General features: G+C 39.7%; 1 protein-coding gene and 1 pseudogene across 3 annotated transcripts; one reads left to right on the forward strand and one right to left on the reverse strand.

Moving 5' to 3' along the window:
• Positions 1-32609: 32609 nt before the first annotated feature.
• Positions 32610-34068, reverse strand: LOC101836279 (annotated as a pseudogene).
• Positions 34069-38105: 4037 nt separating this feature from the next.
• On the forward strand, positions 38106-58826 carry Myl1 (myosin light chain 1). 3 transcript variants are annotated; one of them, XM_005070543.4, is made up of 7 exons: positions 38106-38362; positions 49301-49328; positions 53432-53575; positions 55912-56085; positions 56551-56628; positions 57986-58028; positions 58554-58826. In XM_005070543.4, the coding sequence occupies exons 1-6, from the start codon at positions 38243-38245 to the stop codon at positions 58012-58014; spliced, it is 573 nt and encodes a 190-aa protein (XP_005070600.1). In that variant the 5' UTR covers positions 38106-38242; the 3' UTR covers positions 58015-58028; positions 58554-58826. The 3 variants fall into 3 exon arrangements, with proteins under 3 accessions (XP_005070600.1, XP_021083064.1, XP_005070601.2); XM_021227405.2 differs by lacking the exons at positions 38106-38362; positions 49301-49328 and adding exons at positions 48112-48336; positions 49049-49073 and having other exon boundaries at positions 57986-58054; XM_005070544.4 differs by lacking the exons at positions 38106-38362; positions 49301-49328 and adding exons at positions 48112-48336; positions 49049-49073.
• The last annotated feature ends 2354 nt before the right edge of the window (positions 58827-61180 follow it).

Raw genomic sequence — 61180 nt, forward strand, 5'->3', positions numbered from 1 at the left:
TCCACATAAAAAAGAATATACCTTCTTCTCACCACCACATGGAACCTTCTCAAAAATTGACCACATACTTGGCAACATATCAAACCTCAGCAGCTACAAAAAAAATTGGAATAACTCCATGCATCTTATCAGACCACCATGCGTTAAAATTAGAATTCAACAACAACACAAATTGCAGAAACCTTACAAACTCATGGAAATTAAATAATGCACAACTGCACCATTCCTGGGTCAAAGAAGAAATGAAAAAAATTAAAGAATTCCTAGAATTCAATGAGAATGAAGAACCAAACCTATGGGACATTTTGAAAGCAGTGCTACAGGGGAAGTTCATTGCACTAAGTGCCCAAATGAAGAAACTGGAGAATATCTATACTAGAGAATTAACAGCACAGCTGAAAGCTCTAGAACACAAAGAAGCAAACTCCCCCAGGAGGAATAGACGCCAGGAAATAATCAAACTGAGGGCTGAAATCAATAAAGTAGAAACTAGGAAAACAATACAAAGAATCAATGTAACAAAGAGTTGGTTCTTTGAGAAAATCAACAAGATAGACAAACCTTTATCCAAACTCACCAAACAGCAGAGTATGAACATGCAAATTAACAAAATCAGAAATGAAAAGGGGGACATAACAACGGACTCTGAGGAAATTCAGAGAATCATCAGGTCATATTTTGAAAAACCTGTACTCCACAAAATTCGAAAATTTAAAGGAAATAGACGACTTCCTGGAGAGCTATCACTTGCCAAATTTCAATCAAGAATAGATAAGCAATTTAAATAGACCTATAGCCCCTATGGAAATAGAAGGAGTCATCAAAAGTCTCTCAACCAAAAAAAAAAAAAAAAAAAAAAAAAGCCCAGGCCCAGATGACCTCAGTGCAGAATTCTACCAGATATTTAAAGAGCAGCTTATACCAATTCTCGATGCATTCCACGCAATAGAAGCAGAAGGGTCTTTGCCAAACTCTTTCTATGAGGCTTCAATAACCTTGATCCCCAAGCCACACAAAGACACGACTAAGAAAGAGAACTTCAGACCAATATCCCTCCTGAACATTGATGCAAAAATACTCAATAAAATACTGGCAAATCAGATCCAAGAACACATCAAAACAATCATTCACCACGATCAAGTAGGTTTCATCACAGAGATGGAGGGATGGTTCACTGTACGAAAATCCATCAATGTAATCCACCATATAAACAAGGTGAAAAACAAAAATCACATGATCATCTCACTAGATGCAGGAAAAGCCTTTCACAAAATCCAACACCCCTTCATAATAAAGGTCTTGGAGAGATCTGGGATAACAGGAACATACCTAAACATAATAAAATCTATATACAACAAACCAACTGCCAACATCAAACTAAATGGACAGAAACTCAACACAATTCCTCTAAAATCAGGAACAAGACAAGGCTGCCCCTCTCTCCATACCTTTTCAATATTGTACTTGAAGTTCTAGCCAGAGCCATATGACAAAAAAGGAGATCAAGGGGATACAAATTGGAAAGGAAGAGGTATAACTTTCACTATTTGCAGATTATATGATAGTTTACATAAATGGCCCAAAGAACTCTACCAGGGAACTCTTACAGCTTATTAACACCTTCAGCAAAGTGGCAGGCTACAAGATCAACTCAAGAAAATCAGTAGCCCTACTATATACAGATGATAAAAGGGCTGAGAAAGAAATCAGAGAAACATCACTCTTTACAATTGCCACACACAAGATAAAATACCTTGGGGGTAACGCTAACCAAACAAGTGAAAGAACTTTGAGTCTTTAAAGAAAGAAATTAAAGAAGCCCTCAGAAAATGGAAAGATCTCCCATGCTCTTGGATAGGTAGGATCAATGTAGTAAAAATGGCAATCCTGCCAAAAGCAATCTGCAGATTCAATGCAATCTCCATTAAAATACCAGCACAATTCTTCACAGACTTTGAAAGAATAATAATCATTTTTGTATGGAAAAACAAAAGACCCAGGATTGGCAAAACAACCTTACTCAACAAAGCAACATCTGGAGGCATCACCACCCCCCACCTCAAGCTCTCTTATAGAGCTGTAGTCCTGAAAACAATTTGGTATTGGCACAAAAATAGACAGGTAGACCAATGGAATGGAATTGAATACCATGATATTAACCCATACATGTATGAACATCTGATCTTCGACAAAGAAGCTAAAAATATACAATGGAAAAAAGAAAGCATCTTTAACAAATGGTGTTTGGAAACAGGATGCTGACATGTAGAAGAATGCAGATAGATCCATGTCTATCGCCATGCACAAAACTTAAGTCCAAATGGATCAAAGACCTCAACATAAATCCAGTGGCACTGAACCTCTTAGAAGAGAAGGGGGCGGCACCCTTGAATGAATTGGTACAGGAGACAACTTCTTGAACATAACACCAGTAGCACAGACAGTGAAATCAACAATTAATAAATGGGACCTCCTGAAACTGGGAAGCTTCTGTAAGGCAAAGGAGATAGTCAGCAAGACAAAAAGGCAGCCCACAGAATGGGAAAAATATTCACTAACCCCACATCTGACAGAGGGCTGATCTCCAAAATTTACAAAGAACTCAAGAAGCAAGACTCCAGAACACCAAAGGATCCAATTAAAAATTGGGCTACAGAACTAAATAGAGAATTCTCAATAGAGGAGTATAAAATGGATGAGAGGCACTTGAAAAAGTGCTCAACATCCTTAGCCATCCGGGAAATGCAAATCGAAACAACTCTGAGATACCATCTCACTCCTGTCAGAATGGCTAAAATCAAAAACATCAACGACAATTTATGCTGGAGAAGGGGAACACTCCTCCACTGCTGGTGGGAGTGCCAACTTGTACAGCCACTTTGGAAATCAGTATGGAGATGCCTCAGAAAAATGCAACTAAACCCACCACAAGACCCAGCAGCTCCACTCTTAGTTATATATCCAAAAGATGCCCATTCATACAACAAGGATGTCTGTTCCACTATGTTCATAGCAGCATTATTTGTAATAGCCAGGACTTGCAAGCAACCTAGATGCCCCTCAACCGAAGAGTGGATAGAGAAAATGTGGAACATTTACACAAGGGAGTACTATTCAGCAGAAAAAAACAATGGACTCCTGAAATTTGCAGGCAAATGGATGGCACTAGAAAAAACCAGCCTGAATGAGGTAACCCAGTCACAAAAAGAGAAACATGGCATGTACTCTCTCATATATGAATTTTAGACATAGATCTGGGGAGTGCCAGCCTACAATCCCATGGCCAGAGAGTCTGGGAAACAGAACCTTCATTCAGTGCCTGATGGAATCAGAGGCAGACTCTCACGGCTAAGCACTGAGCTGAACTCAAGAAATCCAGTGACAGAGAGGGAGGACTGATGAGCAAAGGGATTAAGACTGGTCTAGTTTAACCCCCCCAGAAACAGCTGACCTGACTGACAAGGGTTAGCTCTTGAATCCCAGACTGATGCCTGGGAATCCAGCATGGGACTGGTCAAGACCCCCTGAATGTGGGTGTCAGTGAGGAGACCTAGATAATCTATTGAGCCTTGGGTAGTATATCAGTATTTATCCCAGGTATACAAATGGACTTTGGGTTCCCATCCAACAATGAGAGATGCACTCTCACCCTGAACTCTTGGGGGGAGGGTCTAGGCCCTGCCCTGGATGAAATGACAGACTATGGACACCCCCATGGAGGGCCTCACCCTCCCTGGGGAAATGAGGGGATATTGGGGGGTTGGTGGGAGGGTGCGGGAGGAGGGGAGGGAAAGGGAGAAGGACCTGGAATTGACATGTGAAGCAACCTTGTTTCTAATTTAAATTAATTTTAAAAATTAAAAAAAATTTAAAAAGTGGGAGACAGGTAGGATTCAGAGCTTGTGTTTGCAGAAGGTGTGCAAAGAAAGAACAGGTTAGAGCACATTTGACAAAAGGACAAAGCTATACCAGAGATGCCAGGACCCTAATGTGAACTGTTATTTTGCTTCCTAAATAGTGTGTGTACAATCTAGTTTGTCCCTAACCTCAGCATTCCTTGGGACTTGGGGGGGAGGGATGCTCTTGGTCAGACTCACACCTCAGACCAACTGTCTCTGAAACACAGGGTAGAACCTAGACAAACACTCTAGCAATCCTCTAGCTAATGTTCATGGACACTAAGGGTCAGGGACCATTCACCTGTAACAGCTTAGCAGAAAAATTTGACTAAATGTACAGAAACCATTCTCTCCCAGCTTTAGAAGAGCAAGCAATGAAGTTGCATTTTCAAATGAAAGGACTCCTTATGCATCTGTGTGAAGGACGGGGCAGAGAATGGAGAGATGAAGATGGAAAGACTGTTAGGAGGCTGTGCCATGTGCCAGGGAAGCCCTGGGAAAAATAAGGACAAGTAAAATGGCAGTCAAGATGAGACAAAACTGGCAGACAGAACAGCTGTGAGTAGGAGGTGAAGGAAGGATAGCCTCCAGGGTCACCTGTTACGCCGAAGTCGCCTTGTAAGTCTTGCTCGGATGTGCTACTGCCCGCACACCTAGCCTTTGAGACTGTGTGCACACCTCCCCTTTAGAGTGCTTGCACATCTGTAGTTGAGAAAAGGCGCACAAAGGCCCACTAGTGACTGATAATGCCCAGATAATGGATATGGGCTCTTCCTGCAAATGACCCATCCAAGACCTAAGCTTTTTAGAACAAAGAAAACATACTAATCAGAAAGATCTACCAGGCTTCTTGCGAGTGTGATATTGGGGCTGGACAGGAAATATGTAAGCATGGAGCATACTGTGTTGCTACAAAATTTACAAAATGAAGCATTCAGAAGGGGAAAAACTGGTGACATCACATTGCAGGGACCCAGAAGACAGCCAGGAACACCTTCTACAGACATAGCAAAGAAATGGATAACCATGTGGGACTATGACCCAGGAGCAAAACAACACTTCAGAAGGACACCTCCCATAACCATGTGACTTCACTCTACAAAAGAACTTTATGCTCCCCAAGATGTCCAGCTCACTACTGTTAACGGCAGATGCAGAGACTGCCAGGAGCAGAGAGATGCTAAAAGGCATCATGAAAAAATACAATTGCGATACTGAGTCAGATCCTAAAACACAGAGAGACTAGAGATGAAAATGTGCTCCAAACATGGTGAGTTTGAAATAAAGACTAAAATATAGTTAACAGTGTTGCAAGAGAGCTCATCTGCAACTTTCAAGGACATACATTGTCAGGTGTTGACGTGGCAAGCCAGGTGAAGTATAGACACTTTGAAATAAAGCTTTCTATTTCAGAATAAAAGAAATAATTGTCATCATAGGAAACCTCCTTCTTAAATGCAACTTCTTCTAGAGGATGCTCTAGTGGCCATCTTTAATTTACTTGGGTCTTGGAATTGTTGTGTATGCATATTAATTCTCTAAAGAATTCGAAGAGAGACATTTATATTAAAGATTTATGAAGCATGGCATTCAGAGTTGTCCCCTATTATTGTCCCCACTAAATGATGAAAGTTGCTGTAAACTCTAGAATATTCTTCGAACATGAGAAAAAGTCAGGTTATGAAGGGAAATGTGTTTTTGTCGAGTATTCTGATACACTGTCTAAGGAAAGGATTTAAATCTCTAAGCCTCCAAGTCACTTGTTTTCCTTTTTTGTTCAAGATATATTTGTTCCTGAATGTTCTCTTTTCCTCTGGTTTTACATTTGTAATATTGTATAAAGGGCCCCCAGAATCCTACAGATTCTTGTCCATCTTTCCTGCATAACTTTCAGTACTGAGTACAATGTTCAACAAGAGTTCCGGTGAAGTTACTACAAAAACCATTCCAGACCCTAAAACAGGCTCAGCATTCATCAGTCACAAACCATTCGAATTTTGGGAAGGCTTTTCTAGGGTAACAGTTCTCGCTATGGCACCTTTAATATTTAAGTGTTCTCTCCATCTGTACAGAAAAGATGTTAGTTAGTACTCAAGATTTTTGGAGACCTCCCACATGCTCCCTTTAATCTAACAGTCAATGACCCTGGAATTCTGGCATCTTTACTTAGGATTTTGGGGCTTTATCATGTTGTCCAAATGACACCCATTCAGTAGAAACCATGTTTTATGTTGATTCTGGATCTGTCCCTGAGCTAGTGATCCACTCACTGAACTTTCTCATTATACTAGGGAATTGCTGGAAGGGGCAGTCACGAGAGCGTACAACCCATCCTCTCCATATATAGTATTCTGTGTTGTCAAATAATGACTTAGCTCTGTCAGATGTTGTGAATCATTGTTTATTTAGAATATTTTCAACATACACTGTGTTTATTAGGATGTTATCTCCCCTTATGAGGTAAGGAACATCTGAAATTAATGAACTAATTTCTAGGAGGCAGAACAGTTAAGGACTGGGACTTGGGCAGAATGTAGATTTGGACTAGTTCAGAGGAGGGTTATCAGGTGTTCCATACACTGACCTAGAATAGAACTTTTAAAAAAAATAACTTTTTTTCTTATTGGCAACTACTGTTTCAGAGCCTAAAATAGCAACAGAAAGTTTTGCCTTTCTTTGTACCCAGTATAGCAATGTGTGTAATTTTTAAAAGGGTGATGATTACATATTTACTATACCAGCTTCTTATACATAAGCGATTTCTAAGCGCCTTTAAGTCTAATCAAGAATCCTTCGGTATTGCAGAGGAAGGCAAAGAGATATGGGTAGGATCTAGGGCTGAGTTGGAATTAGGGTTGCAGTCATGTTCCCTTGGGGCTAGGACAGCTCTTCAAAGCAGGTATGTGCTCCTGGGAACATTTGATGCCTGAAGACTTTGCAGTGACTGCAGTCTGCACCATTTCACGGAGGCTCCAGGCTGAAACTGAATCCACAGTGAGTTCATCCCCCATCAATCTGGAGCCAAACCTACAAATAGCTCTGCTGCTGCCTTAATGGCATCCGGGACGGGAGCAAATGTTCTACACGGCGGCGCCTGTTGGCTCTAATCAGATGAATTAAGGAGTTGAGCATGTTTCCACCATTTGGTTTAGTTTTATTTTAGTCCCCAAGTCCCTTCGCTCCCATTTCAAGGCTGGTATTTTCTCACTGTGGAGGCCATACTACCTTATCACTGAACAAGCTTCCTAGAGTAGAAGCATCACGTGTCTTAGCCATCCTGAACTGCACCATTTCTAGCAGACCCCTTGTACAGCTGCACTTTCCCATCTCAAAGACCATCTCTGTCTCACTGGACATGCTGCAAATCACCATCCTTCAAAAGATAAGCATTCTCACTGGGCTTTTAATCCCAGCATTCAGGAGTCAGACGCTGGAGGATTTCTCTAAACCGGAGCCCAAGGCCAACCAGCAAGTCAAAGTCACACAGTAAGACTCTGTCTCAAAAAGAGAGAGAGAGAGAGAGAGAGAGAGAGAGAGAGAGAGAGAGAGAGAGAGAGAGAGAGAGAGAGAGAGAGAGAGAGAGAGAGAGAGAAGAAAGAAAGAAAGAGAAAGGGAGAGAGAGAGAGAGAAGAAAGAGAGAAAGGGAGAGAGAGAGGAAGAAAGGAAAGAAGAAAGGAAGAAAGTCTCCCAGATAACTGAGTTTTAGTAATACAAAAGGTCCTTTATAAAACAGAAATAGAAAGCTTATGTAAATAAAAATTTGTTTATAGAAACAACATTGGGTTTAGAGTTAAAGAATAATATGTAATTTCAACTCTGAAGATAAGAACTACACAAATCACATTTTCTTCCAAAGTAGCACTTCCTTTCTAAGTCTTACTATTTTTCTGACTCTAAACTGACTTTGACCCACAAATGCTGCAATCTTGCATGACTGAAACAGGTATTTATTATCTCCAGATAACTGGCTCAGCTCTCTCTTTTTCACTTCCCTGTAGATATCCTCCTACTGGCAGAAGACAGCCTATAACCGCAGTAGCTGCCAATGGTGTTGTTCTGAGCTTATTAGGAACCCTCCTGTAGCTGACCCAGAGCCAAGAGAAGACACCTCTGTACATGTTAATAAATTTCTCCTCAAAAAAACACAAGAAATGTAAAAACAAGTAGATATGGGGAAAAGGGAAAGGATGGCAGGGCTGTTTACTTTCAGCTTTGCTGGTGTCTTTACTGAACTACCTGTACCAACTAACGAGTAGAAAAAAGTTGTTTTAACCCAGTGATTCTACCAATGATCCCTCTATCCAAGGCTCTTTACACCCAGGGCTAGATATAATCTGCAGGGGTAAGGATCAATGCAAGCACAATAGGATTATTGAAAAGCTCAGTATTGCTGATGATGCAGAGTTAATGAGCAGCGCTTCTGTCCATTCCATCAAGCTCATGGGCTGTGACTGTGGCAATACTTCCACCGACTCTCTACCTTTCATCTAAGTAGTCTCTTTCTCCCTCATTTAATGTAACTGCACATGTGATTAACCACCCCTTAAGGCATGCGATTGGAAAATTCTCGTACATTCGTGTTCTTTCCAAAGATGCTGACTTTGTCTAATGAGCTCTGCATCACATGGTCTGCGTTGAGCATGGTAGGGTGTCAGTAACTGTCCATTGAATCAATGCAGAAAAGATATGAAGCATTTGTGTGACTTATTTTTATTTATTAACCCCTACATTCATCCAATACAGCATGTCATTTGAGAGAGTTTATACCTGAAGAAAAGAAGTATTTGCCTGAGCAATTGATATTTTTGTAAGGATATACAAGGTTCCTATGGCTGAGAAAACATTGAATTTCTATCCTTATTCACACTCAGGACCCTGCCTGCCTTCCACACACACTGACAGATCTTGATAAGATAGCCATGTAACCTGCCTCCCAGACTGGATACTTGGACAGAGAAAATGCATGAATTTTAGCAGAACTTCCAGGAAGTATAGTCATCTAACTTCTTGATGCTCTCCAACATGTCTGTCACTGTATTAAGTCTTGAGGAGAAGAAACCTAATGAATGTGTTTGCCCCTGTAGTTGACACAGGATGGTGAGAGACTTGGGAAATGGGTCAACACAGCACACTTCCTGTTTTTACTGTTATCACTTCCAGGAGTCTCATTTCTTCTGCTACATGTTTCTACTCTAGATATGAGGTTTGAGAAGCAAGTGACCCTATTTTATTCTCACATTAACCAGGTCCTTATTAATTTTTGATCTCTCTCTGCCTGTCTCTGTTTCTGTCTCTGTCTTTCTCTTTCTCTTTCTCTTTCTCTGTCTCTCTCTCTGTGTGTGTGTGTGTGTGTGGTGTGTGTGTGTGTGTGAGTGTGTACCAAGAGTTGGCACTGGGTGTTTTCCTTAATCATTCACCACTATGATTTGAGACAGTTTTTCACATTGAACCTGAAGACCTGTGAGTTGTCTGACTAGTGTGCTTCTGGGATGCTCCTCTTTCTAACTCCTACTACTGGGGTTGTAAACACATACCTCCATGCCCAGATTTGTACATGTGTACTGTTAGTATCCAGGCATCTGCACTGGCCTGTCCTTGAGGTTCTGACAGGATACGCCCTCAGCTGCAGCCACTAAGAGCAACACCTGTGCACATTCACTGCTTTCCCTCTTAAAAGGGCCTGCCCACCTCCCATCTTCCCCATTCCCCCTCTCTCTGTTTCTTGTGTAGCATAAATAATAAAAACTCAGAGACAGATACTGGGGCTCAAACTGAATATCAGATAAGCAAAGAAACCAGCCAGTAGCTTTTACCTCTACCACGGCTGAAATGTCTTCCCTGTGACTGGAAACTGGATTTCCCATGAGACCCTTTGCTTCTTGCTTATAAACCTCTCTAGTACTGGGGTTAAAGGTGTGAGCTCTATTACTCATTTAGACTGATTCACTCTTGTTAGCCCACGAATAGTCTTGGGCTCACAGAGATCCTCTGCCTCTGTCTCCTGAGTCCTGGTTTAAAGGTGTGTACCACCACTTCCTGGCATCTATGACTAACTAGTGTGGCTAGCTTTACTGTCTGATCTCCAGGCAAGCTTTATTAAATCATAAACAATATATAACCCCATCTTTTCCTGTCTCTGTCTCTGCCTCTCCTCCCTCTGTCCCTGCCACCCCCTCTCTCAGACCCTGTCTTCTTCTACTCCTGTCCCCAGAGGCTTGTCTCCCTCTCCCCTCTCCCCATTTCCATTCACTTTCCCCCAATTAAAAAATCCTCCACCCAAACCCTGTGGAATGGCATCTTTCTCTGGCATACAGCTTTTTAAAATTACAACAGGTTCTAGGGATATGAATTCAAGTCCTCATGCTTGCCTAGCAAGTCCTTTACCAACTGAGCTGTCTCTCAGCCCTGTTACCTTTGATACATTTTGATATTTTTGTCCCAGCTCATGTGTAGCTGTTTCTTGAAACAGAATTTCACTCTTTTCCTGAAACCATCGGGAACCCTCCATGGCCTTACCCCCACAGCAGTCCTCCTGCCTTTCAAGTGTCAGGATTACAGAAGGGGGTCACCACGCTGAACTATACACATCATCTGCCCATAATTAGCAACAAGAACTAAAACTTCTTAGAGTTTCCTTAACAAACCCATGCCCTCAGAAGCTTAAGGTGCCAAAGGGGGAGGAAACAAATCATTAACACAAAAAAATGAGGAAAGGAAGATATTGTTCTAATTTACTTGTTTTCTGAGATGTGATTCTTCTGCCCCCGTATCACAGTGTCACCCCTACACCACAGTGTCACCCCTACCCCACAGTGTCACCCCTACCCCACAGTGTCATCACCCCTACCCCACAGTGTCATCACCCCTACACCACAGTGTCACCCCTACACCACAGTGTCATCACCCCTACACCACAGTGTCACCCCTACACCACAGTGTCACCCCTACCCCACAGTGTCATCACCCCTACACCACAGTGTCATCACCCCTACACCACAGTGTCATCACCCCTACACCACAGTGTCATCACCCCTACACCACAGTGTCATCACCCCTACACCACAGTGTCATCACCCCTACACCACAGCATCTGGCTCTCTCCATAAAGGGCCCTTGGTCTTCCTCAGGAAGCCATTTTCAGGAATTTTCAGGCAACATTTTCACTTTGCTGCTGTTTTGTAGTGGGACTCAAATAGTTGCATCCAAGGACAAATGCTAAAGCAGCATGAGCTGATAATTCTTTGCCATGACACCAAAGAAAGTAAGAAGAGAAATGGGATGGGGAGAGGGAAAGTTTAAAGATGGGGTGGGGGTGATGGTGAGGGGGTGGGAGATAAAGTGAAAGGAGGAGGAAGAGGAAGAGGAGAAAAGAAGAGGAAGAAGAGAAGGAAGCAGCAGCCAGGTTTTCCCTCTTCTCTTTCTTCCTTTCAAACATCCTACTCTCAGAAACATTATCATTAAAAAGTAGAATTGATGGACCATGCAATAGGAGTCAGGGAGCCAACCATTGTACTCAATAGTTCTTGTGCCTGGTCAAGCACTGCCAAGCACCCTATGAAGCAGAAATGCCATGTCCATTGTACATCTAAGAAAACTGGGGACCCAGTTGTCAAGACATTTGCCTAAAAATAACACAACTGGTAAATATTAGAACCCAAATTCAAATGTTTTTTGTCACTAGACCATTCTTTTGCTAGAAATAGTGTTAGGAACCAGCCTTCCTTCAGTCACTAAATTCAGCACATGTCCACTGAGACAGGAGTAGAATATTCCCACTATGTGCATATGCTATGTCCCCTTAAAAGACCCCTGACATCACAGTCATGCCTCCCTCTATGTGTGTGTGAGAGAGAGAGAGAGGGAGAGAGAGAATAGAGAGAGAGAGAGAGAGAGAGAGAGAGAGAGAGAGAGGGAGGGAGGGAGGGAGAGAGAGGGGGAAAGAGAGAGAGGGAGAGAGAGAGAGAAGAGAGAGAGACAGAGAGAGACAGAGAGAGAGAGACAGAGAGACAGAGAGATCTGTTGGGTTTCATGGCATGATCTTTGCAGCATTCCTTGGGCCCGGTTGATTCACCAAGGTACTCTACTGCCAAAACTCTAACAAGTATGTATATGGTATTCCAATGGAAACTTCTCATCTTTAAAATAATGGATTCACTTACTTCAACCCGAGGTCTTCTTTAGCTTCAAAATTATGACTCCGTGAAAATCATTTTAAGTTACAAGTAAACTTACATTCATGGAGGAAAGGAATACACACAGAGCCAGGCATGGTAGTGAATGCCTTCAGTTCCAGCAGAGACAGGGGCATCTTTGTGAGTTTGAGGCTAGCCTGGTGAACATGGTGAGTTCTAGACCAGTGGGGATTCCATAGTACGACCCTGTCTTGTAGAGGGGAGATTTTTCTTCATCTAACCTGGTCCTACTGGACAGGTTTTCTTTCTGCCCACCAGGTCACTTCAGCCACTTATGCAATAACCACTCAGAGGGTTAATATGTGTTTATAGTTGTCTGGCTAATGGCTTAGGCTTTTTACAGGCTAGCCCTCTCTTAAGATATTAACCCATCCTCATAAATCTGTGTACCACCACATGGTTGTGGCTTACTGGTAATGCCTGTGCATCTTGTTTCCCAGAAGCTACATAAATGACATCTCCCTGACTCCACCTTCCTGCTCTCTGTATCTTTGTTTAGATTGCCCACCTAGCTAAGCTTTGCCTGTCTATTGGGTGAAACAGTTTTATTCATTAAACAATAAAGTGACACATATTTGCAGTCTACAGAAGGATATCCCACATCACTGTCTTAAAAAAAAGAATCCACACAGAGAAGGATGCTCAGGAATCTTTATTTAGGTGTGGGGTCATATGCCTTTAGCTCCAGCACTCAGAGGTGAAGGCAAGAGGATCCTGAGTTTGAAGTCAGCACAGACTACACAGAGAAAGAGTCTCAAAGTAAAAGATTTTTCCCTCAAGAACCTGAGGTATAGCCAAAAACAGGAAAAGACTGAAAACAAAACAGTACTGGAAGGTGAGGTGAATCCCCAGTCCTTGTCAGGTGGCCTGGAGTCTGACAGGCAAGAGAAAGTTTAAGAGTATAATCTAGGTCTGGCAGGAAGCCACCCAAGCAGGAGTCAGGTCCCTGATTGAGCTGTATTCAGCAGAGCCATCCAAGTAGTGGGATGGAGATGTAACGGAGCAGATAAAACTATGTCAGGAAACTTAAGAACAAGTGGATGGCTGCAGAGTAAAACAAAGTGACAGGTGACAGTTTGGGGCATTTAAGAAATGCTGGGGGTGGTTGTCTAAGATTGTTGCTTGTGTGAAAAATTATTTCACCACCCAGATTTGTGTACATTTATCATGTGGCTAGCCATGTGCTTGTTATAGAAGCAAAGGCAGATGTCTGCGAACTTAAGGCTAGCCTGGTCTACATAGTGAGACTCTGTCTCACAAAATAAAAAATTCACTCTCCTGTTCTTTTGGACATCAAAATTCAATGGAAGAGAAAAAGCATGACAGCCGACCATAATTACACATTGTGATGATGGCTACACAGAAGGGGAGTCCTCAGAGGACACAATAAAAGGAGACGACTTTCTGCTAGATGTAGGAATATGGATAAATGAAATGCTGAGTAAATGTCACTGAAATTAGGCAAGAAATAACAAAGAGAAAGCTATCTGTGCACAACAGAGAACTGCGCAGAGATTTGTCATCCATCAGGCTAGAATATTTAAATGCATAAAAGACATGTAATTGAACTTTCTAAATCAGATTTGTCCTTTCCCTAGGACACGGGGTCTCCCGTATTCATTACAGACTGATAACTGGTCGTTGATCTTGGTTTCCTTGGATGATATTTGTCCTAGTCAAAGATTACTGCTAGTAGGCACATGATGTAGCCCCAGCTCCTAAAGTGGGAGGGTCAGTCCAGTCCATGAATCCATCAGTGCTAACATAGTGTCGGAGAGATAGGAGACAGGGAGAAAAAGAGGGAAGAGGCAGAGTGTGTGTAAGTTTGCTGTCTTCTAGGCTTCAAGTCTATTGGTGTTTCTGCTAAAGTCAAAGGATAGTTGCCTAGTACCCATGAGGCTCTGGGTACCTGCTTTATCTTGACAAAAAAAGGAGAAATTTCCAAAGTCACATTCTCTGTTTTTGTTTTTGCTGGTTGGGTTTGGTTGGGTTTGGTTTGGTTTGGTTTGGGAAGTGCCTGGAATTAGACTTGGAGCCTTGCACATGTTCTTATACCAACTGAGCTGAAATATTCCCCCAGCTTCCAAAAGATACTAGTGTAATACAGACAAAGAGAGCTCTAGGAAATCTAGGAAATCTGCCTCTAAGTATACCTGTGAGGCTAGGTGATGTGGGGACATAGGTGTTGGGGTATAGGCTGCAAGCTCTTTAAATGTGAGTTCAAAGCCACCTTTCAAGATGACAAGAGTTTAAGAATAACTCGGCTGAAACCCCAGGATTTCAGTCTTCCCTAAATTATTTCATCTTATCTTGTCTTCTTACTATTGCAAAGTGACCTAAACTAGGTTGAGCTTCACCATTGTCAGGTCCTTCTGGTGGACTTCAGCAGCCTATACCAGTGAAAGGAGAAACAAGAGCCTTCGCTCCTGAAACCCAGTAACCAGGTTGACATAGGAGCTATGAAAGCAACTCTCAGAAGGAACTCCATCACTTTCGGAAATATCCATGACCACTTGTCACAACAGGAAAGCACACACCATGGTGAACTATAGGCATATTTAGAAGGGTTGAAACCAAGGCATAATTTCGAAGACAAAAAGGAGGGGAAATTACATCAGACATTGTGGCCTGCACACAGATGCAGAGTCCTCTAAGGGCTTTGTGAGTTCAGTTAACTTTTTTTAAAACTACCACCTTGGGGATAAAAAGGATAGGAAGGGGAGGAGGGGGGACTTGCTACCAGGGACTTACAAGTGAGCCATCACAGCAGGTGACACCAGGTCATCAGCTTTAGCTGTACTTCATGGCAGAATTCAGGCTTTCATGGATTTTCTCCTTATATAGGATTTTTCTGTCACTTTTCTTTTTGCTCCTGTGCAATTAGTCAATATGGTTACTGGGGCCTGAGCATGACTGCTGTTTACTTCTGTTATGTTGGATGGGACCTGGAAAGAAACAGAGATGGAGACAGGGCCAGGCTTTCTGGATAGTCCTGTTTGAGGAATAAAGGATTCCCTCCCTTTTTTCCTCTCTCCTTCCCCCTCCCATATTTTTCTTACCTCCTTTCCTAGCAATTAAAGGGAAAGCTCAGGTCTGGAGAGATGGCTCAGCAGTTGAGAGCACCAGTTGCTCTGCCAGAGGTCCTCAGTTCAGTTCCCAGCAACCACATGGTGGCTCACAACCATCTCTAGTGGAATCTGATGCCCTCTTCTGGTATACATGCATCCACGAAGCAAGATCACTCGTACACATCAAATAAATAAATAAAAACTTAAAGACAAGCTCCAAAATTTCATGCAGTCCTTGGCAAAAGGGAAAATTTGAAGTAGACCCTCTTATTCCTGCATCAAATTTAGAACTCAGGATAAGAAAATAGAAAGAATAATCAAGACTCATTCGAATATATCAAAGGTAAGAAACCAGGATTCAAATCTGGGGTCAGATTTCCAGAAAAGATGTATGAACATGTTCCTGGAGCATTCCTTTAGGTTTTAGCTAGGATGGATCTGCAGTGGTCATCAAATCTAAGTTTGTACCTGTAGCAAAGTACACTGCCACCCACACCCTGGGCACCCACCCTGTGAATGATTAACAGTTCTTTAAATCTGTGTGAGCAGGAGCTGTGTGTGTGTGTGTATGAGAGAGAGAGAGAGAGAGAGAGAGAGAGAGAGAGAGAGAGAGAGAGAGAGAGAGAGAGAGAGAGAGAGAGAGAGAGAGCATCTGTTAGGTATGCTAATAAAATTCTCTGTGGGTTTACCAGGGCAGTAGGAAATGTTACTCATTCTGCAACATGCAGAATTGCATTTGTTAAAGTGATGCTTGAATGGGTAGTAGCAACTTCCAGCAGCTACTAGCCTCCAAATTGGCATGAACCTAAAAAACAAGACACACTATTTTTGAGCCATCTAGATTTTTAGTAGGACGGTGTTCTCAGTTCCAGATGTCTTATTGCTACAAGCATCCCCCATCATTGCCTTGCACTGTTCTCGTCATTTATTTTATTCTGAGCTACTTAGCAGAATAGAATATTGTTCACATAATCTCAGGGAACAAAATTCAGCTGGCCATCATTTTAATAGCATAGTTGGAGCTTTGTCCATGTCCTCTTTCAATCTCCCCCACAAATGAGAAGATGCACTTTTAGAACTAATTACACAACTGCCAGTTTCAGCATCATTGTATTTCCAACAGCTTTCAATTAGATGCAATGGTACTGTATTTGGAACCGAGCTTCCTACAGGCTCAAATGCTCCAATTTGAAAGAGCATGTGCATGACCTGAGACCTCCTGCTACATTTTAACTATTAATGCTTTCTACGGACCTTCAGAACTTTATGTAGAACTAAATAAATGGAGATATTGAGATACCTTCTGGGTGTTTTACAATATTTAAACAATTGGGAGCAGATATTAATTCTTATTATAAATCACCTTTATTTAGCAACATTTTACAGAACAAATATAAACTAATTAAAGAAAACACTCTGCAGCCATTGGATGTAGGACTATTATGAAACTAAGAATTCTACTCAGAAAACTGTCAACAAGGGAAATAACAAAGATGGACTGAGGAATTTCTTCTGAGCTGGCATTTTGTCAGTGCAGGAAACCCTAATATGGTTTAGCCTTTTGTCCCTACTTTAACTGGTCACACTACTATTTATTCAACAATTAAACACACTATTACTGTTTTTAGCCCAGTTCTGACATGTATGACCTAGTTTGACAATCACTTTTGCTTATATCCCAGAAACACTTGAGGCCCTTTGCAAAGTATCCAGATAGATAGTCTGACTCCAGGAGCAGGCACATATGGGTTAACGCAGTTGTAGTCACACCTCCAAAGTGAGGAGTTCTAGAAGAAGCATTTCATGCACCCATATTCTTACTTCTCTCACCCCCAATTTCCCTCAGAAAATTATTACTTAAGGTAATAGAAGAAATTTCTAGTCTGAAAGAAAGTACACTTACACACATACACACACACACACACACACACACACAATGACATTTCCTAGTGAATTCTTAAAGAAAGAAAAAACTACAGCAGCCTGTTTCTATTATCATAGGCAAGGGGGGCATGAATAGAATGTCCTTCTGTCCCCAGTGTTCACACTGAACTGTTTTATCAGAGAAGGAGCTGGAGAAGAGACAAAGGGGCGGTGCAGTAGGTACAGGATGAACCCTTTTCTACTTGGCTTCAGATGGCTACACTGAATAGAATCTTGCAACATACAGGCAGAAGCTGTATGGTAATATCACATTATCAGCTGCCTTCTTTTGAAATTTTCACCTCAAGCCATACTCTATCCAATCCATCCAAACAGAAGGAAGAAGAAACATATACATATGTACACATATGCTCGTACTTTGGCTAATGTTTAGAAATGATTTTTCGGACAATGACACATGAACATAGCGATCTTGATATACAAGTCTGGATTACGTCAACAAATCTAGGGAAATGAAAGGAAGGAGAATATGCATTCGAATATTCTCAGTAGGGGAATTAACAGAAACTGCCCAACTGCTAAACTTGATAGTGACATGGGTAGGGAAATGTTTTCAAAGTTAGTTGTCCAATGGTGGGTGTGAAACTGTTAAGTAACCAGGGAAAAAGAAGCAGGAAGGGGAATCGAATAAAGAAAATACAATAATCAACTCTCAGTTGAGAAAGGTTTATGCACTTTAGATTCACTCTTTCATAAAATCCTAGAGAGATGAATTATCCAAAGTTGTCATTCCTGGTGGTAATCTTCTGCTTTAATGGGATTTTATTGGAAACAGTTAATGCTATCAGGAATTGCTATAGTATGGCTTTTGGAGTATTTTACAATCGTGTCACTTAGCATAGGCATGTCCTGTGAATATTAATAGCCACATTCCAAGTTGTTCATCAGCAGTGACCTTCAAGCTTGCTAAGTACCATTTGTGAAGCTCGAATTAGAAAGAAGAGATCCAGCCCCCAGGGTCTGATTTCTTCATCATGCCCTGAGAGTCAGGGAAATGAAGAGGTTAGAAAACCAGAGGCTCTTCTGTGGGTTGTTCACCTGATGCTAAATTTATTTAAATCAACCACAACAATCTTCACACTTGAATATCTTCTCCAATATATTTCTCTCATTGAGAATAATCACTTTTATATACAGCATGGTCAGTATACAAATATAGACTATTCCTGTAGATTTTACAACTATTGACAAAGAAATCAAGCAAGGACAACAGAAATTCTAGAAACAGATTTTCAAATAAACAGAAGCTTTCTATATATCTGTGTCATTAGACATCAGTAGGAAAATGGCATGTTTAATACTTAGCATTTAAACATTTTATTATCTACACAGAAAAATTATTCAAGTTTTATGGTATACTCAAAAATGAAAAGCACAGAGAACAATATAAGAATACAGGAAAGTGCTTTACATTTTGGCTTAGGAAAAGATTTCTTAACAAGGATTGCTTTTAAAATATTTGTTTTGTTGTATGTTACATGCATTTGCATGTACCAGAGTATATGTATATACACCACATGTGCGCAGGTAGGTACTCTCGGAGGCCAGAAGAGGGTGTTGGTATTGGAGTTAGCAGTGGTCGTGAGCCACTCAACATGGGTGCTGAGAACCAAACCTTGGGTTTCTGCCAGAGCTACAAGTATTCTTAACTGCTGAACCATCTCTCCAGCCCCAACAATGATTTCTCAAAAATAAATCATAAAGGAAAAGACTGGATAAATTTAAATTAAAAGAATAAAGGCTGGGAATAGTGGTACCTACCAATAATCCAGCACTTAGGAGGCTGAGAGGGGAGGACAGCCTAGGATACATAATGATAGCTCAACTTATCTTAAAGAGTAAAAAAAAATCTGGACAAAACACTTGGATAAAATATGGCAAACTCTCTATGTAGGGAATTCACAAAAGGTAAATCTGAATAGCCTGCTAGTATAAACTAGATACACTGAATATCAATCTTAAGTGACACACAAATTAAAATACAATATAATATTAATATATACTATTCTGATAGATCAAGATATGAAGTTTTTAAGTTGTTTAAGTTTTAGTAAGAATTTGTAGTACTGGGATCTTATACATAGATAGAAAATGGTAGTTAGGATCCATCTTTGAAGGCCAATACGTAATACCTTGCAAAGTTGATGATACCCATATGCAAGGACCAGCAAATCCATCTTATACTCTTGGAAGTACAAAAGATCTTATATACCATTATTGTCCTTGTGTCACCAAAAGGAACTAGAAAAATAGATTACATTTATATGGTGAAATGACACAGTCTCAAAATAGGATTGCACTGACATGCATTAATGTGGATAAATCCTTCAAACAAGTCTGAGTTAGAAGATGGAGAATTTACATACGTGATCACATTTTCATCTCCTTATGGTTTTGTGTATGTATCTATTAACACATCCATCTATCTGTGGTTTAATCTGTGTCTTCTCTCTTTTCACTACACATGGGAGGTAGGTTATATCTCTTGACCTCTTTTCTCTTGTCGCTTTAAAGTGTAAGTGTTTGGGTGTTTCACCTGAACAGACATGTGTACAATAATTTAGAAGAGAGCATTGGATGCCCTGGAACTGGGATTAGAGATGGCTATTAACTGTCATGTGGATGGGAATTAAACCCAGATTCACAGAAGAGCAATCAGTGTTCTTAACCACTCTCCAGTCCCTTTTCTTGTTATTTTGAGATAGGATCTCACTAAATTTTAGCCTAAGCTAGCCTTCAACTTGTGATGTTCTTTCCTTGGCCTATTAAATAATATTTTTTGAAGATTGTATTTCTGAGAAGTTTTAATTTCATGGCAAAATTGAAAGGAAGGCGCAGAGATTTCTCATAGGTTCCCAGTGCCTTGCAAGTGTGGAACTGAAGAGCTCTTGGTAAGCATTTGGCAACAGTCTTTTATCAGCTGCCTTTGCAGATTTTTCTTCCTCCATACCTTGTCTTCTCATTCTCCTTACAGCATGTTTTTTTTTCAAAGAAAACTTAATTTTAATGAACCCCAAGTTATGAACAGTCTTTTCATGGATATGTCTCTGGTGTTATAGCCCAAAGATCATTGCAGTACTCCAGATCACCTCAGTTTTATGGCTTTGTAATTTGCCTTCAGGCCTATGATTTGCTTTGAGTTAAAAACCTGCTTGGTGTTCTCTGAGAGCCCCAAGTCCATGGTTATCTTCAGTCATAATTAATCTCTTGTTCTTCTATCCTTTCAACTAAATTCACTTAGTTCACTGAAGAAAACACAACTTGCCTCCATTAGACTTGGGCTACTCTTTAGTCCACCACTTATACCACAATGCAATGGGCATCAACAACCTCATCATTTTTCTGTCACCTCCCAGTCATGCCATAGCATCCTATGCATGTGCAGTCAATGTTTATGTTGCTGTCCCAGATGGAATTGAGCTATTGTTTCTATGACTACCAATACATCACTGTGCTAAGAAAATACTTTTTTAGACAGATGCTGGAAGAACTAAACAGAGACATGAACACTTAAAGGTAATTTTTCTTTGATATTAGGTAGAGAAGTCACAGCAGGAAGAGCTCAAGACAGTTGGTCACACTGCATCTGGTGTCAGAAGAGAGCAACAAATGCATCCTAGTGTTGGACTCCTTCCTCCGCTCTATATCATCTAGGATCCCTTTGCCTTGGGAATGGTGCTACCCACAGTAACGGTCTTTACACACCAATTAGCATAACCAAGATCATTGCCATAGGCATGCTCAGAGACTATAGATTTTGTCAAACTGGCATTAACAATAGCCATCACAATAAGCAAATAATAGTAATTTTTAAGTTAGAAAATAAAAGATACCACATATTTCCTAAATCGTTCCTCTTTTCTCTATTTGCAATCCAAGAGGAATGGAAACCTTGATGTCTCTTGACTGTCTTAGTGAGTGTTCCATTGGTGTGAAGAGACAGTATAACAACAGCAACTATTATAATGAAACCATTTAATTGGGGTTGGCTTACAGTTCAGAGGTTTAGTCCATTGTCATCGTAATGGCAACATGCAGGCAGACATGGTGCTGGAGAAGAGGCTTGAGAGTTTTACATCCAGATTTGTAGACAGCAGGAAGAGATAGACAGAGAGTGCACCACTGGGCCTGGCTTGGGCTTCTGAAACCCCAAAGCCTACCTTCAGTGGCACACTTCCTCTAACAAGGCAATACCTACTACAACAATTCCACACCTCCTGATAGTGCCACTGATGAGTAATAACATTTAAATACAGAACCCTATGGGGGCGTCATTCTTTGTTTTCAGTCTGATCTCCCTCCTTATTAGCTAGAATCTTTCCTTCAACAAGTTGAGTAGAAACCAGTCTGGTGCAGTATTGATTGAGCAGACAAAGAAGGAAGCCAGCACTCCTCCCAGGGGAGGGCTCAGAAACTTAATTCAACTTGTAGTGATGCCAACATCCTGAGATTACCCCCCCTCCCCCACACTCATGTGCAATTGCTTAGAATTTATGTCGGGAAGCTAACTCAACTCAGCTCAGAGTGAAAGCACATCTTCAGTGAACAAGCTCACACCTGTTCAGGGCGGAGGGCAGAGGCGCAAACACCAGGGAGTGGAATGGAACATGCTTTCTGAGCCAGGTAAAAAATGGAAGCACAGCTCATCTTGAAACGCCCTTGACGATTTCGTGGTGGTCTATTTAAGGAGCCTTCTGAACTCGGACCAGCTGTGTGGGAAGATCTGCCCTTATCTAGCTTCCTAGGAGAGAACTAATGATGAGTGAAATCAAACCAGAGCTGAAAGCAAGGACACTCTTCTTTCCCGTTTAGGAAAAGAGAGAGAACCAACATTACCAACAAAGAGGAGAGTAGCTAGAATCCAGACCGGGGACGCTCATGTTCTGGATTCCAAATTTAGAGAATAGTTAAATGATTTTATTTCCCACAAGCATAGTTAGTCCTCTGAGTTTTCCCCTTCGGGCTTTCTTTCTTTGTATTAGTTTGTACACTTGTTTATTTGGCAACTTCGAATGTCCATGGCACTACCAAGTACCCTCCATGATAAAAAGTCATGGATGCGTAACATCCGGGTCCTTGCTGTAGGGGTCCTCCATCCCCTTTTTGTTCATACACTTGTGCCTCTGGATGGGAGACTCTTAACTGCTTCTCTGCAATCCACAAGAACTGACTTGATGGAGATTAGGGCACATGAATTTCAAGTCAATATATTTTGAATAACACGCCAAGGCTTTCTCATGTGAACTTCGCTGTATATCAGGGTCTCCCAATGGTTTTTTTTAAGTCTCAGTGTTGTCAGCTATCAGTGTCTCTTCTATCCTTGCCACCTCAAAGGAAAGAATTCAGCCAATAGAAACACTCAGTTTGAATACAAGTTTATTTAGCAAAACAAAGCTAAGACTCACAACTCCAGGGATAGATAGGAGTGAGCCTAGCTGAGGGGTATTTGCATACCATTGGGCTCAATATTTGGGATTTTCAAAGAACTTTTTGTGAATATTTATGAGGTGAGTTAAGTGACCTTTTTGCCCTGCTAAATCATGCCAGACAGGATCTCCTTTTCAGAATCTCAGGATACTTTCAAAAGTCACAAGGCAGGGATCAAAACCATAAATACAATGAAGTCAGTGTCTTTTGAGAGTGTAGTCCTGCACGCTTGCGTTTGAATGTGCGTGCGTGCATGTGTGTGTGTGTGTGTGTGTGTGTGTGTGTGTGTGTGTGCGCGCGCGCGCGCAAGCGCGCGCAAGCGTGCACATGCTCTAAGTTCCCTAGGAAAGCACCAACCTGAGTTTCTGTTGCCCAGAAAAACTCAGCTGAAACTCTGAGGATGTCTAACCGCATAGAGCCATTCTGACCACAATGAGACACAACTGGCCCAATTCAGCACGATTACTTCATCTCTAACTCCCTGTTAACCAGGTCCCATGAGGCCCCAGCATCAGAATCTTCAGGAATGAGTCTTGGCACTGATACTTTGTTCTAACAACTCCCCGGATGATTTCAGTGAACAGCCCAGTGCAGAGCCAACACTTTTGTGAACTTCCAGGCAGCTCTTGTGTTGTCTCTGTGCTGTTTCTGATAACTGTTATGCTCAGATCATGGAGTTCCTCAAAGACAAACTAGGAGACCAAGTCCTGTATGTAAAAGCAAAGAGTATTCAAATTTAAGCTTGAACACTCCGTCTATCCAACGCAGCAGTTGAAAGCAGAGAGTGCCCAGCCTAGGTTTTGTTTTGTTTAATCATAGTAGAGGTTGAGAGTGAGGGGATTTTTAGGGTTCAAGACCCTGATTGACAGACCTTTATCAGGGACATCAGGTGATCCTATCTACAATGGTTGGAACATTAGAAATTTCCTTTGGAATGTTAGGTACTTTTCCCTTCAATGGTCCCTTCCTGGGTGATGCCCAGGTGGTCCCAGCTTTCCTGGAGTCAGGTGTTGGTTTAGGGTGAACTGAAAACTCAGTCCTACTTGAGCCTTGGCATGGCAGCAGTGCTATGAAGCTACAATAACTAGATGCTTAAATGTTCACTCTGTGATCATTGATGTTTCCTAAAGAACATAGAAAACTAGCTGCCATGTTCCTGGATAGAAATTCCAAACATCCACGCCAGTATGTCTCCAACTAAGGGTAGAATACCCAGGGAAATACCATGAGAGAAATTTCAAACCTCCTGAAGAAATTTAGTTTGCAAGTCATTAAGCATTGTTGGTGGCAAGAATTACAGCAGCTGTACCTTTTCTTGGAGAAGAGCTTGCCTCCTGTGTCCCCACAGCTCTTCCTTCCATTAGCAACCCTAAAAAGCAAATGAACCAAAAGAGTACATGTTTTTATACCTCAGTTAAACATAGCCAAGAAATGCAGTAGGCCCAAAATTTCCTAATGGAACCAATGAGGGAAGTAAGGGAAGCTTATATGCCCTTTTTTCACAAAAATAGTTGTACAAAAAAGGACAAGGGACTGGAGAGATGGCTCAGAGGTTAAGAGCACTGCCTGTTCTTCCAGAGGTCCTGAGTTCAATTACCAGCAACCACATGGTGGCTCACAACCATCTATAATGAGATCTGGGGCCCTCTTTCTGGCCTGCAGGTGTACATGCAGGTAGAATACTGTATACATAATAAATAAATACATCTTTAAAAAAAAGGACAAGATCAGTGTTGTAAGCAGTGAAGTGCATATGGAAGCTATGCAAACTCCAGTTTTAAAAAAACCTACATGAAGTTGGTAGGTAAGTTAGGCACTTTTATAACATCATATCTTTTACAGGCAAGGAATCACATTATAATTCTCAGATTTCAGCACTCCACTGATATTTCCAAATCATTAAGAAGTCTACAAATACACATACACACATCGAGTGCAAGCAATAAAACACTGTAAGTACAATGAAACTCTTCTAGATTTTAATTCCTAGTATTTAGGAGGCAGAGGCAGAGGGATCTTTGTGAGGTAGAGGCTAGCCTGGTCCACATAGCAAGTTCCTGGACAGCCAGGGCTGCACAATGAGATCCTGTCTCAAAATAAAAATGAAAAAGAAAACAAAGTATTGTGCCCAAATTCTGAAACCCCAAAATCATCAAGAGACCCATTTCGATGCAAAAGCAAAGAGACTTTTATTGTAGTTGTTTAAGGAGCTAACCCCATTAGCTAGGGTCTTTCATCCATTCATCATGGCAGATGGCTGGAGAAAGACCCCAAGAAACCACAAGGTGGGGAATATATTGGGTAGCTTAAGGAGGGTGTCTAGAGGTACACAAGAGTCTCAGGATTGGTGTGCTTCCTGGCTTGGATGGCCAGTCCTGTGTTGATTGGTCAACTGTTTGTTATGGCCTATAGGCCCTCCCAGGATGGTTGCTATGCTCTGCACTTATGTTGTGCAATTATATGTAAAGCAAACCCAGAGCTGTAAAGCACAGCCCCACCATCTGACTTCTGATTGGTTCCTTGCCATGAGGAGGGCATCTGACATTCTAGTGAGTAGAACAGGAGGGGTAAGGTCAGGTGAGCACATGTTAGCCTGTCTTGGCAGCTAAAGCAGGGGTTGCAGGGGCTGGTCCCTTCAGAAGAAGGGAGGGAGGGAGGGAGGGAGGGAGGAAGGGAGGGAGGGAGGAAGGGAGGGAGGGAGGGAGGGAGGGAGGGAGGAAAGAAAGACAAATCCACACACAAAAACACCCAAACAACAAAGAAAAATTCTTCTAGTTAATACTTTGACCCTCATTTAATCTCTCTCTCCCTTCCTCCTCCCTCCCCTTCCTTCTCCTTCTCCTCTCCCTCTCTCTTTCCCTCTCTCTCTTTTCCTCTTCTGCTCTATTTTGTCTATTAAAAAAACTATCTATCTTGAATTTAGGGTTTATCGTTTTTTATTAATACTATTATTATCCAGACTTGTCCAACCTCTTGGTGTTGTAACAGTGTCATCTAAAAACAAATAAATATGTTAAATAAGTTGATGACTTTTGAGTTCGGCCACATTCATACTAGTCCCAGGGTACATGTACAGCCCTCTAGCCACTGGTTGGACATACCTGTGAGTGAAACATTAGTATTGAACAATCTAATAATATGTTACACGTTCAAGTTCACAGACAAATATACTTCTGTCACTTGATCTTTACTGTTTCAATGGAAAATGCAAGCCTCTGCTATGCTATCTTATTCATGTTGTTCCTGAAGAATATTACATTGAGTTAGTTTTATCAATGGTTCACACTCTCAGTGGATTATGTTTTATCCATTGTGTATTCACCAACTTCTGCAATGCAAGTTTCCATGCTTCCATGGTTGAGCACCACTAATTCATATACTTGAGCCTAGAATTTGATGGACTGTGAGACAAATACCATTTTACTTCCACTAGATATTGTCAAATTGATCTGTAAAGCATTTATCCCATAAAAGTATCTTCCCCAAATCAGTGGGTAAGACTTTATAACTTAATTTTCTTGAAGTAATAAGGAAATTCTCTTAGGCAAAGCCTTGCTACCAAATCATAAGTAGCATTCTTGTGCTACCAAAAACTGCTCTGTGCTTCCCTGACAAAGTCAGAATCCAAGAGCTTAGCTCTCTGAGGGTTTTAAGGGGAGATAACTTGGGTAAATACCGTTTGGTTATAACTGTCCTTTAAATCCCAAAATCATTTTACAAATACACAAAATATGAATGTAGTAATAGTAATCGGGTCTACCAGAATGCCTTTATAAAGTTTTTATAATGAATCCTGACTAAGAAAAGTAGACACAGAATTGGAAATGCCCATTCTGAATATTAGACATTAAAGTTAATGATCAGAATAAATCTAACCAAATGCACCTTTTTTTAAGTCAGAGAAGGAAGGGATAAAACTATTGATGGGTGAAACTAGAAGAATGATCTGAGCTTCAAGGCTGGCGGCTGAAAAGTTAATAGCATGGTTAATTCTCCCATATTAAAATTAATGTGCATTTCTGAAGACTGGAGATTGTTTATGTAACTCCTAACATGAAGTCAGCTCTTGGTATCATGAGAGAACAAGAAAAATCTCTCTCAAAAAATTATATTAAATTAGTAGAGAAACTCACTAGAAAAAAAAACATGATGAAAATAAGCCCAATCCTATAAAAAGATTTGCTCCACCTAGTCTCTGTCTTCTTCATGTAAAAATAGTGTTTCCAATGTGAGGGAGAAATGGAGTCAAATCAAACATGGGACTTAATCACTCTGAGCCCCTGTCTCCTTATCCCTCAATGCCCCGAAAACTCTTCCTCCATAGGCAGAACATCTTAGCTTTTTGACCCACAGTCCTGGAGATGGTTTCCACACATGAGTGAGGGTAGAGCTCAGCCTTGAAACAGGAGAAAAGTGGAAGAACAGTCGTGCAACTCAGGACACAAATTTGCAGGGAAACCAAAGGCATGTAGAACTGAACAATGACTGAACAGACTAATGGGTTTAGGTGAAAATTTCCACTTTCCCTTGGGATTGCATCACAGCTTTAGAATTTCAGAGACCCCATTTCTGAGCTTGCAAATTTAAAATTCTGTCTCTGTTTAAGCCCTTTCAGAATCTGTTTGCTTAAGAAAGGAAAGGAAATATAAGGCCCAGAAATCACTTTGTAACACTGCCAGCCAGCAGGTGCAGAGGGACTTCCTGCTATTTATTTAGACATGTTATAGTGCCCTTTCCAATTCTGAATTCAGCATTACTTTTCTAGAAGATTATTGAAATGGGACTTGTAAGACACACAGTCCATTTCAACAAACAGCAATTCAATTCTTCCTTTACACCTTTCCGAGGAAGAAAGGGGCAAAATGCACCTTGCGAGCTGAGGCACGGGCTGACAGGCATTAAAGCTACATGAGTCCTAACTGCCAAAGGGCACCGGGGAGGATATCAACGCACTAGACAAGCCTTGGAAGAGCCTTGGTCTGTTCATTTGAAAGGTTGCAGCATGAAGCACTCCCAGGGGACTCACCTCCAGGGCAGTCTGGGTTTTCAGTCTGTAAAGAATCTCACCTGACAAGAGTCAATGTGTAGACGTGCTCTTGACTACATATGTCTGGTTAATAGCTGACAAAGGGACATTGCCGTTCCATTTTGCCTTCTTCCTGTCCGTCACAGTCTCAACTTCCTGTCAGAGAGACCCAGAGTTATTTAATTTAAAAAAAATGCACAAGACCAGTTGAAGAGCTAGACCTCAAGGCAAACTTCCTAACTCAAGGGAATAGCTGTTTCATGTGTTTTAAATCCAGGTGCCAGGTTTATAGCCATATCGGTACCCTCTGTGTCATTCCCTCATCCAATGCAAGGACTGAGGCTACCAGTTCTGAGAAAATGCTTAGTACACCATAGCAGGGGCTCATGACGACTTGGAGAGAGACACAGCTACTTTCCTGGGCCAGATTTAGAAAACCCTCATGACAACAAGACAAACAAATGTTCCATCAGCCGTGGGCTATTCTCGTCCCTACACTTGTTCTCAAAATGGAGACAGTCACACTCATGCTCTCCAAAGCCCCCAACACAAGCTGGAAAACAGTTCGCTCTCTGACCACTACTGAATCCATCCAATGTCCCCTGTGTACTTCTGAAGGTAGCATTACTTCTTAAACTTACTTAATGTTTTACTAAACTATACCACACATTTGGGAAATGTGCAAAATTCTTAGGCATAAACCTGATAGGTGAATTACCACCAAATCCCTAGAAGCACTAACCCTAATCCTAACCAGGTCTTGCATACCCACCCTCCTCTGTCAAGGGCTCCACCTTCTTGTCTTCCAAGGTCATCAGTTACTTTTAACTGGTTTTGAATTTTATGAAACTGGAATCCTTCAGGATATGTTGGGTCTTGGGAATTTTTAAGTCAAAATTATGTGAGACTGACCTCCCTTATCTCACCTGCCTGTCTCGTGTTCATTTTCATTGCCATATGGTATTCCACAGTATGAATGTGCCATACTGTATCATACATAAGTGGACATTTTGATAGGCTTCAGTTTTACACTACACTGTATAATGTTGTCATGGGTGTGCATATACATTTATATGTATCTATGTGCATATGCATAAAAATGGAATCGCTGGCTTTCAAAGTGGCTATTTAGCATGTCTTGTTGTTCTGGAAGACAGTTTGCAATTGATTTTCCAGAAGAACAATCTCCTTTCAAAAGTTTCATTTGCCAGTTGGTTCTTGGAACTTGCCTAAGAATTGTAGAATGACAGCAAGTGGACAGGCAACCACCACTCTTGGAATCTGAGCTCTCCACTCTCCTTAAGAGGTCAGAATTACCAAGGACTACTGACCAAGAGTCTAACCATCAGCAATACCTCTCCTATTGCCACAACCCCCTCTTTTGAAGTGACATCTGTACTGTGTGCCCTTCCCTGCCACCATCTGGGATTTTCTGTCCCTTTCTTACTCCCTTCTTGCCAGAATTACATACTACAGTACCAGAATTACACAATGAAGCAAGCTCTGAGCAATTTTAATCACTATAATGTCCTTCCTTAAGAAACACTACACCCTGCCTCCAAGAAAAGCAGCAACTAGCCGTGCCAAGAACCAGGCTGACTCCATTTTCTCAGGGCTTACCATCTCCTCCACAAGCATCATTCCCAAGCACCGGCCCCAGCTTGGCCCTGGATTTGGCATGACCCTTAACAAGGCAGCTGAAAGCAAAAGGAAAAAAATAGCACCCTTCTCTTATTTACCCAAGGATTGAATTTATTGAGTGTTAAAGAAACAACGTTGCTTTAAAACTTAGTGATGAAAGGCATGTGAATGGAAAAAAAAATCCCTGCATTACCCCTTCCCAGTTCTTTATCAAGTTAGCAGTTAATCACCCACCTATTGTTAAGCAGAAATAGTTGATGACATTTCAGAACACTTTTGGAAGATCTTCACTCTCCAGTTAGTATGTTTTATTTTTAACTGAAGATCCTTTTGTTCACTGTCATTAGTCTCCGTTAAGTCTGAGCTAAAAACTGATCTCTGTATAGTGAGGTGTGTAACTAATTACATGTAAGCCTCCTTTTTCTCTGTCTTGGAGGTAAGTCAGTTTCCCTCTGTAAATAATGCTGATGCCTAGGCTGGAGAGATGGCCCAGAGGTTAAGAACACTGACTGCTCTTCCGGAGGTCCTGAGTTCAGTTTTCAGCAACCACATGGTGACTCACAACCATCTGTAATGACATCTGGTGCTCTCTTCTGGCCTGCAGGCATACTTAGAGGCAGAGTGTTGTACACATAATATAGATAAAATTTGTAAAAAAAATAATGCTGATGCCCCACATTTTTAGATTGGCTTCTAATAGCTGATTATGTGCTCATCAACAGTCTTCTGGGCCAGCTATTCTAATTCTTCTGGATGCTGAAATTCGGACAGTGACATCTGTCCCAAGCAATTTAATTCTAATAAATGCTGAAACCTGTAATGTCCATTCATCCATTTCATAGAAGAAATAGTTTCTTTGTGGTCATTATGTGTTGGCAACTGGAGATCCCTCAGAGAGCCTGCTCGATGAATCCTAGGTACCACAGAGCCCATTTCCTAAATATAGTAGGAAACAGACAAAATACTGGAAAATTATAGTGACCATAAGAAAGAGTAGAGACAGTTCTTGTGCTAAATAATGACACATTGCAGGGGGATGCTTAAATTAAAATCTAAATGATCTGAGGTGGCAGCCACCAAGGGTGTAGAAGAAAATATCCCAGCAAAGGTAGAGAGGTGACAGGCCTGAGTGGGAAGGTAAGGATGAACACAGCATGGAGAGCTTACAGGGAGGTAGAGGACTGATCATTCGGAGTTTTCTAAGTTCCATGTGAGTGTTCCTTCGGTGGCTTGTCACACGTGTGAGTTTTTCACTGGATGATGAGTGTCTGGCCATTGTGTGTCCTTCAGATCCTGGTACCAAACACACCTAAGATCTTCACTCATCACACTCATTGTACCCTGGAAGTTCTTTTTCTTCCCTGAGCCCTATTTCCTCTAAAGGATAACCTAGTAATCATTTGTATGAGCTGGCATATTTTCTCCTTTTAGATGTGTATGGTCTATGTGGGTGCTCACTCACATAGAGGTCGGAGAACAACTTGTTGATTGGTTCTCTCTTTCCCTCGCATGGGGTCAAGTTCACAGGTCATCAGGCTTGGCAGGGAATGTTTTTACTCACTGAGCCATCTTGCCACCCTGCTAACATGTTATTCTATTCTGAGTGAATAAATAACACATCATACCCATATTTTTCACATGTAATTATCCTCCCTTTAGTCAATAGGAAACAATAATTAAGAGCTTAGGGATTGGATTACATTTAGATTCTATTTCTTGTTTTGACTCTTTTCCTATAATGTGCTACTTTGTGTCTTTTGAGATTTTTTAGTCTGTAAAGTGGAAATGATGCCTGCTGGGAGTTGCTATAGGATTAGAGGAGATGGCATACATTCAATTCCAATGGGTGACCGTTAATAATGAAATTACATTTTAAAAACAAACAAATACTTTAGAATTATTCAATAAATAAACAAAAACAATGCAGGATATACCTCTTTATTTGTCTGGCTTTATACTTAAGCCTTCTTGAAGCTAAAAACAATTGTCAGGTATCACACAGTCCATTAGTAGCAAGCCAGATAAATCTGGAACAATACCACCCTTCAGCACCTGCTGTGACTTTGAGTTTGGGTTGTATGAACTACATAATTATTATCTGGATCAATCGCAAATGTGGTCTGATTCCTAATGAGACAAACTTAGGTTGGAATAGTGGGAGGTTTAACAAATTTTGCTCAGTAGAGCTTGGGATGTTCAGAATCATGAACTCTACTCAATTTAGGAGGAAAAATCAATAAAAAGATGTGATTTCCATGTAGATTTAATCCAAATGGGGACCATGATTTGCAGACTGATCAGACAAGAAAATAAACTGAACCAAGTGTGATAGTATCCAAACCGATGGGGGACATTTCTCTTCAAACCACCACACTGAGTATTTTGTTAACCAACAATACTTTTTCTCCCAGAATGTGTAAACGACTGTAGAGTCCTATCTCAAGAAAACTAGACTTTACTCTTTAATAGCCCTCCTCTTGAAGAAAGTACTAAGTAAATATCTGTGCTTTGAGGAAGTGTTCCCATGAGTTTACATGCACACAAATCTGGGTACTTGGGTGAATGAACGATTGAGAGAAAAAAGAAAATTACAAAATGAAGTTCTGATGCTGAGCTGGTCAGGGTTCTCCCTCTCCAATGTTTGCAATACAAACTGGAAATCCATTTCCCCACTCCTCATTGTTCACAGGAGTTTGCTAAACCATGAGTAAAAATCCATTATTTGCTTTGAGCTCTCAAAATCATTTTTAAAAATTGCTATCACTGTACTTGGCCTTCCAATCTGCTGGATATATGGGATTCCTACTTTACCCTGGCCCAGATGAGTGTTCAAGTTTTAAAACCTGCCCCCTCTCTCCCAGCCTCCAGAAGAGACATGGGTATGGCTACTTCAGTTTGCCATCTTACCCTACTATTTTAAAGCTATTTTTCTAATTGGCTTTATATTTTCTGATACTAACCACATTTATTGCATGAGTCTCTGTAAGGAGTAGTGTACATTTCTTTCTTGTTTTGCCTAGAATTCTTTCCCCTCCTCTCTTCCACTGATTGTCAACCCAATTACAGGACTTTTGGTGACAGGTTGTCGGGAGTCATCTGTTCTGTCTGGTGTGTGGCTCTGCAGTGAGGCTGTCTCAGGTCCATCCCAGGAGCTCAGGAGGCAGAAACTGAATTAACCCACCTATACTCAGCTGCCACCCACAGCGACAGTGTAGGACCTTGGCATTATTATTATTATTATTGACAGTGGTTACCAATAATAAGATAATTATAACAAAACAAAAACCCTCTGTTCTGACCATCCCTCAGTCTTCTGCTAGAACAGGGATACACAAACTAAGTGTGCAAGCAGCTTGTTTTAGCTCAAATGACACCAGCCCTGTTTCCTGTTAGTTCACTCAGCTGAGTAGATTCAGGGGAGCTGACTTATTCTCCTTCCTGACTCCTCTACAAGGTCTTCCTTTGCCACATGCGCCTCTTCCCTGCTACTTGTTGATTTAAGAGCATCCTGACCCCAACACCACCTTTGAGCTCCTGCTGGCCAATGATGGCCACTAGTGAAATGTCTACTTCCCCAAAGTACCACTGCTGGCTCAGTAAGGTTGGATTCTTCTTGTAGAGAAGCTCAGCCTTGATCTCCAAATCCCACAACTCTGAGAAAAGCTTCAGTCTCTCCTCCTGGAGCTTCTTCTGTGAGGATGCCAGAAGCACCTGCGTCTCTGTGGTCTCTACCGTTTCCTCCAAAGTCTCTAATCTTTGTTCAACAATGGAGAAGACCACCTCCACTCCAAAGCTGACCCCTGTGCTGGGCATCTTGCATCCTTGGGGGTCAAGTATGTCTGATGGCCCATTGCTACATTCTCTAGCAGCTATACGGTCATACTGTCCACACCTAAAGGTTCTTCCCTTGCCTGGGTTGGGGTCTGTGGCAGCACTGCTTCATTGATGAACCCAGTATAGTATGCAGTCCAACCCTCTAACAGGGTTTAGGTTAGAAGATTTGGTCATCAATTCCATACTCAAATAACAGCTTTAGATCTTCCAAACCCTTGAATGCCGACTTGTTTGGGGACAGTTTAGGGTCCTAGAACAGAACACCCGGGCATGTTGCCAGACAGTCTCCAAAGATGTCAGCTCTTTCAACACCTCACATTTCCTTTTCTCCCAGGGTACCTTGTCCAGCTTGTCCACCAAGGAGCAGATGGTACACAACTTGCTACCAGGGACACCACAGATGGCAAACATTCTACCTAAGATGCAAAGGTCATTTACATCGACCGGAAAGTTGCCTATCTGACATGAACCCAAGATCTCACACATGATCTTTGGGCATTCTGAATCAGGAGAGAGTCAAAGTGACTAGCAATGTCAAAACTACACCGGTATGTTTCACCACTATGGCCTTGGGTCATAGCCGGGTTAACCCAGCAAGACATCTTAACTGTTTGGTGATAAATGTTAATCAGTTTATTCATGCCAAATATGGAGGAAAGGGGATAGTGAAGTCATAAAAAGGGACAGCTGCTGATCCTTTAGGTCACAGATAAGCTTGACATCATCTCTGTACTTTCCAATCAGTGTTCCCTTTAGTTAAAACACAGGTTTATCAGTCACGTCTCCAACATGACACTGAAGCAGTGGATGGTGTCATCAAAAACCATCTCCCTAACTGCCCTCTTCCATACTCTAGTCTCTCGTACACTTGGGGGTTTTGAGTTCAAACTTCTGACTTCATCATGACCCACCTGGGTCTTCAGTTTCTAGCATTTGGCCACCTCCTTCTTTATTTGCCAGGCTCTTTGCTGCTTGGGGCCCCGCACATGCTCTCCCTGAGGTCACACAAACTCCTCCAGTCGGGCATGGTCTGCCATCCTGGCTGCCATCCAGAAAAGACTGCTGTCTTAGCAGCCTTGGTGGACTCACAGTTGGCTTTATTAGTGATACGAATCTAGTCTTTCTAACTCTGTGTTATCAGAGCCCCGTTTTTATCTTCTCCCCAGTGCTCCAATTTATTCACCCACTATTACCTGGTAATAACACCACATTACTGGTGCATACCCCAATATACACCAGGCTTAAAGCAACTGAACAGTATGTATGAGATAAGTTCCAGCTGTTGCCTTGTCAGTAGCTGTGTATTCAAGGCTGTTGTATAAGCCAGGGAAATACAAGGGAATGCTGGTTGTTTGAGTTTCTAGGACCAAGAGTTTTAAACAGGTATTTTATCTGAATCACATAAGAAACGGATTAGCATGTGGCATAGCTTAACCACGAGGTAAGCCACAGTGCCTTTGCTGTCTTCTGTCATTCCCCTGAGCTTTGGTAAGCATCTAAAAAAACTGCCAGAGCAAATGGTACAGTTACACATAAGGAACACTTAGAAGATCTGGACAGTCATCAGCTGCCACTAAGAACACGAATCCTCAGCTGTTGCCCTTTCCCTCCTCACAAGCTGGTGTCACATAACCCCATATGTGGGTCAATAGAGAAATTCCACTTTAATTCTGGTTGCCACATTAAATTAAATCAGCATTATAAATTCTAAAGTCCTCTACATTATTCTTCCACAAGCACTGCCATATGAGACTCATGATACCTAAATGACAGACATACCCATTGATTCAATAGTGGTGTTTTTAAAGTGCATATTATACCTAATCAAATATACAAAGAAAAATTGCCAAGTAGGAAGGAAACCATATACTTCTTTCTTACTTCCCCCCTCTTTCCTTTCTTTTTGTTAAGTTTTAGGTTGAATTATTCCATATTTGTTGTACTTTCTTTAAAAAATATAATGAAATATTTATTGGGGGTAAATTAACAAAAGTTAAGAATAAAATTCAGGAGGTTCCCATGTGTCTTGTTGTTTCCTTCAGGAAAAACACATTACATTAGTAGGTTCCCTTGGAAGTTTTGAGCACAAACTTCTACTTGACTTCATCATGGCCCAGCTGTGCCTTGTGTTACTATAATGTATTTGTGTGTGTGTGTGTGTGTGTGTGACAGCATACACATATATGGAAACAAAGGTTCTTGGGTATATAGCAAACACAAGACATTTGCCTAATATGAAAATAAGGTCTCCTTCTGTGTTTGGGGTATAAGTTTCACCTTCTAACAACCAATAAGGAGAGAAGCAAATCTCACAAAGACCAAGTGTATTCTATATTTAAAATGTGCGTCAGTGTATGCACATAGTGCCTTTACATACAACTAACACACTCACACATACACATAAGGTTGAATAATTAGGCCAGGTGGTGGCACACCCCTTTAATCCCAGCACTCAGGAGGCAGAGGCAGGCACATCTCTGTGAGTTCGAGACCAGCCTGGTCTACAGAGCTAGTTCCAGGACAGCCTCCAAAGCCACAGAGAAACCCTCTCTCAAAAAACCACAAACAAACAAAAACAAGCACTGAGTAGTAAGTAGTCTCACATATGAAACTAGGTGTGGTTGTATATGATTACCAGCCCAATACTTTGGAATCTGAGCAAGTGGATCACTATAATTTCAATGCCAGCCTAACACAGAAAGAGAGAGACAGACAACCGACACAGAGAGACACACAGAGAAGGTGACCAGAGGCTGGGGAGAGTAGAAGGGAGGTGGGGATGAATGAAGTTTGAGCAGTGGATTATATTGGAGTTACAGCCATATCAGAAGCCCTAATGTATGGGAACCTAGTATGACAACCATGGATAGTTACTGTGTGCTTAGAACTCTCAAAACTAAAAAAAAGGAAGGAATGTTTCACCATAATGAAGTGATGAAAGTTTAAGCAATAAATATGTTTAGCCCATTTCCGTAGTATAGATACATATGGAAGCAATACTTCGTATCTGGTTCATAAACATGGATTTTGGTTGTTTGGTTAAAAATAATTTCGGGGTTAGAGAGATGGCTCAGAGGTTAAGAGCATTGGCTGTTCTTCCAAAGGTCCTGAGTTCAATTCCCAGCAACCATGTGGTGGCTCACAACCATCTATAATGAGATCTGGTCCCCTCTTCTGGCCTGCAGGCATACAGACAGATGCTGTACACATAACAAATAAATAAATCTAAAATATTTTTTAAAAATAAAAATAATTAAATTTAGAATGATTTAAAAAGTGTTTGTCCTGAGCTGGCAATGTAGTTCAGTGGTAGAAAGCATGTGTAGCAGGTATAAGCATTGTTAACACTGAAAGATAAAAATAAATAAGTAAATGAAAGCTTTTTCTGAGCAAAATAATTCAGTAGATCAAGTTAATACATGAGTTAAGGAGACCAATTAGTGTCAGATCATTTGTTAACAGGTGAATTGTTGATATTGTAAGAGTCTTAATCTCTCTTGCCACAATGATGGGGAAGACTTTCATTAGACAAGAACAAATTACTGTCTTTAACCACAACTATATGTAACAATTAGAATGTATATACACACATATATGTATCCATACATAATGATTCTTATGGGGTATCTGAGCAAGTTTCTTAAAAATCTCTACTTACTGTTTTGCTTTACTGATAACTGATAGTTATAGGGCCAGTGAGATTGTTTGGTGGTTAGTGTTTATTGTGCAAGCCCAATGACCTGAGATCAATCCCCATAATCCACATTAATGTGGAAGAAGACAGCCAGCTCCACAGAGTTGTGCTCTGACATCCACATACAAGCTATGCCCACAAATGTGCATTGTACACACACACACACACAATAACAATTACAATTACAATAATAAAAAAATTTAAACACTCATTAATTAAATGTCAGACAAGTTAAGCAACGAAAGTGCAGATGACACTGGGCAATAATATAATTATAACACCCTCTCTGATAGAATTTGTCACTTAGAGAGTTATATCCATTGGTTTTCATAATGTCTTTTTGTTTGTTTGTTTTTGAGACAGGGTCTCACTATGTAGCTCAGGCTGTCCTGGAACTCACTATGTAGACCAGACTGGCCTTGAACTTATAGAGATCTGCCTACCCCTGCCTCCCCTTTACTGGGATTAAGGATATATACCAATATACCCAGTTTTGGTTTTAATATATTACTTAGTATGAATCTAACTTTGCAAACTGGAAGCCAAGAACAAAAATAAGAAATAGCAAGTATCAAGTTGCCAGTATTGATAATTAAATGCACAGTATTGATAATTAAAGACCTTTTCTTTACTTCTTTCCCTAAAAATCTGTTTGTCCCTCTGACATGGATGCAAGATTCAGGTGAAAAATAATTCTATTTTATGTCCTTTAGAAAGCCAAGTGGTTAAATGCATACTTTGGCTAAATACTATTTTGCTATCATTCTTCATTAAATTATACAGAAAAATTGAAGCTATAGGAAATAATTTTAAAATCATTTTCCTTAGGGCAGAGACACAGACAGATGGAGATAGGGACTGTACTCCTTAGAAAGGAAACCACTTTAAGACTTGATAGACTCTCCTTATACGTCTGCTTTTTATTTTTAAACATTACCAGCGAGCTCTTTGCTGACCAACATTTTCTTGCAAACCATGGCCAAGGAGGGCGGGGCAGGAGCTGTGAGGAAGCTGGGTGAAAGTTGGTGATGGCCTCTGCCAAAATTCCAAGTTGAAATTGAATCCGGAAAAGTTTCTTAAGATGGGGGGGAAAAAAACATTTACAGCTTCAAAAGAACTGTAATTCTACCAAGAAAAAGGTATGCCCATCTGCTGTCACCAAACCAACCAAGGCTGGCTTTGTCTCCTTTAGATATGGAGGTGGAGAGGGAAAAAAAAAAAAGAGGCGTTCAAAAAACTTGAGGAAGCCCTGACCCTTAGATTCCATTTATAGTCTGAGCCGGAATGCCACCCCCCTGGACGACTGAACCGTCCAATCCAGCGGCGTGTGTCTAGATTCTGTTAGGCACTAAGTGAAATATATATGCATGCCCTTATACCATTCAACACTCTGGGTCCAAACTCCAGACGCTGGGCTGCGGGTCAAGCAAGCCGCCTCTGCTCTTCCAAGTGTCACTTGGACAGGTTCTTCTAGAGGACATAGATCTTTCTTTTGTTAGCCCATCCTTTTAATCAAAATGGCACCAAAGAAAGACGTGAAGAAGCCTGCTGCTGCCGCTGCCCCAGCCCCAGCCCCGGCCCCGGCCCCCGCCCCAGCCAAACCTAAAGAAGAAAAAATCGACCTGTCTGCTATTAAGGTAACTAAACAGGTGAATCGTTTTGGTCACTGAAACATCTTTCAACACCAAGGAGCTCAAGGAATTTGAGTGAAGAGGTATATTTTTCATCGAAAGGAGTGGCATTACTCAGTAAACCAGTGTTTTAGAGGCCAGTAACCCTGCTTACTTAATAGTGTGGGCTGCAGCGTAAGATTCCAGTGACTGGGTACAAGGAAGATTTAGGCTGGCTCCTTTCTCATTGTTCAGTCTCAGCTGATTCTGTTTTCCATTTCCCCCTAAAGTGTCAAAGTGCAGTTTAGGGGGAAATACGCTCATCTAAAGGTTTTGCATTTACAAATATTTAAAGAGTGTGCTTTTAAAATCAAATCTCCGTGGAAATTGGATCCCTGACTCTCTAAAACTACATCATAAAAAAAGTTTTGGCCTCTGCTTATTTCCAGAAAGTTGAAGACAGCTGATAACCCAGTTGTCTTGGACCCATCTATTTGACAGCTGTTTCATTTCATCTGAAAAAAAATTTCTTTTTGCTATTCAGTTAATTTCCTCTTCAACTCTGCTTAATAAAATTTAATACGGCACTCGGTGAGATTTCAGTGCAGAAAATCAGGCACTCAAGTGCTTCAGTGACTATAACTATCATATATATATATGTACATATATATATATATAGCATTTGATTCAGAATTTCAGAGTTCCTTCTAAATGAAACTAATATATATTATGTGTTTATATATCCTGTCATTTTTGCAGCTGTTGGTGTGTTGAGATGTTTACACACTAATCTTGAACTAAGGAGAATGAGGTTGATTTTTGTGTGAATGTTTTTCTGTGAACCAAGTTTTCAGCTTCAGAAATGATTATGTGTCTTTGGAAAATAGCGAGTGAATGTCCCTGTTACCTCTCAGCGATGCACCGGATGCGCACCTTCTCCTCATTAACTGAGGTCAGATTGGTCCTTGTGAGGGGTTGAAAATCTTCAGCTAAGGAACCCAGCCTTATATGGAAAAGCCCAGAGTCAAAGTGCTTATGAGGTGACGGTTCCACCCAAGCCAAGGATTCTGTGTGTAGTATATCTGATGTTTCAAGCATAATGCTGCAGAAGAAAGCTATGATGCTGACTTGCACACAAATGTTCCATTAACTATCTTAATATAATCATGGAGCTTTAAAAAAATCCCTAAAATAAGATTGAATCAGATCTCACATGGATTTATATGAAATCAATATAGTCATAATTTTTATAACATTCCAGATAATAGGAAATGAAATTGTTCCAAAGGGGCAAGTGTGTTATCACAAATGTTTAATCTTCATCTGTACCTGAAGTTATATTTGAAAAAACTTGATCATAGGATGTAACATTATTAATGTAACATAGGAAAAATGCATGTTGGATCTTCTGAAAATGTTTTTTTTAATTTTGAGGACAAGATGCATATAGTTAATTTTTAAAAAATCATATTTTTCATCTTAGGCAATCATCATAGTTAATGTTTTTAATGCACACTGACTACAGCATGCAAGTGTGACTACAGCCACCACTGTCCTTCATGATTCTCTAGCGCTGTACTCTTTAATGGCATTAGAACTATAAGTCGATGTTGAAGCCATTATTTTTCACATTCCTTATGATTTATGAGACAACATCACCCCTGTTTCTGAGACAAGGATGACAAAACAAACAAACAAACAGAAAAACCAAATCCAAAACCAGAAGTGTCCCACTAATGAAAACTGGCTCTAATTTTTCTACCCAGAGAAGTCATGTATCAAAGAGTAAATGAATAAACTTCTGTTAACATACGTTTTTAATACAGAAATTAAGCCAATCACTTGTCCCAGCCAGCAGAACACTTCTCTGCATCGTGACACTGCTCTAGCCTCCCGTCCTTGTATTAAATTAGTGTTGTATGAGCAAGAGAAACCAAGAGCGTCCTCTGAGTTAGTTGTGTGAGTGCAACATACTCACTCCAGTGTCAGTTTTTCATTGAGGAACAAGAGACAAAATATACTTTGAGAAAGACAAATAAACAAACAGAAGTCCAATGAATCTTGAAGCAATAGAGGGGAATTAACCTTTTGTTTCCTTCAGAAGGACCATTCTCAATGGAAGGGGACAGTAAGGAAGAAAGTGAAGCCGTCTCGTTTGTGTAAAGGAATGTCAGTTCCTTCAGTGATTTTCCTTCATCTATCTGAAATCAGCACATATTTGGAAGTGTTTTAGCAAAGCCAGAGAATATGATGCAACTTGGGAGCTTTGTAAAATTTAATTTCATCCCAGTAGGTAGCACGACTAATTAGAAAGTATATTATAACATTTCCTATTATGATGCTTTTAATCACTTGATGTTTCTAGATTCATTTTCTCATGTAAGTTATAAACTTTTTTCAAGCAGAGAAAATGAACATATCTATATACATATTCATTAACTTTCTGAAAACTGCATAAAGAACCAAACTTAATTGGATTATAGGATTTATATCATAAATCCTGTAAGATTAGAAATCTAACTATCCTTTAAACTGTGGGTAATGTTGAAGTTTAATTATACAAAGGACACAACAATAATCAAATTCATTCATCATTACTTTTCCCAATGAAAACCATGGTCCATTGTAAAACACACCACATGTAATAACTACATACATACACAACTCACCATAAACTCTGAACAATCTTGGATATTTTTATTAGCTTGCTTTAATGTGCTATTCCAATTTGTTTTCCTGGTTTGTTAGCTATTTAGAATGCTTCTTCAGGTGTTCTGACAAAGCCTTTGAGTCTCAGAACAAATGCCTACCCAATGTTCTACACCCGTAAACATTTCTGTGAGTGAGGTTTTCGTAAAGTTTCACTGACATTTGAATATTAGTGTTACTGTTCTCAACTCTCTTTGCCTTAGAGAGCTGGTATTTCCAGTAACAAATCCCAAGCCTAGGATAACACTGCCCCCAGGGTCACATTTATAGGAATTAAAACACGCCATTATGATGGTGGATGCAAATGAAGCAATGAATATTAGATGTAACTAAGCAAAATGGTGAAAGTAAATGAGTAATGAGATAACCACGTGCCTGGATTTTAAGAGTGCTTCAATATGAAAGTGAACTTTTTTTATTTGCATGGTGCATGTTGGCTGGTAAGACAGGATTGCTGTGAGTAGAGACCTTCATTAAATTTCAAAAAGTGTTGCTTACCTTTTAATTTGCAATGTGTTCATACCATAATCTGGTAGATGCTGACTGGATACTGCAGGTAATGTTACAAAACTGGTAGTGGTAAAGAATGCATTGACAGAAACTCTACAAAAAAAACACCCATCTCCAAACAGTAACTGAGCACAGACTTGGAAAAACTTAAATGTTCCATTAACAAGTAAATTGGATGTCTGCCATTCCCACACATATATGTCTATTGTTGAATGGTCAGTGAAGATACATTGTATATTGCATATTGTGCACAAGGTTCAACATGTAGGTTTATTTGGGCTCAGACATGAGAACTTGCTTGGGGTCATCTGAATTTTCTCTCATTTTGAACAAGGTTGAAATAAACCAAATTCCATTCAAAGAATTTCTGGGAATGTTTGGAATCTAGCTCCATAAAAGATTGAAAATGATAAACCTCACTGTAATAATAGCACCCAACATATATTGTGAATTTATCCTGGGTTGTTTTCACATTTAGCTTTTTCAACATTGTGGAGACTGTCTTTATCCTCCTTTCCCAAGGAGGAAATGAGCCCACATGAGGCCCATCATGAAATAACTAGTTACGTGGTGAAGGTTAAGACTTAGCCAGCAGGGTAAATCCCCAGAAAGGCATGTGAAGCATCAGTTACCTCTGGTTTCTAAAGACTAAGCTGCTGTCTTCTTAGAACAGGACAGGGTCTGGATGGAGAGCCTGCTGTTCTGTGTTACACTGCACAGTCCTATGCAGCCAGGAGGGGGAGTGAGAGGCCCACTGCAGGGCGGCTCCTCCAAGACTTTGACCTTGGCAGTTCTAAGTGTTCTGGTTTTCCTTACACCTGTTGTTGGGAGTTACACATCCTACTTTACAGATAGAGGATGATATTTTAGGCACGTCAAAGGAGTCTTAATCACTTTGTCCCAACTCCCTGTAAAAACTAGAAACAGAAATGGACATAAAAATACTTCCATGTGCAATGAAATGTTGAATTTTAAGACATTTGTGCTTTTTGTCTTACTTAATAAACCCTCAGACATATCAAACCTAGTCTTTAAATCTACCTAATCTCCTGAGAAGAGACTTCTATTTTCTTGTAAATAAACAGACTAATTTAATTAGCATTCTTTAGATTAATAAAAAGAAATGGCAAATGTCACAGATATGATGTTTTTAAATACTAACCTTAATATCATTGGGGAAAAGCATGAGACAAATACATACAGCCAATCGCTAATTTTAAAAATAATGAGTGAAAACTATATCCTCAGAGGGGGAAAAAAAGCAAGAATTATTTGAGTCTATGAGTTGAGGTCAATAATGTCTTTCATCTTTTACGTGTCTATACTGTGAGAGAACAGAACAGGTGAAGAGGAGTGAAAAACCTTGAAGGGCATATTGTAACTCTCTCCATGGTGACATTTGAAAGTGTGTGTAACTGGGCAACGTCTTTGCAAAGTAAAAGCACAGCTTGCAAAGGAAGAGATGTGTTCACTGCTTTTCATTTAAAGATAATTAAATCTGTGTAAGACCAGGAGACCACCAAGTGACAGTGCCAAATTTAGCCCTTGACATTTCAGTACTGCAAATGAAGTCCCTGGCAAGTTGTCTTTAGAAGTCATTCCATAACTACATAGCATTAAGCACCGTCTGAGTCATGGAAATTGTGGAAAGGATTATATTTAGTCTGCTGAGGTTGTACTTTCTTCTCTCCGGACTGAAACGCTTCTGTATGAGAATAGGATGTCATATACTTCATTTCTTCACCAACATTTCCAGTTTGTTTTTTCACCCCAAAACAGAATCGTGATGGCAAAACCTACAATATCAAAGTATCAATGGCTTCAGAATGTACTTGTTAAATTATAAATTATGTGGGTGATAATTCCAATTGTGCTAGTCAGAAATTAGTAGTACTGACTTAAAGTTGGGACAGTGGCCACGGAGAGCTCCTAAGTCAGATGTTTTTCTTTTTGTCCTTGCAAATGAGCTGTTTCTAAAATACCAGGCACCCAAAAGTATATTATCTCCTGTTCATAAAAATTCAATCAACTTAATGTGCTGCTATGAAATTACATTTTCATAATTTTTTTCGGTTTTTTCTTTTGAGACAGGGTTTCTCTGTGTAGCTTTGGAGCCTGTCCTGGAACTTGCTTTATAGACCATGCTGGTCTAGAACTCACAGAGCTCCACCTGCCTCTGCCTCCAAAGCGCTGGGCGGGATTAAAGGTGTGCACCACCACAGCCCAGCCATAATTTTTTCTTTATTGCAATGATTACAACGTAATTATCAGTTGAGTTTTCAAATACCCTATCCTTTTCCATAAGTTGAGGTATGTCCTACTAACTAAAGGAAGGAAAATTCAAAACATAATAGACCTATCAGCAACCAGTGAAATCATGTGTTCAGGAAAAATAATCTAGAGATGTTATTTAAACCAAAGTTCACAGGTTTTGTCATGACAAGCAGGTAGAATAAGATCCGCATTCTAGTTCTCTGTGTATCACATCAAGGACTCTAGAAGAATAATAAGTATTTATTTATCACAGCTGTGCCAAATAGGAACTTCTATCCCAGACAAATGGGAAACACATAATTATAATTTCTTAGCATGTACAATGTTTACATTATAAAACTCAAAAAGTGAGGGAACGAGAACACATTCTTTTAATTTTTAAGAAATTGCATACAAATTAAAATGTACAAAGGAAAAGTACAGATCACAATAAATTTTAAATTTATTTCTCAAATTCATTAACTATGAAAAAGCAGGAAAGAAATTCACTTAGGTCACTACTGGTTCCTACAGATCTTAACTGAGCTATTTGTAATTGCATGGGGTTTGTGCTTAGGTGACAGAATTCAGATGACCAGTCCAAGCCTGATGAACATAACCTTAAATGGTTAGACTCATTTCAGACCAATGAATTCAATGTAATCATCTAACAGCTCTTCTATCAGAGACCAGATTGGCACTATGTCCTCATTGCTCTAACTTCCCCTGTTTTTATAATATTTTCAGTAAGCATCCTAAATACATTTTGTTGGGCTCAGAATTATAAGAGAAATTTCTTTCCTTTGACTTTAAGTGACTTACTATAAAGCACAGCATTCTAAGGGTTTCAGATATTATTCCTAATGGCCTTTTATGGTAGATTTTAAGAACTGTGTAAGAGGAATTAGTTTAATTATTTTTTCTTAAAGGTTTATATATGTCTCCTCTAATCTCTCTGCCAGGCAAGAAGGCAGAGAATACCCACCCATGCTGTCTTGACTGAAAACTGACTCTGGTGACAGCGACTTCTTTTCTTAGCTCTAGTCACTGGCACCTGTTCACCCCCTGAAATAGGAAGATCTCTGATCGTCGTAGTCCATACTCCTTCCTAGGACATTCTCCTTAGTATTCAATGCCATGCATTTCCCACATTGTCTTTAGAGTTCTTATTTGGAGATACTAAAATTTAACATATATCGATTCTGTATGTTGTTTAACCACATTGTAACACTTTTTCCTTTAAAGAAATTCCTTCTAGATGCCAGAAAATTTATCTTTCTTCAGTGAACCAAACTTCATGGTTGCTATCTGAGAGACTATTCTCAAGTGAAAAAGTCTGTAACCACTGCAGTAAAAATTCTTCTTTGTAGCAGGTGTCTTACAGACTACTAGTTACTTAAGCTCAACACCAAATATGAATGGATGAGTTATAACAATGTGAAATGTAGCCTTTTACTAACCAAGTGAGGTACAGACATAGGATAAAATAATAACGATGCCTTTAAAAAGAAATTGAAGATTGGTAAATTAGGAGTCTGGACCATACGCATACATATAAAGTCTACAGGAAAACGCTAGAAATACAAATATTAAAGACTTTTTAAATGAGCATGCCTACTATGTTCTGGGCAGTTTGGATGCTTAAGATGCAGATAATATACACAATTTCTCTGGATTGTAAACTTTTCAAAAGAACAGATAAGTTTCTGTCCTCTGGGGATATAATACTCTAGAGGAAAATCTTATGTTTGAGAGAGGAACTTGGGCCTACGGCCATACCACCCTGAATGCACTGTGGAGTTTAGTGTATCAACAGTCTAATGACTTTAATTGAATGAAAATTTATCAAGTATCTAATAGGGGAGAAGTACCTGATAGAGCTATGATAGACAAGGCCCTAAGTATGAGACATCTCTAGACAGAGATGCTGTGTTAAAACACATCCATCCAGGTCTACATCAGAAACAAACTGGGGGCCTTCAGCATTGGCCTGGGCTTCCCAGCAGATTAAGCAAGAAGGCAGACTAGCTCGCAGTGGGAAAAAGGAGCCAGGTGCACCACAGGGAAGGATGCAGTCTTTGAAGAAGACAAGTTATTATGAAGGCTAAAATCATGTTTAATATGAAAAGAGGAGAAAACAGTGGGTTGCATGCCAGACAGAAAAGATTTAAACCCAACCTTTGGAACACACCAGATGATGAGCTCTCAAACTGAGGCCCAAACTAAATGGTTGTGTGACCAGATCAAGCATTTGCTCAAACAGCTGATGGTTTTCCTACTGTAACAAGGAGGAGAGCAAGAGCGAGTGTGTGGTTCTAAGAGTGGACAGAAGAAGTGCATTTCTCATAGTTATAGTTTATTCTTTCTTGCATCAATTGATATGTTTCAGTTTATATTTTGAGTTTCAGTGGGTGAAAAATCTAAACTTTTTGTGGAGATGATAAAGATATGGAGAAAAACTAGGATGGAATAATTCAATAGTTTCTTACTATTCTAAAGCTTCTATTTTAATAGTAACACAAATGTTTATATGATATCTAGGTGGTCACGAATTGCTTATTCACAGCATAAATTCAAGTGTTGTGCTGACTTTCCGCTTACCCACAGTTTTTATACAAGTTGATCATGTTTCACATGCAAGGGCACACTTTTCCACCTAAAAAAAAGTGAAAGATGAAAATAGTCATTATGAATACTTCAATGTAATATTTATAGTTACTAGCTTCACTAAAGGTATAATACTAGTTCTCAATAATAATAATAATAACTAGAAAATTCAAATTTAATAGAACAAATACAAAAATACAATTACAAAACTGAGAAAGAGAATAAAAAGTATGTTCTATAATGACTCTAACTTAGACACAAAAACTCATGAGATTCTAAATTATACAATTATTAAAAACTATAAATTTCCAATTTTCATACTCTCCATTTTAATTTTAATGGTTCAAAACATGTTTAATTTTTCTGTTAACTATTATTCCCAAATAACCTTTTAAAATATCAGTTTGTTTATAAAGGCATGTTTACCTAGGTACTACTAACTTAAAAATTATCATTCTTCAATTAGAGACTCAAGATCCTAACAAGATTTTTTTCACAACTTGTACACTTTGGGACAAAAGTGCTATATATTTTAAATATTTTGATTGGCATATGATAAATATTTTATTAGCATCTAATTAATATTTTAATTAGCATCTAATAATTATGCAGAACAAATAGTATCATTGAGATATTTTCATATAGTCACACAATTATGTATTTTGAAGAAGAGGCATTTATTCAGCTGTTTATTTCTTCTGGAATAATAAGAGGGTAAGTTCAAAGTACCCATCTTCTCAGCAACACATGTCATGATTTTTATGGAGACTTTGCTTAAGGACAGTTGTAGACATCACAATTATCTCACACCTACCTCATTCCTTTGAGCTACTTGAATGTGTAGAGAACGAAAACCATTGTGTCTGAATTCCAGCAAACACTCTAGATTCATTGTTCCCACAAAGCCATTCCAGCTTCCACTATTTCCAGATAAGCTACTGTAAAAGCCCATTGCTGACCAATTTCCCTAAACACCTAGAAAATGTCGAGGTACTATTTTGTACTCCATGAGCCTTACTTTAGGTTATTTCATTCTCAGTCTGCAGACTGAGCCCCAAAGTGTTGGACAGGGCAGCTTGGTTTTAATAAGAACGTAGCAACAAAAGATAAAAATGAAACAAAATTGATGTGTCAGTTTTCTGGCTTGCTAAGAATTTTAGAAAATAAAAATACACAGTCAATCTCCATAATAGAGAAATCAGGAAAGGAGGGACACACCCCAACCTAATGTCAGGAGATGAAGAGAAAAGTTAGGAAGTGGAATCCCAAACCACTTCAGGCTTAGATCACTTCTCTGAGAATATTGCTTTCAAAAGCATAATCTTTGATGGAGATTTGGGTCCCTGACAAGAGAGTCATATGGGTGCATCCTAAGAAATACACAGAGCCTTTCCAAGTCCTCAGAACTTTACCATAAGGGATGGAGTTTTAGAGAGCATTCTTCCTATACCAGTTCCTATTTAAAACCTCAACCCAGTTTCACCCAAGAATCTCCAGACTTGCTGACTAGGCACTTGCAAGGTCCATAATTATCCAACAGAAGCCCAACCCCTAGAGGAATCTCAGGTTTTCCATGAGCAAAGAAACATCTTTAAGGAAGAGGCTGCAGAGAACATCTCCGAGGGGAAGACCATAAAAGTACTGACAGGCTTCAGTCTCGCTAGGGCTGTTCTCTTCTAGATCCTGGGTTCCTAAAAATAGCTCTAGGGCACATGTCCCTCTTTCTCTTTGCCCTAAGAAAGTTAAAGAACTCCTCCAGGAGGAGTGGCAACTGCCCTGTGAAATCTGATGCTAGATATGAGGTCAGTTTGACCAGAAATAAAAGGAAGTCACCGAGAAGGAAGGCTCCACTCAGGGACCGGAGCTGCCTTCAGCTTGCTCGTCAGCCACACTACTGTGTTGCAGCCCAGAACTCCATCATGGTGGGTCCTCCAAGAAAAAGATACAACATTTATAGATGGATACAGCTGGACAACCGGAGCTTACTGAGAAGACAGGAATAGAATGGAGGGGAGAACTTAGTACAGGGATATTGGAAACAAATACTGGTTTCAATGATCTATGGTGAAGATAGAAGAAATTAGTTCCAACTATTGCACCAGATGGGGGGAAAATGCCTCTTCCTCCCCTGCGCAGAACGTTGTGCTTTACCAGCTTTTGCTATTTCACGTAAGAGTCATCTAAATTTAGAAGGAAAAAAGTGCAACGATAGTGAAATAGTATTCTTGAAAATAGAATCCAATGATAACTAACAGCTAAGATTAAGCAAACTGTATCTGATTCTTCAGTTTCATATGTTAGCACCAAGGTGTGTTAATTAAATAGAAAGGCTTGGGGTGGTTTTTATATACCATTTTTTTGCAGTTTTAAATGTATGTCTAATCAGGCATAAGCTAAATATAGGTCACTATGGCATTCTAGGAAGTGTTCAACTTCACATTTTTAATATCTTTGCATCACTAAGATATTGAAAAAAGACTTCCTAATTATTTCTTGCAATAGATTTTATGCACATAGGTTCAAAATTGCCCTCACGCACCCTTCCTGTGGTTTCCTAATGGTTTCAGAGCAAAGAGCAATCTTTCTGTCAATGCATTTGAAAGTTCTTTCTTTCTCTCTCTCTTGCCACTGCAGTCCTTCAGTGCTGACCAGATTGCCGGTAAGTGATTTGAGCTTCTCTACTTGTCTCTAAAATGTCACTTAACTCCATAGCATGCTCCTTTGTGGCCAGACTGTTCGTGTCCACGCCATGCCTGAGCTCAGAAAACTGGGTTGACTCCTGCAGCTCATTTTGAAGAGCACTCGGGGAGTGAGCTGGACATACTTGTAAATCTGGACGCTCTTTTCTGGTTAAAATATATTTTATGATTAATTTCTTTCTAACAGATCGAGTTCTCTAAGGAGCAACAGGAGGGTAAGTTTAAAAGCTGTAGCCATTTGTATGTGCAGACTCCTAGGGATGGCAAGTGAGAAAACCAGCTCCCTTGGGATGAACTAAGTATTGCCTAATTATCCACACTGGTGCTTCTCCTCTAAATATAAATTGCTTTCAATCACTCTAAATAGAAACATGTATAACTGAAGCCCTTGCTCATAGTTAGTGATCAAATATCTAAGGAAATAAAAAATAGAATATAAATTCGTATAGCCACTGATTTCTAAATAAGATGAACTTGATACAATAGAAAAGATCACATATGATACACTCACAAAATGATATGTTTTAGAAAACTAATTCACTAATCAAAACCCTAGGGAGAGATTTGATAAGTCTGAAGTGTTCAATCTGAAAAATGAAACTGATTATAAAAGCTGCTCTGATGGTCAAACCTGCCTGGTTTCTGTGGAAACATGGAATTGTGGACTAGAAGGGAATTCACAGACACAGAAGGATTCTAGTCCAGCACTTCGTTAGGATCTGTGGGACAGACAACTGGAGAAATGATAGGCCTTTCTTCCTCAATGACCAAAGGAATAGTAATAGCAGCATAATCTTGTATGACTTCAAATGGACTAGACGGATTTTTCATGAACAGATGCTATTAGTAAGTCTCAAACTTTTTTTGAAGATTGAAGAGACCCCAGATAGCTTCCCTAAAACGTTTTTTCTCCTTTGTGTTTTGGATTCAATAGGGCCCAATTTCTCAAACAAGCTTGATTTTGGATTAGGAAGCATAGGGAGGAAGTTTTTATGGGGCAAAATCATCATAATATGTGAGTGAACTAAGGTAAATGCATTTGTAGAAAGGAGAGACAGAAACAGTTTAGTTATGTGATGGTATATGTTAGATGAATGCTCATAATGATGTTTAGTATATTACAATATATAAGATACAAATAATTATGGGTGATTAGTAACCTAAGGGCTCCTACATTGTTCAGTCTCTTTCAGGATCATGTTTGTTATGATGTTGTCTGGGTATCAATTTCAAACAAAAGATTATTTATTGTACTTAAAGCTCACTTGTATTAATATTGTAGATAATAGTCTCATATAAACAGTTTAGATGATTGGATGACATTTAACTCAAGATCATTTAAAGATATACTATGAGGGGTTGGTTTTCAAGGAAACGATGATTCTAATTTGTTTAAATATACTTTTAACTGGTGATGTAGCTACATCATTAACCCCTGCTTCTCAGGCCTCTGCAATTCCTGATCAACAACATCACCTTGGCTGCCAAACTATTGCTGGACCAAATGATGCAAGATTCAAAAACCCTTGCTGACACAAATGTGCCTAGTGTTGAGTGTGAGACCCATTACCCAATATTGAAAATGGGTTTTAGCCCCAAAATGGAGTAAACTTTGGCACATTGGCCCAGGTTTTTATTTTTTTTCTTTGTGTCAGAAAAAATGTAAACTAATTAAACTAAATGGGTATTCTGTGCTTTCAGACTAAATCAAGACCACTTGAATGTGTGTCCTTGCTTGATGAATGAAGAATGTTGCTCATGCATTCTACTTGGCTTAAAGGAAAGGGGAGAAAAGCATAGAAAATTAGAGCATTTTTGAAGGTTTAGGACTCATGCTGTCTGTTAGCATGGTCACCAACTACATAGGGCTACTTAAGCATTAATTAATTTTTAAATTATAAATGTTAAAGTCAGTAGTTTAAAGCTCATCGGCCACATTTAAGTCCTCAAAACAAACATTGTAGGGCAGGTGAAGAATAATTTTATCACCAGATATTTTGGAATATTTGTGTTTCTGGGCAAAGTGTCAGATGATACATTCTTAAAGGTCAAATAGGAAAAACTGCTAGGCCTTGCTTGTACTGCTGTCTGTGAAGACAACTCCACTCTGTTCTTAAGGTTCAGCAAAGACCAAAAACAAGACATAATCAAGGGACATGTGAGATTATAGTAAAATGTTGTTAATACAGCCAGTCAAGGAAGGAGGTCACCGATCTGTTCTGGAACCTTGAAGGGAGGAACTAAACCTTGGGTTAAAGTCCAGGATTAAAAGAATTAGCTTTCTGGCCTCTACCTTTAAGTTACCAAAAGATAATGTCAGAGCGATCCCATTACAGCCATAAAAGTCCTATTCCTACACCAGCTTCTGTGCCGAGTGACTCTGAGTCCTCAGAGCACTGTGCCTAGCTGCTGAAACTAGTAGTGAGAGGAGTCCAGTTCCACGTGACCTTTAGAAAGATTAAAAAATAGTATGTGACTCATGAAACCACAAGGCATGAGCACTGCCCCCCCCCAGATTGGGGAAGATTATGGTGAGATTGCACAGGATTTAAATAAGAATGGTAACATGGCCTATGACTAAATGTGTGTATAGCACTCAGTGTAATCTTATATTAAAAGGGTCTAGAATATCATAAGACAGGATATCAGGATATTGACAGACTAATCTTTCCAGACAGCATATTTTATTGGAGACCACTGGTAGCCTAAAAAAAAAAACTATTTCCAGTTCTGAGAGTTTATTCACCAATTGTTCCAGTGTCATTGGGATTAACTTCAGTAAATCACGATCAGTACTTACAGGTTTTCCAGAATTTGTCACTTAATTAAGTCTAGGTATTTCCTTTAAAATGTCTTTAAAGATTCCTAAATATATTTTAGCCCTCTTTCCAGTCTTTTCATTATATGTTTCAAAATTATTATAGTTATAATTGTGAAGATGAAGCAGTTCAATCAAAACAGAATTATAGGACAGAAAGTACCTGGCAGAGTGGTTGTGGTAAGAAAAGACAGAAGAGATACATACACTCTTTATACACACACAGCTGTGGGCATGACTAAAAACAGCTCAGTCTATCCATGCAAACAACCCAGTGTCAATAACATGTTAGAACTCTGTAGAGGGTTACATTGGAGAAAACTAGATGAAGGAGAAAATGCATTTTTCTACTTTATTTTCTTACAACTACATGGGAACCTGTAATTATTTCCATTAAATGTTAATTTTTAAAACATGTTCTTAAATTATAAACACATTTGGTCATATGGATTATTTGGGGACCAAAACAGAATTGTATTGAAGATAAAGTAACAATTGATCCAAAAATATTTCCCTTCTGAATCAATCATAGTAGGAGTCTCCTTGAGTGCGACATTCAGGTAGTTAAATGGCATTGTAAAACTTACAAGGCTGCCTCACACGTCTAACTTCCTAAATAATAATAATAATGGTGATAGTGATAATAATAATAATGAAGAAGAAGAAGAAGAAGAAGAAGAAGAAGAAGAAGAAGAAGAAGAAGAAGAAGAAGAAGAAGAAGAAGAAGAAGAAGAAATTTCTGGAGGAAACTAGTTGAGAAGACAACCTATAAAATTTGTGCCCCCAAAGATTTTTCTACAAACTTAAGAAGTTTGGGTTAAACTCACATACAATAACTCCAGCTGGAAATTTACTTTCTTTTTTAAATATTTTAAAATTAATTTTATCTAAATTAAAAACAGTCTTATTTTACATACTGATCCCAGGTCCCTCTCCCTCCCATCCTCCTATTACCACCATCAACTCCTCATCCCACCCCCTGTCCACTCCTCAGGGAGGGTGAGGCCTCCCAAGGGGATCATCAAAATCTGTCACATCATTTGGGGAAGGTCCTAGGCCCTTCTGCTGTATCTAGGCTGAAGAAATTTGCTTCTTAAAATTTTACTAACATTGCCAATTAATTGAAGGAGGATTTGGAGGCTCTCAAGCTTTCTCAAGGCATCAGAATATTTTAAGTGACTCTTGATTCCCACACAGATGAAAGAAATATGAATTGGTATCACTGGGAGCTCCAATATCCATAATTAAAAATTAATTCACACATTAGTAATAATGTGGCTTAAAACTAGAAATGCTGCTTTAGGACAGTTCTCCACAGAAATACCAAAAGGGTTTTCCCGTGCTAGTTTGATAGATGGTGATAATTTGAGTGGTTGGAAGAAATTATAAAACAGAGAAGAGTTTGAATTGAATCCTTGAAGGGCCTGGGGTTAATTAGAAGGTTTCAGGAAATAAAAAGGCAGTACCCACCAGGGCCTGAATGTCTTGTGTTTCTTGCAGAATTCAAGGAGGCATTTCTCCTGTTTGACAGAACAGGGGAATGCAAGATCACCTTAAGTCAAGTGGGTGACGTCCTCCGGGCTCTGGGCACAAATCCCACCAATGCAGAGGTCAAGAAGGTTCTTGGGAACCCTAGCAATGAAGGTAGGTTCCTCAAAGATCAGTGGAAATTGGGGAGGGGCTCCCACACAGTAGACTCAGTTTACTCCTAATGGTGACTGGCATGCCTCTCATCACTGGGAAGCCTCAGCATTTTTTAATTAAAAAGAAAACTGAGCTAACTTTCATTGGGGACCAGTAAGTGTGATAAAACATTGCACTAGAGGAGAGAAATGGTATGGAATGATGAGACTGGTGTGCTCAGCATCCTAGCTAAGTCCATGGCTAAGTCCAAAGCTATACTCCCTTTGTATAAAGCCATGAATAATCATAATGTCACCCTTCTAGATAACACCTATGAAAATAGACAACCATGAAAATAAAGTTGAAGTTTTCTGAAGCCACTGAGACACACATGCTGACCTTAGTCAATCTCCTTTGGCTTTGCTTCAGTAACCACTTTAAAGGAACTCAACTATCTTAATAATATAGGTTGGGTTACATCTTAATGACTGTTTTCTATTTCCAGTTTATATGTCTATCTATAGTTATATATTTGTGTTTTTACGTATATATAGATACATAGATATAGATCTTGAAAATCTTACAAGAAAACCTGCATTTTGTCTTCCCAAGTAAGTCCTAGAACAAGAATCAGTGTGGTGCATAGGGGGAAATTACAGAACGTGCTCACTTCATGTGGAAATTCAGTCATTAGTTTGGAACAAGAAAATTTTAATCCAGTGGCTCATGGCAAAGTATAACAACCAATTGGAAATTACGACTCTAAACAGAAAAGACAAGACACAAAACAGAAGGTTTCTCAAGTAGAAATTTGGGCTGTTTGTCTTTGCCTTACCAGGATGGATGGGGGAATGGGGGCCAGCAAGTGATCCTGTACTTCTCCTGATGACTAAGAATGTTCTGGTGGTTTTCACTTGAGAGAGAGAGAGAGAGAGAGAGAGAGAGAGAGAGAGAGAGAGAGAGAGAGAGAGAGAGAGAGAGAGAGAGAGAGAGAGAGAGAGAGAGAGAGAGACCAGATTTAAAAGTTATCTTTACATAAGTTGACCTATCTTCTCAGAAGACATGGCTGATGAAACCATGCAGAAAGCTGGGTAGAGTGGGTAGGAGTGTGAGAAAGCAGTTTTAGCCTTATTTTCACACGACAATGTCTCACTTGAAACATCACTCTTTAACGGAATTATTAGGTAAGTGCTTATTCATTCTAACATTACCCAGGGTATTAGATTTTTCTTCTGTGAAAGAGGAGGGAAATTTTTATTTGGGGAGTATATAATGCCATCTATTCATGCATGCACGCAAACACACACACAGTTTATTTTACACTTTTTGTGAATAAATTTATCTCGTCAGATATTCTGAAGAAAATCCTAGCATCTATGGCTTGGAAGTAGAAAGGAGTTGGGATGTCACCCAGTATTTGACGGTTTCTCTTTCCTTGTGAGCCTCTTTCTAAAATTCCTACAAATTCAAAAAATTGAAAACTCTACAAAAGCTGAGGAATAGTGCCATACGTAGTTAAAATCCAGTGACGTTTTACTGTGTTTATATCATTGTGGAAATTTTTATATTGTTTCCCTGGTACTTGTGGAATACAGTAAATCATAGTACTAGAAAAATATATTAAGCAATCAATTTGTTCCAAGCATTTTAACATGCTTTTCATGCATTGAGTTCATTAAATCTCACATCACTGTACAGTACTTCTGTTTCAAAAACTGCAAAGAGATTAGAAGAGTTGATCCAAGGGGCTAACGAGAGGACTCAGCAGCTGAAGGCGTTTACCACTCTCTCAGAGGAAATGGGTTAGGTCCCCAGAACCCACATCAGGTGGCACAGCCAGTAACCTTAGTTTTGAGGGATCTAAAACCCCATTTGCCTTCTGCAGACACCAGCAAATGTGAGGCACACCTACATACGTTTGGGCTCACAGGCATACATGGAAAATAAAGAGAGAAAAGTAAGCCACATTTGGGGGAAAGTGCTATAATCTCAGCACTTTCAAAGTGTGGAAATTGGAGGCTTGAGAGGCCAATGTCATTCACAGTTCCATGGCCAGTTGGAGGCCACACAGGAATGAGTAAGATCCTATCTTTAAAAAGTAACAATGAATAAAAATAAAGTGGTTAGCAACGTTGCTTACTGTTGCATTGTTGTGTTGAGCAAAGGATAGCAAAGCTTAGCACTGGGACTGCAGGGCTCATGCTATTGTCTGTTACCATACTTTTAGCCAGGTTAGTAGTTTATCAACTGGAGCTTAAGTTTCGTGAAGATTTTTATGAACATTCATATATGGTTTGTAACTCAGGAGTGGTATCTTATGGTGACCACTAATGCTACAAACTACAATTTTCTTCCAGAGATGAATGCTAAGAAAATTGAGTTTGAGCAGTTTCTTCCCATGATGCAAGCCATCTCCAACAACAAGGACCAGGGAAGCTATGAAGATTTTGTTGAGGGGCTGCGTGTCTTTGACAAGGAGGGCAATGGCACCGTCATGGGTGCTGAACTCCGCCACGTCCTTGCCACTCTGGGTAAGGGTATACATTTCATTAGACTTAATAGGAGAGAGTGCACACAGGGAAGAACATGGCAGGCAAGTCATGCCAAAATCAAAATAGTCAGGGGAAAGACTACCAGGAAAAAAAATGAAAAAGAACAGTCAAAAGTCTGTGACTCCTCCCATTGGCCACTGTGACAGCTGAGTCTGTTTGGGGTGGGGGAGCGTGAAGTAATAACACAATGGAAATGAGTAAGTAAAACATTGTGCTTCCCACAGGTTATAGATGGGGCATAAGGGATAATGACTATTTCATCCATTCATCCAAAACCAGGTTAACAGAAGCCCTCCTAAATGCCAGGGAAATAAGAAGGGGCAAGGATTCATCTTCCAAGTGTTCAATCATAATTTCAAAAGCCCATGCCTGATGGCTGATTATGGGGATTTGAAATTTTTCTGTGATCTCATTTCTAATGCAGAGAGAGTTTTGTTTCACCAGGTGAGAAGATGAAGGAGGAAGAGGTAGAAGCCTTGATGGCGGGTCAGGAAGACTCCAACGGCTGCATCAACTATGAAGGTACAGCCAGCCTGCGCCTTCACTCATACCTGACTGAAGATAGATAACTTTTCTTTTCTTTTTGGGGTGTGTGTCGGGGTTTCTAGACAGGAATTCTCTGTGTAGCCTTTGCTGTACTGGAACTTGATCTGTAGACCAGGCTGGCCTTGAACTCCAGAGATCCCCCTGCTTCTGCCTCCCGAGTGTAAGGATTAAAGGTGTCTGCTGCCACCACCCAGAGATAGATTCCTTTTCAACTTTAACTTATTCTCCCTTTCTTTATCGATGCATCTTATTTATTTTAAGTAAATAGCCTAATCCTGAGATATTTGTATGAGGAACCAAACAGATATGCCAGATTAATTCCAGTGCTTTTTGGATTCCCACGCAGTCTTACAGTTTAATCTGTTTCCTTATGTTTTCTCTTAGCCTTTCCACAATAACCCTGAAGAACAGACAGGGTTTAAATTAGAATTAAGTGTAACACAACACCAGAGTTGAGCAGATTTTGAAGTACTTAACTAGTAAAAAATTCGTGACAAGAAACCGGAGGCCAAAGAGATGTAGCTACCTATTGATGGTCAAAGCATTTACAACAAGGCTGCTACTCAAATTCAGTCCTCTTTCTTTAGCTAGTGGTCTTGTTTACATGAAAATCAGCTAACAACTTCATAGGGTGGTATGCATTTGTAGGTCTAAGAAGCAGAAGAAAGAGGGGCCTCCTGGCCTAGATAATAGAGTGAGCCCCTCCCTGAAAGAGGAGCCTCCTGGCCTCGATACTAGAGTGAGCCCCTCCAGGAAGGAGAGAGGAAGGAAAGAGGAAGGAAAGGGCTCTGCACACAGAGAGGGGTGGAGCAGGTAGGGGGTATAGAGAATACCACCTCATAACAACCAGTTGTTTATTTCCAGCTGTTTCACACAAAGGAAATGAAAGCAATATACACTCAAAGAAAATATTTAACATAAAGCTGTATATTATTTGAAATTTACAATATTGCCAATAAACTTTATCTTTCCAAAGACCAGCCGCATTTCAATAAATCTATGTTGATAGCTTTGATGAAAATACAAATTTACAATGGCCCAAATCTAGAAAAATGATAAGAAAAAAAATAAGCAAAAAAGAGGACAGGCAAGGAGAAAAGGAAAGAGAAGAGGAGAAAATAAAGGCATCTAGCCACACCAATTGACCTTTGTTATAAAGTAACTTTTATCCATAAACAATTCCTGTTTGGTTGTTGCTATAAATATATTATGTAGAACAACCTCTAATAATATCACTGAGACAGATAGTCATCTGGAGAATAAAGTCAAATCTCAAGTTCTTTGTAATTCAGTTTGACTTTTCTAACTCTTAACTGTGTATATTGTCCAACAGCTTTTGTCAAGCACATCATGTCTGTCTAAATGGAATTTTCAAGGTATACACCTACCCTCTCTTTAACATGTAAGGCTCGGTTGATGTTCTGTTTAAAGAAATAACAGCTTCTCTGCATTTATGCTATAGGTGTGATTAGTAGTGCCGCCTGATTGCAAGTTATTTATATTAACCAGAATATGCTGTCTTCTTCAGACAATAGATAACACACACATACATATATATATATATATATATATATATATGAGTGTACAAGCAAAACCCTATAAACCTGTCTTTTAAACTCTACTGCAATTAAACAGTAGAAATTTAACTAACCAGAGTTAACCAATTTAGCTGGCATGTAACACTACTGAAAACACTGTCCTAAGTTCTTTGAATAACATTAACTTTTAACCAATACTGGTGCAACAAACTACATTGTAATAGCTGAGATTCAAGTGTTGACAACTAGGTTCTTAAAGCAAGGATGTGGCTTGTTTTGAGAGTGTTGGCTCACCATTTCCTCCAGACTATTCCTTCCAAAGACATGCTATCAACATCTAACTTGCTTCTGTTTCCCCTACAGAACAGTATTTGGGAAGACTGGCCAGCATGTCAGCTCAAGAACACCCATGGCTAACTGTCCAAGAAGATCAAAGCAATCAGGACCATTCTAGACTGAAGGATTCCCTGAATTTCTATAAGCCTTGAGTTTTTCATAACATACAAATCAGGCATCTACTGTTCAAGGGGAGACAAATAAGATATTGATAATCTGAAGTCCAAGCACCACCTCTATCATTTCCTTGGGTCCACAACATTCTTAAACATTACATCAATAAACTTGGTCAGTCTGGAATTCAAGCTGTGTTGTGTCTTACTTTTTTGCTTTCTGAAAAATAGTTTTTAGGAATTCAATTCTTATGTTAAATTAAAAAATATTGATATATTATAAATTTATCTTTTAAAGTATCACTGCAGGGCCTGATAAGATGGCTTTGTGGGTAAAGGTATGTGTCACCAAGTTTAAAGACCTTCATTTTGTCCCTGCACTGCACGTAGTGGGAGAAGAGAGCAGATTTCCACACTTGTCCCCTGACTATCACATGTGTGCCTTGCCCCACTCCCCACACATACATACAAATAAAAATAATCAGATAAGTAAATAATAACTGCAAAAAGAATAATTAAAGTCATTGAAATCTACAAAGCAATAACAGATTGAATATTAAAGAGATATTATTTAAAAAGTTAATAGAGAACTAGGAAATTCAGATAGGAGCTGGGGCATCTTACAGACTAGATAGGCAATTTATGGTAGAACTGGGTCCTTCAAATTGATGGTAATCATGATTTATGGCTTCATCTATTTCCTTTGTAGTAACAGTCAGTCTGTTTCTCTCTGATGACTTCCAAAATAAAATCCAGTATGGTCTTTTAGCTGTTACAAAAACAAAGAAACAACAACAACAACAAAATAAAACCTCCCCAGGTCCCCAGGATGAAGGAATCACTGCTCAAGAGCTCCGAATTCTCTCTATTGCTATGCCTCTCCCTCTAAGACCTGTTCCGCTTTCTGGGCACCTGCCCATATCTCTGCTTAGCCCATTACTATACATCAAAGAAGCATAAAAATTGAATTAAAAATGTTTACAGAATAAGCTTTATCATATCACATATACTTTCCACAGCAGACCCCAGAAGGAGGAAGTGTTAGTGCTATGTAGTTGCCCCCACTTCCCCGAAAAGATAACCATAATAAAAAGGATTATAAATTCTCTCAGAAGTTCCTGCCTAGGCATACCTCTTGGCAGGGGATGTTGGCAACTTCAGGTCAACAAACTCCTTTGATTTATCAAAAGTCACTTGTATTCTAGTCACTAACCTGTGCTTTTGTGGCTAAGTTGGGACGCTGCAATCACATGTTTAAGGAAAGTGAACTATGACCTCATGACTTTTAATCCACGTTTACCTAAAACCAAGAATCGGAAATACCACAGAGGGCAATTCTCGAAGAATGGAAAGCTGTGTCTGCACTTTCCTCTGTGGGGGCCACACCAGTGCCGCTGACAATATGAAAAGTTCATAGTGAGATGGGTAATTGAATTTTAAGTGTATTTCATTTTAACTTATGTAAAATTTTAATTTAATGGTTATATGTGGCTCATGACTACCATATTGAACAATGGGGCTCTCAATACACATTTATCTTTCATTATTACATGAAACAGTTAAGATAGTTTTTTTTAAATTAAAAAGGTCCATATATATAAAATTGTCAATTTTTTAATTTAAAAAATGTTTTCAAACTTGGTGTGGTAGTGCAGGACTTTAATCCCAGCACTTGGGAGGCAAAGCAGACGGATCTCTGAGTTCAAGGCCAGCTTGGTCTACATAGTGAGTTCCAGGACCACCAGTGCTACACAGAGAAACCATCTCTCAAAAAAACAAAAACATAAAAAAATGCTTTCAAAAATACAAAGGCCACAGTGTAGAGAAAATGACGGCTACATGTAGTTTCATCATAAAGGGCTCATTTTTCTTTTACGATTTGTGGCTTCTTTTTTTTCCAGCCAGAAAAGCATGATGTCTTTGATTTATCATTTAACATAAATTGTTACTTTCAAGCCGTATGTACAATGCTTTCCTCTCAAGACTTTATGAAAGTGTTTTAACCCTCCCCACAGGGCAACTTCTGCACACTGTCATGGGACCTAACCTTATTAAATTACCATGTGAGAAGCGTCCATAACTCAAGTAGCAGCAGGTGCAGAAAGGAGTTGCAGGGAGACCAGGGATGTCATTTTTAACATCCCCTCCAGCTGGCGAAACAACAGGTGCCTAATTCCTCAGCCTGTAAAAATAACTTTAGAAAAAGCCTGTGCTGCATAAGCAAATATTTTCAAGTTTGTTTTTAAACCATCTTCAAGTTACCTTGCTCACAAAATGCATTGCACATTGACTTCTTTTTTGTCTCGAGATTACAATGAAACCTAAGCGCATAAGAATTTTCTCCTCTTCAGAAATGAAATAATTATGATTTAAATGGATAATTAAATTTATTTTTAAAACTTATAGGCAATACTTCTCAAGAAACACCGTACAGTAAATAGCCTGTAATATACCTTCCCCTAGTTTGTCATCTTACAGCAGCCTTTCTTCGGAATGGTAAAACTGCTTCAGCGATGACAAATATGACTTGAAACTTAGCAG

This window comes from Mesocricetus auratus, unplaced genomic scaffold (assembly GCF_017639785.1).
Source record: "Mesocricetus auratus isolate SY011 unplaced genomic scaffold, BCM_Maur_2.0 Super-Scaffold_100010, whole genome shotgun sequence".
NCBI lineage: Eukaryota > Metazoa > Chordata > Mammalia > Rodentia > Cricetidae > Mesocricetus > Mesocricetus auratus.

Coding starts and splice junctions, on each gene's coding strand:
- Myl1 (XM_021227405.2), top strand. CDS start 48,127: ATGTCCCTCTTTCTCTTTGCCCTAAGAAAGTTAAAGAACTCCTCCAGG. Junction 48,337..49,048: donor CAGCCCAGAACTCCATCATG/GTGGGTCCTCCA, acceptor TTGCCACTGCAG/TCCTTCAGTGCTGACCAGAT. Junction 56,629..57,985: donor CGGCTGCATCAACTATGAAG/GTACAGCCAGCC, acceptor ATTGTCCAACAG/CTTTTGTCAAGCACATCATG.